Genomic DNA, 72,089 nt, shown 5'->3' with positions numbered 1-72,089 from the left:
ACAACCAGGTTTTGTTGATTACTTCAGTAAGTGCCTTCAAGGCTGAGAAACAGACTTGCCACTTCAAGGACAACAAACAAACATACAATTTTTACAACTAGAAATAGAATTCTCTTTTATTTTCTAACTTCATCAATGAAAATTTGATAACTGGAATCATATTATTGCTAAGGAAAACACCAAGCACAATCTCCTTTTATACATATTTTAATGTAATTTGACAATTTCCAAAACAAAATGAACTTCCAAGAAATTTAACAAAGTTTCATAGGAAACGTTTCTCAAATTACCATAAAACGTTTTTTAAAAACTCTGGACCCAAACAGTAGTAATAATAAGGTTTTAAAAATGTATTACAAAATTAGAGAATTTGGATGGAGCAAAGTTTTTTTTTTTTTTTAAGTGATCACTCTGCACTCAAAAAAAAAAAAAAAAAAAAGGCTCCCATCAATTCCAGAAAATGGAGAAGCAGCCACAGGGTAGTTTGTGAATCAGTTTTATTATACGTAACACTGGAATCTATTATCTTTGTGTGTTTGCTTCCAAGCTAGTTAAGCCAGCTTGGAAATATTAGTATCTCAAACAAACTAACCTCTCTGGTTTTAAATAAGGACTTGCTGTGTCTTTCTTCTTTGTTATCACAAGATGGCTGCAAGCCCCACCAGCGACTTTTTCTTTTTTCTCTTTAATCACATTGACTATAACTTCTTCCCCTCACCCCACAGCCACCAAGGACCCCAAGGGCCATCACTGTTAGGTCCCTAGGAAATGGGGGCTTTGAACAGGGGGTGGTTCAGCTCCCTCAGTATCTGCCACACTGACTCAGTATCACAGTGCTAATGAATGCCAAAGTCAACTCTCAAATGATGCCTGGTGATATTTCTTCTTTTATTAACATCAGTGAGTTAACTTGATGTACTTAATTTCCTGAGAACCCCAAGCTTGAGGGTCTGGGGACACTTTTCTTCTCATAGGGTTTACCTTCTCTTTCGTGAGATAGAACATGAGTGCTCCGATCTCACGGCTTCCACACACAGAGGACTGGATGACTCCACTTGTTTTCTCCCGAACGCCTCCCCGGCCTCCTTCTTCCAACCGCTGAGCCAGGCCTCCCCCAGCAATGCCAGTCAATGTGAAGGTGGCTGTGGAACAGGATTTGCACTGACTGCCCGTAATATGGGAGAGAACACAGGTTTCGCCTTACACAGTAGGGCTAGAGGGAGGATGTGGGAACCAATGACACCTTCAGCTGAACTGGTTAATTTCCATAGAGGATGCGTGTTGCTTTCTCTAGTCTGCATCTATTGCAACTTTTACTAACAACACCCACTTTTCTTTTGCACAGTCACACTTTTCTCAGACCGTGGAGGTTATGGTGACTAACGTCATTGTCAAGATCCAAAGGTGTCCAGTAGCCTGGACCTGGCCCGTCACTCAGTGCATCCCCTCTTTAGAGGTCAAGTGACTAAGATGAATAGAAGAGAACTTTCCCGGGAGCTTTGCTGGGACTATGGAGGAGCGCTCCTCTCTGTCCTGGGGATACCCTGGTGTGTTACAATGTAACCTGCAACTGCTAGCACAGTGGGAGAGCCTGGCTGATGACAACATCTGAAAGCAGAGAGGGAAAAACGAGGAAGGAGACAGAGAGAGCAGAAAAAGGGAAGGAGAGAATTCTGATGATGCTGTTTCAGCACCTCAATCCGACCTTTTTTGCTTAGTGCTATCAGTTATATTTGCTAAGCAATTTCTCTTTTTTTTCCCCAGATTAAGCCAAATTTGAGCAAATGTCTGGGCACCTACAGTTTAAATGACCCTAAATGGCTATGTAAAAACCATCCCTTACTCATGTCCGGTCCTTTATGGTTTCCAAAGCCCGTACATATATTTTCTCTCATTCCATCTTCACCACGAATCTGTGAGGAAGGCAATGTCACCCCGCGTTGACAAGAGAGGACCCGGACTAGCTGGGGCTGTGACACATTTATTCTTTTCTCTCTTGAGGTGGTTACTGAGTGCTCATCACGTGCAAGGCTCCGTGCTAAGTGCTAGAGAGGTAGTGACCAAGTCAGACGCCTCCCCTGTCCTCGTGGGACCGCCGGTGGAGTTGGAGAGCAGGCAGTACACACCAATTAGACAATTCACTGTCAGAATCCACCTGTGCAAGAAAGGAGCGGTTCAAAGAGGTGTAGATAATCAAAGGCTGTTCTCTGAGGACTTTAGAATTCAACTGGAATCAGAAGGATGAGTTAGGGAAGGAAAAGGGGAAAGAGAATTCTGAGTAGAGGGAAGAGCAGATGCCAAGACCCTGAGGCAGGCAGCATGGAGTGGCTGGAGCGCAGACAGCAAGGACGGGGACAGAGCAGAGCAAGAACTGTGGTCTTTGCCTTCTCGCAAAGACATCGGGGATTTTAAGGGCGAGTGGGACATGGGCTTATTTGTACCATAAAGATAACATTCTTTCTGTACTATAGAGAATGGACTGGAGAAATGAGCAGGCTCAGGAGGAAGTTAAATGTGCCCCACATAGCATGTGGGGCACAACCAACGTTTCTATAAACTTGTCCTAGACCATAGAGTCAATAAGAATTAGAGCCAGATGGGGATCTGCAGAGGGATCCCAAAGCCGTGCTCGCAGCCTCCATGCCACACAGAATATAAACTAAAAGCACATTTTCGACAGTAGAATTATTAATTATTCTTCCATTTTCAACAACTTGGCAGTTGGCATTTTCTAACCTTTCCACTTGGTTTCCTCCGCCCCTCCCACCGTTTTTATAATAGTTACACAATTCCTTAATGGACTCAGGCAAAAATCTACTCACTATTTGTGTTGCAAAGTTCAAAAAATTCTGTTTTGTGTCATCACTTTTAAAAAATGTATGACCTAGAACACTTAAAAAATTCCAGAAACCTTTGAACTCCGGTTTGTTGAATATTGTAGTTTATGTTTTCTCTAATTTGTTCCGAACTATTTGTACCTTGGATCATTAATCTATAACCAAACACTAGCCGGGCAATCCCCCACAACGGATGATGCCAGGAACATGACTAAATCTATTATCTTTTCTTTGAATTCTGTCAATAATATATTTGTTTCAAATCTTTATTTTGGCCTCTTTTTCCCTGTATATTTTCTGGAAAAACTCTCCAGATAAAATCAGAACTGCTCTGTCATTCATCATCCGTAAACAAGCCTGACTCAAGAGCAGAGTTCAAAAACATAATTTTTTCCACACTTAGATGTGAAAAAGCCAAAAGCGAAAAAAGTTGGCCACAGCTGTCTGCCTTTATATTTGCATATGTAAATGTGTTATGGTGTCTTACTGTCCGCTTAGTGGATTCCTATTGTAAATTAATAGACACTGGTGGAGACTGTGATATGGGCACGCTACTGACAGATAACTTGAGGGACTGTGGAGGATTAGTTCCTCGGAGGAAAGAGTCAGGTGTCTACAGAGCAGGGCAGGACACGGGAGAGTGATCTCACTCCAGGCTCTGAGAGCCTGTGTCACCCCCAGGAGCTCCGTGAAGCTGCTCTCCATGTCCTCATCTGTCCAACATGGACAATAATGGTATATACCCCATATGGGTTCCATCTGTAGTTATTCAATGAATATTTATTGAGCACCTACTACATGCCTGGCAGTCTCACAGATGCTGGAATACCAGGTCCCTACCATGATGGAGCTGACATTCTCATAGGAGAAAGAGACAAGAAGCAAATGTACCAACCAGGTGATTTCAGATGGTGATAACTCTATTGCAAAAATTTTTAAATGATGGGAAGAGAGGTGAAAGGGCACGTCTGATAGATTTTAGAAAGGTCTTCAGATAGGTTTGCTCTCTTGGGAGAGTTGACGTTTAAACTCAGCCATTGATGTGAAGAAAGAACTAGCCACGGGAAGATCCAGGGGAAGAGAAGAGCATGTTGCAGGAACTGCCAAGTCCCATTTGTGAAAGGGAGAAGCCACAGCCTTGGAGCAGAGAGGGTGGGTTAGAGAGAGGTGGTAGGAGATGATGGTGAGAAGGTAGGCAGGGGAGAAATGACCTTCAAGGCCATGGAAGCACTTTGGACATTAGTCTAAGTGCAGTGGGAAATCACTAGCGAGCTTCAACCAGGCAGAAAAATGAACATATTAATGACAATGGAGAGGCTACCTCTCAATTCCTTCCGTCAGTAAAGATGTTTCACATATAGCTCATATGGCATAGGTATCTACAAGATAGTGGGTCATGATCCAATGATTCCAAATTACTGGAAATATGTGAATGGGTTATGAGTGTGTACAGAGTATGTACCCTGAGAAAGACCTGCAATCTAAGAGGATGCACTGGATGCTTCTCAGCTGTAAGTAACGGGTACATAGCTTCTGCCAATGAAAGCTTCCCGAACGCAATGGCTTAAACAAGATAGTAGTTTATTCCTCTGGGTGGTCAGGACTAATATGGCACCTAAATGGTGTCAGAGACACAGACTCTTTCTCTACTGTTCTACCAACCCTACATGCATCTTCCTTCTCAGTGGTTAAGATAGCTGCCATCCTAGTTCCTCCTGCCACGTGCACATTTCAGCCAGAGAAAGGGGGAAAGGGATTGCCAACTACTGGTTGCATGCATCACTTCCACTCATTCCTCATGGACTGGAACCTGGTAGCATGGGCACAACTAGCTGCCAGGAGAACTGGGAAATGTAACTTTTAGCTAGGCAACCCTGTGACAAGATAAAGCTTTTCTTATTATAAAGGGATATTGGTAAGATAATTTTGGTTTCTCTCGTAGCTTCCAACCTGGTCCAAAAGTGGCTGGAAGTGCCTTCAGCCCTTGAAGAGCCAGCTTTGTTAAAAGAAGTTCCATTCCCAGAGGACTAGTTAATTAATGAAATAAATAATTAATAAAAATGGTTAATTAATTAAGATATCACTATATGCTGATAATTTTTTCCCACACAATCTTAAGCTCTGTGCAACATGCAACAGCAGCTTATTTCTTTAAATTAAAAAAAAAAAAACTGAACAAACAAGTCATCATTCACATGCCTCTCTTAGGGCCTGCTGTTTGAGCTGTTTTCCTAGAAGTGGAGATAGATTTGAATAGTTTTATTTATATTTCCTTATCTGGTCCTCCTTTCTTTGTGATTAGTGCCATGTAATTTCAAGTCAGCTGTTTGGGATTCAGAGTGTCCTTTTGCATATTAAACAAAATAATTATAAACCATTAATTCTTAAATGTTTACCTTTAAATCATTATCACTGTTATAACCATATTCATGGAAAATTAACTCAAGACCCACTTATTGTGGGATACTGGTATGTGTACAAAGATCATTTTTCTAATCCCTTCAAAAAGTTTTGAGTCCTTACTATGTGTGCTTAGTATATTGACAGTTGGAAGTTATTCCCTACCTGTATTTGAATGAGTAAAATAAGGTTGTATCTACAAGGTATTAAGAAAAATCAGGGTTTTAGTAATTAACCAGTAGGTTGAATGATTGTAGATGGCCAAACAGGATGCTAGAGGCCTACAGTTGTTTTTTTTTTTTTTTTTTTTATTTTAATGGTTTTAGGGGGTACAAGTTGAATTCTGTTACATGTATATATTGTATAGTGGTTGAGTCTGGGCTTTTGGTGTATCCCATCACCCAAGTAGTGTCCATTGTATCCCTCAGGTAATTTTGCATCCCTCACCCCCTCTAACCTTTCCCTCTTTTGAGTCTCCAATGTCCATTATACCACTCTGTGTTTCCTTGTGTAGCCATAGTTTAGCTCCCACTTATAAGAGAGAACATGCAGCACTTATTTTTCCGTCCCTGGGTTACTTCACTTAGAATAATGACCTCCAGTTCCATTCAAGTTGGCGCAAAGGCCATTATTTCATTCTTTCTTATCACTGAGTTGTACTCCATGGTGTATATATGCCACATTTTCTCAATCCACTCATCAGGATGGGCACTTAGGTTGATTCCATATCTTTGTGATTGTGAATTGTGCTGCAATAAACATACAAGTACAGTATCTTTTTGATATACTGATTTCTTTCCGTCTGGGTAGATACCTCACAGTAGGATTGCAAGATCAAATGGTAGATCTACTTTTAGTTCTTTGAGAAATCTCCATACTGATCTCCACAGAGGTTGTATTAATTTACATTCCCACCAAGAGGGTTTAAGGGTTCCCTTTTCACCACATCTGTGCCAACATCTACTGTTTTTAACTTTTTAGTGATGGTCATTCTAATTAGAGTAAAATGGTATTTTATTGTGGTTTTAATTTGAATTTCCCTGATAATTAGTGATGTTGAGCATTTTTTTCTTTTTTTCTTTTTTTCGGACATTTGTGTATCTTCTTTTGAAAAATGCCAATTCATGTCATATGCCCACTTTTCAATGGGGTTATTTGGTGTTTCTTATTGAGTTGTTTGAGTTCATTGTAGATTCTTCATATTAGTCCTTCATCAGACACACACTTTGTGCATCATTTCTCCCATTCAGTAGTTGTCTATTTATTTGATTTACCATGTACTTTTGATTATTTATTTTGCTGTGCAGAAGCTTTTTAGTTTAATTAAGTCCCATTTGTCTATTTTTGTTTTTATTGCATTTGCTTTTGGGGTCTTAGTCAAAAATTCTTTGCCCAGGCCAATGTCCAGAAGAGTTTTTCCTAGGTTTTCTTCTAGCATTTTATATGTTTCATTTTTATTGTTTCATTTTGTTACATTTAAGTCTTTAATCCACCTTAAGTTAATTTTTCTATATGGTGAAAGATAAGGACCCAGTTTCATTTTTCTGTAGATAGCTATCCAACTTCCCCAGTACTGTTTATTGAAAATGGTGTCCTTTTTCCAGTGTATGTTCTTGTTGGCTTTGTCAAAGATCAGTTGGCTATAAGTATGTGGTTTTATTTCTAGGTTCTAAATTCTGTTCCATTGATCTATGTGTCTATTTCTATACCAGTACCACACTGTTTTGGTTACTGTATACTTATAGTACAATTTGAAGTCAGGCAGTGTTAATGCCTCCAGCTTTGTTCTTTTTGCTTGGGGTTGCTTTTAGAGGCCTATAGTTGCATAATGGAAAGAGAACTGGAGTTAAACTCAGGAGAACAACATCCTGGTTGTACCAATGACTTTCTGTATGATCTTAAATCACTCCATTCTCTAGTACTCCGGTTCCTCATTTGCAGAATAAGGGTTGTGCCCAGCTCTACACTGGACAATGCCTGGCATAGTGCTGCCACATCCACACTGTTTGCCTGTACAGACATCACTAATCAAACACAGCATTTATTGGTCTTCTGCTAAGCTGGAACATAGTCTCAAAGTCCTCCCAACACAATCTTCATTCTACCAGGGTTGAAGTAAAAGATGAAACCATTTAGTCGTCCTCTGAATTAGATGGTTTCTAAGATCTCTTCTAGCTTGTAACATGTTAAGATCCGATAAAATAAAAAAGAAAAGCAAAACAAAAAAAAAAAGGAAAACTTAGGTTGAATTCATACATCAATCTGATATGTGACAATTTGCAATTTGGAGTGTTTGGCCCCAAATATTAAACAATAAAGTGTGCTGGCCTTTGCTAATTAAAAAAGATGAAGCATACATTTTGGAAAGAGTGATGTGCTATTTCCTCCATCTTAAAGCTAGAGGAAGTAGAGAATATAAATGCAAATTACATGCAAATATACTTTGGGGACCTTCCTATTTCCCATAACTGAATTCAGCTTCTGGGGAAATATAAAAGATGACTCCAACTTTATATTTCCCAGGAGTTAACTTTGAAAGTTTTCAAGAGCCTTACAGAAATTACAACTTCCATAACAAAAATAAAATGGGTTTTTCAATGTTAGTAAATGAAAGGAAAGTCTCTATATGGGGATAGAGGGTGAAACTTGGCAACTGTGGCTCTCAGACCTGAGAATCACTTTTTTCTGGTGGCTGTCCTTGAGTGCGACTATAACCTGCACACTGGCCTGGGGTGAGGGGAGAGGGGATGCTACTACCCACTATTGCTGTTCCCCAACTATGGGCACTAACCACTTCCTTTAATTCCTCATAGCATTAAGATGAGTTCGAAGGAATCAACATGGAGGGAACCATGGAATAAGAGTATCTGGCTCATTCAGATTGGCAGTTTTCCCATAGGCAGCTCCTCCTGTCTCCTTATCCCCTAGATGCACCATCAACCATCTTGTCATAACCCCCTAAAATAGTTCACACCTACAAGATCAAGATCAAGGCCAAAGATAGACTGGAGTTCTTGCTCCTCCCCACCCAAGGTCTATCTCTAGCATCTCTATTGCTATAGTTTGAATATATATTTCCCTCCAAACTTCATATGTTGTAACCTTAAGCCCCAAGGTATTGAGACATGGGACCTTTTAAGAAATGATTAGGTTAAGAAGGCTCCACTTTCATCTGTGGGAGTAACGTCCTTATGAAAGAGGCTTCATAAGCTGCCTGGCCCTTCTGTCCCTTCCACCATGTAAGGATACAGTGTTGTTCCCTCCAGAGGGTGCAGCACCCAGGTCCCATCCTGGAAGCAGACAGAGAGCTTTCACTAGACATCAAATCTGCTGGCACCTTGATCTTGGACTTCCCAGCCTCCAGAACAGTGAGCAATAAATTTCTATTATTTATATGAATAAATTACCCAGTCTAAGGTACATTGTTATAGCAACAGGAAGGGACTAAGACTCCTGTTTTCTGTTTCCTCTGTCTGGATGAGGGACCGTGAGAATGCCCACCTCTCCAAGAGCCCTACGCATACACACAGGGCCTGTACACCACATGAAAACCTGTATGTTCAAGACAGATAGAGACTCTTTAAATAGCAGTTATTATGGGTTAGAAGGTGTGCTTACAGAAGTTCTAGTTACGACAGAGCTTGTCAAGGTTAATGGAAATGAGAATTACCTAAGGATGTCACAGAAATGCAGATTCTGATTCTGTGGATCTGGTGTGGGGGCTGTGATTCTGCATTTCTGATGAAGGGGGTCAAGATATGCTATCCCAAAATATGCTACTTTGGCATAAGAATCATTTTGAGCTGAAGGCATTTAAGTTCCTGAAATCCCTTACGTGCCTAAAAGCAGAGCCTCCCCCCAAAAAACTCAATTGTCATAAATTCCTTCCTCAGCAACTCTAATCTCTTGGCACCACAACCAAACAGACACTGTCACAAGACTATCCTATCTCCCATCTATTTTCCTAGGAGCCTATTTATCTTTCCAAAGAGTCGCTTGCTTTTCCATAAGTGCCCTTTCTCCCTCCTCACTTTCCCCTGCTAAGTTAGGTATATGGACCTCAAATTCTAACCACCCTTTTGAGTTACTGATCACTGAGTTCTCCCAGGTGTACATGCTGCACGTTAATAAAATGTATACACGTTTCTGTTGTTAATATGTCTATTGTCAGTTTAATCCACAGGCCCCCAGGAACTAAACCTAAGAGGATAGAAGAAAAAATTGTCCTTCCCTAAACTAACAACCTCCCAGGTGATGCCATTGCTTCTTATCCAAGAATCATACTTTGAGTAGCTAGGATATGTACACTGTTGTGAATCAGGGGAAAACTATAGTGCAGTTTCATCCAAAGAATAAGGAGTCATATGCTTAACCTATATCTGAAATTATCCAAACAATCCTTCACTCTCCCATATTTGGGGCTTAGAAAGACCCAGAACCAAAGAAAAAAAGAGTACAAAGGAGTATATTTGTACAGAAAAGTCCAAGTCCAAGACCAATCTCTAAGTACAAAGAGCTAGGGTAGGAGGACCAGTCATTGAATCCACTCTCAAAAAGGAAATATGAAACCCCAGTTCATTACTACAGAGGGTGACAGACTGGTGGAGGGTTCTGGAAACGTGTCGTATGCCAAGGTAGGGATGTTTAGCCTGGAGAAGAAAAGATTTGTGCATTGAGTTGTCAACTTTAGCAAACGGAAATATGGGGCACCTAGTCAAATTTGAATTTCTGGTAAACAACAAATATTTTTAGTATGTCATGCAATATTTGAGATATACTAAAAAGTTATTTTTGTTCTTTTATCTGAAATTCAGATTTAACTGGGTGCTCTGTATTGTATCTGGCAGTCCTACTTATGTAGGATGTGGGATATTTTGAGTTCCTTGAAGGATTCGCAGGAAGCAGTCCTCAACTGTATGTGAGAATCAGCTGGGAAGCTTCACAAACAGCACTGAGGCCTGGGGTTCAGTCTGTCACTGGCATGTTTAGAAACTCTGCAGGTGCAGCCAAGGTTGACAACCACTATATCAGACTGACTTAATCTAGAACCACGTAGTATTTGAGCCATCTAGGAGCTGTTGGAGATAGAAACGTTTTGGGTCTTCATGTGAACTTTCAAACAAGAGAAGTAAGTTATCTCAATACGTAATGAGCCTTTTGCCATCTGAAATGCGTAAGTAGTGGTTTGATGATCTCCTAAAGGCAATCTGTTTTCAGAGGGAACTCAAGTTTGAGGGGGTACAGTAGTGATTGTTGGCTAGGATTGAGAAAGGTAGTGGATTAAATGATTACCACGACCTTTCCAGCTCTGAAATCCCAGGACTGGTTTATTCATTAGATTAAAAATGAGTCATAGAATGATACACAAAAATGGGCACATGCAAAAAAAAAAAAAGATTGAAATCTGAGTAAGGTCTGCAGTCTAGTTAATTGCATTGTGCCAACAAATTTCCCGGTTTTGGTAATGCACTCTAGTCACCTAGGAGCTCACTTTTAGGGGACTAGGCTGAGTAATGGGTATGCAGGAACTCGCTGTACTTCTTGTGAGTTTGTAACTATTTCAAAATAAAAAGCTTAGAATAAATTAATTCGTCACATCGCAGTGAAAGATTGTTTCTCCACGAGGCCTGAGCAGTGGAAGGTGGCGGGACTGGTCTAACAGGGGCAAGGCTTCACCCCAGGGAGGTGCGGAAGGCGCCGTGTCCGCTGCCCGCCCGCTGGGACGTCCTCCTCCGGGGAGCCGCCTGGCATCTGGGCGCAGGGGGTGCCCAGCCCTTGCTCCAGAGCGTGTTTACAAACGGAAACAGGCCAGTCGGCCGCATTGACAATAAAGCCACCGAGCTTTCCGAAGCAGTCCGAGTTCCTAGAAGGGGGAGGACGTCATCTCACTCCGGATTTAATTAGCAATACAATGATCTAATACTAAAAATGAAAGCCAGTCCCGAGTCAAGACGAGGTAACGGCGGCGGCCCGCAGTGACTGTTTGTGGGTGTGGAGCGTGTGCGTAGTTTTAGATCACGACTTATTCTGCACGTGGTGATTAGGGCCCCGAGGGGGATGCGAACCGCCCCGGCCCCCGGGGTTGGCAGCGGAGGGAGGGGGCCGCTGAAATTCACACACATCTGGGGCAAAGACCCTGGCTCCCATTTCCTGTCGGTGCCACCGGTTTCGGGCGGAGTGAGTCGCTAAGTAAATGATTGTTACACGACGACGAAGATTCGGTCAATCAAATTAACCCCTTTTGTCCGCAGCCCCCCTCCCCCACGCCAGCCGTTCCCCGCAGTTGCCGGACTCGGCGGCTTTGAACCCGCGTCCCGCCCCGGGCCCAGCCTGCCCGGCCGGTGTAACCCGAGCGCCCGGGGGCCCCCGATTGTTTTGCTAATCAAGATTATTGCCCCATTGAGATGTGGAGGCACAGCCTGGCTGACAAAATTTGTCAGTTTCCCATGAAATAGTTCTGTCAGCTTCGCCCGGGTGCTGGCAACTATTAACATATAAATGAAGTTTCTTCCAGCGTCGCTCCCCTCGCCCTGCCGGTCACCCACCCCGACGGGCGCGAGCAAATATGAACAGCCCCACCCGCCCCCGGACCCCGTGCCTCCCCCCTCTTGGCTGCCCGGAGACCCCCGGAGCTCCAGGGCCCGGAGGAGGCTTTGCACAGAGCTGCTTTGGAGGCTGGGACCGCCAGGCCCCAGGCCCCGCCAATGGCAGCAGGCGACAGGCTGGGCCGGCGACCGCGCAGGGGCCGCGAGGGTGCCCCAGACCCCCAACGCAGCCCTGGGGACACAGTGGCAAAGCGCAACACGGGGTTCGAGAGCTATCTTGGCTCAGGGGGTCCAAAGCCCCGGATCTCTGGCTAGCTTGGCCGCCCGACCGCAGGACAGGGCTGGGAGGGGACAGCCCGGAGTGGCCGCTCGCTGGCATTTCTCACACTGGAGCCTGGGACAAATGTGGGGCTGGGCTGCGTGGCCCGGACTGGGCTGGCCTTTTCTTCACCTTAGCAGGACTTCTTTCCCACAGCGTGGCCCGCGTTCTCAGGGGAGCTCAAAGAAGGAAGGAAATAATGTCCTTATCTTTGTGTTTCTCCTGGGATAATTAGGGCCACAGGAAAGACTAAATAATAATACGTTATTTTGTTATAGTATATTGTATTTATATTATGCATATAATAATATATCCGTATATGTATATGGCATGTCAAGCACTCTGGTAAAAATAAATTCCCAATGCCACAATGATGTGCATTACAGAGATAATACCAGAGTGCTTGATACATATAGACACATATATACACACGTGGGTGTGTGTATATATACACATTGTGTGTGTGTATTCTTTTTATATATAAAATCCCAAGCACACTGGTAAAGATAAATTACATATGTAAAATTGAATATATATATATATATATATATATATATATATATATATATATGAATCCACAAGTCAACGATGTTAGCCATCCAGTGCTAAATTCATTCTCTGGAAGGAAAATTCTTTCAGGGTCCCGGTGTGGTCAGAGGAGTGCACTCTAGATGATTCTGCTAATGGATTCAACGGGGGCTTTGCAGGATGGAGATCTTCCAGGAGGGCTCCTTCGATCACGATTTGTTTCTGCTGTCTGGGAAACAAGTAGATTACACTTTAGTGGTTCCCGGGGACAGTGCTGTGGGTGAGCCTCCCTGTCCCCCTTCTAAACTGCATCTGTTTTCCAGTCTCCTGCCTCCTGCAGCCTGATGGGAAAAGACACCTGAGAGTGAAGGATCCCAAGGAGTCCTCGCTGCCCCGCCCCCCACCCCACCCCCAGGAAGAACCCCCAAGCCCTGGCACATCTACCTGGGCCTGGGTCTTCCTTCAGGACCAGGGAATGCAAACCTGCTGGGAGGCAGTATGTGGAGCTTCCTAGACAGAAAGGCCTGGGCTGAAATGTTCTCCTGCAGCCACGGCACTAAGTTTTGCCAAACTCTAAGACTTGTTTTGGGAACCAAAAATTCATTTTTAGTTTATTGGATGTGATTTTGAAATTTTCATCCGGAGAAAGTAGCAGAATAACGTACGGGGGTTTTCACCACTGAATCTGTAGACAGTAGCCTAAGTGCGCTGGAATTAGACTGCCTAGATTTCTAGCTGTGTGACTCTGGGCACTTAGTTGACCTCTCCCGTGCCTTAGTTTCTTCCTCTGTAAAATGAGAAAAATAAGGTTACCCGATCACTCATAAATCATGAAGAACACACAAGATTATGTTTATAAAGTGTTAGTGTCTGGCATTTAGTAAGTGCTTTGTGTTTGTCAAATAACACAGCATCTAGGAAGAATTCAGTAATCCATTCATTGGTCTAGTTTATGATCACTCTATTTATAAACAACAAGGCAGATTTCATTTCTTGGCAGTGATCCAAGTTTCCTTTTAAAATACATTTATTTAAGTAAAATATGGAGTCAATTTCTAGTAAGATACCAAATAAATTATAGTATAGGGGATATGGGTATGGTAAAAACACAAAGATGGCAGAAAAAAGACTATATAAGTGATTTGGGGAGAATTTTCCAATGTCTATTCCAAAGACAACCAAAAATTGCAATGGGATTCTTTAATTCAGTGTTATTGTTGTCTCCATAACTTTGAATTTTTATGTGAGACTTGGTATTGGGCTTTGTTATGGACTGACTTGGGTCCCCCACAAAATGCGTTGTGTTGAAGCCCTAACCCTCAATGTGATTGCATTGGGAGGCACGGCCTATAAGGGGGTAATTAAGGTTAAATGAGGTCATAAGGGTGGAGCCCTAATCCAATAGGACTGCAGTCCTCATAAGAAGAGGGCAGAGAGTTGCCTGGAAAATGAGCACACAGGAAATAGGCAATCCTAGCCAACCTTCTGCAAGCCAAGGAGAGAAGCCTCAGGAGAAACCAAGCCTGCAGACACCTTGATTTTGGACTTCCAGCCTCCAGAGCTGTGAGAAAATGAGCTTCTGTTGTTCAAGCCACCGGTCTGTGGTGTTTTGTTATGGCAGCCCTAGCAGACTAACACAGGCTTATATGGGTGAAGGGAAGAGATTTTTGTCAGAGAGTTCTTTGTTTCTAGAGTTAGGGGTAATTTGAGCTAAAAGAAAGAAAAAAAGAAAAAACAGAGAAGTGAGTACGTGTCAGAGATAACCACACAACTGCTCTTGCAATGGACCAAACGTTTGTGTCCCCCACCAAAATTCACATGTTGAAACCTGAATCCCGGCATGAGGGTATTTGGAGGTGGGGCCTTTGGGAGGTGATTAGGTCATGAGGGTAGGGCTCTCATGAATGGCATTAGTGCCTTTCTAAGAAGGGACCAAAGAACTAGTTAACCGTCTTTCCTCCAGGCAAAGAAACTATGAGAAGTTGGCTGTTTGCAACCTGGAAGCAAGCTCTCACCAGAACCGACCATCCCGGCACCCTGATCCCAGACTTCCAGCCTTCTGAACGGCCAGAAACAAATTTCTGTTGTTTCTAAGCAGAGAGACCAAAGCTCTTTAGCCCCCTAAAGGTTTCCTGAAAAATCACTGACATGAGGCAGATTGGTTAAGAAAAGGCACACAAATGTATTTCATGTGTGTACACAGGAGCGTTCCGAATGAAGACCCAAAGAAATTGTACATTTTTATGCTTACGTTCAAGAAAGTATAGACAGCCATGTAGAAATATGATTGGACAAAAGGGTGTGATCTAATGCTCACAGACTGAGTAGGGAACCCAGCCAGGCTGTCTGTCTAGATCCTTCTTGGCCTCTCCAAACAGCATTCCTGCCTTCTGAGTGTGGGGCAGGGCCCCCTCTGGAATGGGGAGTCTTATAACCTACAGTCAAGGTAAGTCAGGTAATTTCTTTAAGGCCAGTTTTTATGAAAGAATAATTTAAGGTTCTTATGGCTGGCTTTTGGGAAAAGGGGTTCTGGCTTTTACTACCTGCCTTGGGGAAGAGGGATTCTAGTTTCTATGGCCAGTGTCAGGGGAGAATGGGACCGAGTGGCAGGAGGACACGAAAAGATCGGAGAACAGCTTTTGCTTCTGTGGCCTTCATGTTGGGGTACTGTTTTCTGAGCCCAAATGTTAGCTACCCAGTCCGTGGTATTTTGTTACAGCAGCTCAAGATGACTAAGATGCCTCTTTATTGATAACAGCACAACCAAGAGTGGCTTCCAAGTACTGAGTCCTAACTGATTGGTCACGGTCAGTCCCACACATGCCACATGACTGAGGTCACCTGACCTTCACAACAGACCTAGGGGGCCAATTCTAGAGGAGTGAAAACTGCAGGTTGGTTCCCAGGAAGGGAGTGCAGAAGTCATGTTCTGAACTTGGGTTTTTCTGCCCATAAAACCAGTGCTCTCAACCCCGTGGCATCTACTGGCAAACTTTTCTCTACTAAAGTGCTTTAGGAGGGTGCTTACACGAGGCAGGAGAGCCGCCTCCTCCACCTGCTAGAAGGCCTGTGGGTTCAGGGAAGGCTGCCTCAGTCTTCCTTCGGGCCACACTCACACAACTGGATCATTTCCTAAAATGATTTCATTTTGCAAATGAGCGTGAGGCTCCCCTGGAAGCAGCCCACGTTGGCAGAGATGCTACAATTAGCATTTCAAAGTGTTCATTTTTATTTTCCTCTTTGCCACGGTGAGAACCACTACGGGACAGAAATGAGCTCCTTCTTTTCCAATCTCAGCCCAGGAGAGGTCTTTACAGAGAAGGCGATACCAGCCCATCACTGTCACCTGTCACCACAGCTGGCTCCTCAAGGCCGATTCTGAAGGCTGGTCCCATCCCAGTTCTGCCCCGGGGACCACGTCGTGAGGAATGGCTTGTGACACCGTGACTCAGCCCTTCCCAACATGCCCCGTGCGTCAACTCTGGGACATTCCTTACAGGAATTAATGAGAGCATGTTGCTGGTAATTTCGACATCTGCAGATTACATTTAAATGAAAAAATCCCCTTTTGGGGGCTTAAGATTAGGGCCAAGACACCCATGCAGTAAAAGAAGGTGGAGACTTCGCCTGGGTAGATAGAGAAGTCCAGAGCTGTGCCATTGGGTGCAGTGGCCACCAGCCACATGTGGCTATTGAGCCCTTGCAATGTGGCAAGGACACATTGAGAGGTGCTCTACGTGTCAAACACACAAGGGATTTCAAAGGTTGGATACAAATAAAGAAGAAGATAAAATGTCTCATTAATATTTACTATACTGGTTACATGTTGAAATGACAATATTTTGGATATATAGTTGACCCTCAAACAGGGGTTTGAACTGCATGGGGCCACTTACACACGGATCTTCTTCCACCCCAGCCACCCCTGAGACAGCAAGACCAACCTTTCCTCCTCTTCCTCCTCCGCAGCCTACTCAATGTGAAGACAAGGACAAAAACCTTTATGGTGACCCACTTCCACTTAATGAATAGTAAATATGCTTTCTCTTCCTTCTGATTTTCCTAATAACATGTTCCTTTTCTTCTATAATAGCTTACTTTATTGTATGAATACACTCTAGAATGCATATAATATACAAAATACGTGTTAATTGACTTTATGTTATTGCTAAGGCTTCTGGTCAACAGTGGGCTAAAGTTTTTGGAGCGTAGCTAAGTGTGGGGGGAGTCGAAAGTGATAGGTAGATTTTCAGCTGCATGGGGGGTTGGCACCCCTAACCCTCACATTATTCAAGGGTCAACTGTATTAGCTTAAATATAACATTATTAAAACTAATCCTACCTGTTTCTTTCTGCTTTTGTCACTGTGGCTACTCTAAAGACCTTTCCTATCTCTCTACATCTTTCTCCCTTATTTATCACCTTATCTTGCTCTGCCCTTGGTTCCTGCCTCCATCTGAAATTCTGTTCTTTAAGTATTCACTTGTTCGTAGCTTTCTGTCTCTCCTTCTGGAATATATGGTCCCTGAAGGCAGGGCCTCTGTCTGCCTGTTTAATTGGCTGCTTTACTTCCAGCTTACAGTGCCAGGCACAAGATAGGCACTCAATAAACATTTGTAGGTTGCATGAAGTAGGGAAGGCAGGTCAGGTTCTACCTCTGTTCTGAAGCATCTCTGACCACCAGGTGGGACTGACCACTGTCTTGCCTGTCTCTGAGGCCACCATGTGCAGAAACCCTTCTAGGGCACTTCTGTGTTTACCCGTCAGTCTCCCCCTAGACACTGAACTCCTTGATTGCAACAACTTTATCATATTTACCTTTTTATTCCAGGACACAAAGGAAGTACTTGATAAATGCTTAATGAATGAATCAACCATTGAACCCTTTATTTTCTGTAGCATAGAAATCTAAAATGTGCTAAATTTATCAAATAAAAGACCACTCTGGTTTTGGCTAAATAATGTTCTTCTTCCACTCTGATCATCTTAATGGCCCTCCTTTTCATGATAAGAAAACCTCTGGATTTTGTTTGGGATAATGCAATGATACAAACTATTGTTTATATAGTGCTTTATATTTTGAGAGCTCCTTTCATGCACTTTATCATTTTATTCAACACTTGCAACTACTGTGTTAAGGGGGAGGAGCAGACATTGGCATTGCATCTTACAGAAGAAGACACAGGATCAGAGAGCTTGCCCACGTTGGCTTGCCCAGCGTGAGCAACTGGCAGGGCTAGATGCAAACCCAGGACTTTGAATTCCTCTTTCAGTGCTTGTTCTAGGTTCTTCTGACTAGAAGACCAGCAGACCACCCACTCTCTAACAAATACAAGGAAGCAAGGTTACTTCCATTTAGCACAACTCTGCCCAAAATGCCTCATTGACTCCCGGTCAGTGATAAGATAAAATCCAAATCACTTCTCCCAGCATGGAAAGATTTCTGCCATCTTATCTTTCCAGTCTTATCTCCTGATAGTTGTCCCCCCTCCCATGCATACCCAGGCACCAGCCTCCCACCCCCATATTTGGGTGGGCCTTGCACTTCCCGGTGGCTGCATTTCCACCCCATTTTCCCTGCTTGAGCTGCCTTCCTCAAAACCCATCCACATTCTTTCCCTCCAGCTTACTTCCTGCCTGTCCATTAGCCTTTCCAGGCCACATCCTTGCTTTGCCTCTGCCATTTTTCTTTTTTGCCAATGTCTTAGAGATTTTCCCTGTGGTAACTCCAGGTAAGCCCAGTGCTCCTCATTGACACTTTTGTTGCCATCTCTAAACCCCCAGCCCAGTGCTTCATTCGCTTTACTTAATCTCTACTGGGAATGTGTAGTGTTATATGTTAGCAGCACTACACCCATCCACATCCCTAAGGAGGAGCTCCCAGTTTCCTAGGAGATCCCAGTCACCGCCACAGTTTGAGTAATTCAGGAGTGGGTGTTTCACCCAAGTGCACCTGTGTGAAATGTTTGGTCTCTCCCATGGCTGCCTCGGGAAACACAACAGTGAGGAGCTAAAGATGGTGAGCGAGAAGAAAGACACACAAAGGTATGAGGGGAGGAAATCCCTGGCTGGTTTCAAATCCATGGCTTTAGCAGTTTTTACAGCTGAGCTGCTGATCTGTGTTTCCACAGTGTATTAAGTAAAATGCAGGCTCAGCTATCACAACACACAAATCACAGAGCACTGATCAAACAGTGGATTGGTCCCCTCAAAATAAGTGTTCTCCCTGGTCCAATGAGCTATAATATGGAGCATGTGGCAGTGGGCGGTATTTATGTTCAAGAAGAGTAGGATGGTGCCTCAATACCTGTCTACTTTCTAGGGCTGGTGTAAGCAGTGGGTCTTAGCTTTGAAGGCCGAAACCTCCAATGGGTGGAGGGAAGAATGCACTTTGATATTTATATCTGATAACCTACAGAATGCAAGATGAGATGATTGTCTCTGCCACTAGCATGGCTGAGAAAAGCCCACAGGCTCACAGAATGGGGCCTGTGTACCCTCTCCCAACAAATGATGAGTCAGATCTGCAAGTTGGAATGACGTACAAAGAACTTTAAGCATCAAATGGAGAGTCAGATTGGATAATGGTCCATGCATCTGAAAAAAATTTTAAATACTCAGATTCTCTAAGATTCCCCAACAGCAGATTTTCATTCCAACGTTATCAAAACCGCAAGGGGGTTTTGGCCTAAGTCTGGTTGCTCACTGCACAAAGAGCCAATTATTGAGACAAGGAGGCTTGCCAAGGAAGAAAGGAATTTTTAATACAAAAGACATCTGTTGGGAGAGCTGGAGAACCAGCCTCAAATCTGTCTCCCAAGCTAACAGAGATTACAGGCTTTTTAAAGAGGGAATTGGGGCATACGGGCACTGGGGCAGACCGGCACTGGGGCAGGTGTGGTGTAATTAACAAGGGGCTATGGGTATTGGGGCAGGTTGTGGGCGGTGGTGAGTCTTGATCTCAGAAAGTCTGCCCAGGAGCCTTCTGAATCTCAACTTCTTTGTCTTGTAGAAATTCCATCATTTCTGGGAAACAACTCAAAAAGTTCAAGTAGTTAATGAGGGGGGAAGATTATAAAAAAACAAAAACAAAAACATATAGGAGTCATTGAAATTTGTTCATAGAGCCGTTACACCACCATGTCTCCCGCATGGCAGCTCTGCTGGAAAATGCATCCCAGGTGGTATTCCTCCAACCTGTTTGCGTTCCTTTGTCAAATGTGGCCAATATGCTTGCTTCTAGTACAGGGAAGGGACTGTATTCCTGACAGGCCTGTCCTCAGAGTTAGGCATATTTGTGAGCACTCAAGGGTAGCTTTGAAAGGAGTCAGACCAAAAAAAGGGACATCTGTGTCTGTATCTATATCCAGAATAGAGCTCATGAATTAAAACAGATAAGAAAGCATCAGAACTACATCTCATAGCTTCTTACCCATCTATCGGGAAGTTTCAAAGAGCTCATTACAGGCATATTATTTCAATGGGCATATCGTACAGGCATAACATAGAGTATGTGGTCCTTGACCTCAAGTAACTTTTTTAGTTTGTTATCAAATTGCTTATTTGTTCCATAAGCTCCTCAATTCAACCCACCCAAAAATAAGCTCCTTACCTCCCCACTCCCTCAACCTGTTTCTCTCCCATCTCTCTCTAAATGGCACCCCACCTGCCCAGGCACATGGACCAAAACTCCTGGAGCCATCCTTGATGTCTTCTGTTGACCCTGCCTTCTAAACCTCTCTCAGATCCAGCCACTTGTCTCCATTCTCGTCTAAGCTGTCATTCTCTTGCATCCTGCATTGTTCTACTAAGGTGTCTCTGTGTAGCCACTTCTAAGCCTTGCCTGTCCATGTTCTAAGCCACTGCCAGAATAATCTTCCATCAGCTGTGTTTAGATATAAATAGCATAGAGTAGATTGCAAGTACTTCAAGTACACAGCCTGGTAAGTTGTGATGTACATACACATCCATGAAACCATGAATCGAGACAACCACCACCAAAATGCTTTCTGACTCCTTTGAGATTACTTCTTCCCATTCTTCCGTTTCCCCTGGATCCCAGACAGCCACATTTCTGCATCTGTCACTAGGATTTCCTAGAATTTCATATAAATGAGTCATACCTATGTACTCCATTTTTCCGGTCTGGCTTCATTCACTCAGCATAAGTATTTTGAGATTCATCCATATTCCCATATATATCAATAGTTTTATTATTACTGTTGGTTTTTAATTGCTGAGAACTATTCCCTTGTATGGATATACAATAATGGATTTATCCATTCACCTGTTGAGAAACATTTGGGTTGTTTGTAGGGTTTTTATTTAACCTGTTAGAAATAGAGCTGCTATGAAAATGTATGAACATAGGGATCCAATTCTCTTAGATAGTTACCTAGAAAGGGGATGGCTGAGTCTTACGATGGGTGTGGGTTTAACTTTTTAAGAAACTACCAAGCTGTTTTCCAAAGTGGTTGTACCATTTCACATAACCAGTAAGGGTATGTAAAAGCTTCAAGTTCTAGCTTTCTGGGCTCCTGCCTGCTGCCCCAAGCCCACCTTCCTGTTGTTCGGCAGCCTCTTTCCTCTGCAGCTGAGCAGACAATCCCGTGGTCCCACACCACAGCCCATTGTCAATCTCTTAAATAGTGATGGGAACCTGACATCTCCTTGGCATTGTGCTCAGAGCTGTCCAGAAAGCAATGGAGAGCCTCCACCCTCTGGGACATTCGAGACATATACCCAGAGATAACTAACCCTGCCCTCATGTGTGAGAGTAGTGAAGGCACCATAAGTGAAAAGAGGGCAAGAAAGGCAGGTTCTTGGAGGCTGATGTCAGGAACATTTCCTGGAGAAGATGACAATCTCTGGCCCTTAAAGATCCCTGGATTTCAGAAGAAATGCTCTCTATCTTTTCTTCCATTTCTTCCATTCCATATCCTATTTTCAAGACCTGACTCAGAGCTGACCTCTTCTAGAATAGTGTGATGATTAAAAGCACAAACTCTGGCCTCAGGCTACTTGGGTTCAAGTCTCAGTTCTACTGCCCACTGGCTGTGTGACATTGAACAAGTTACTTAACCCCTCTGTGTCTCGGTTTTCTCCTCTGTGCAACAGAGTAAGTGCCACATGGGGCTATTGAAAGGATAAGTAAGATAGCGCGTGGCACATATTTAGAACAGCACCTGATGCAAAATGAGCTCTGAACAAACATCAGTCGGTGACTTCTATTAGCACTCCCTCTTCATGGCTTCCCTGGGCTGAGGCTGCTCAGCACACGTAGTCTGAGCCTATTTACTCTTGTTCTGTGGCAAAACAGTCTCCTCAGTGAGAATCTTCTTGGGATCTCCCTGCTCTTTTCTAAAAACCCTCTTTGCACTCTGCAGGGCTCTATGCATGTGAGTCCTCTCTATATAGTCCTAACCAATCACTCCCATTGCCAGGAGTCTTTTGATGGCAAGTATCATAAAACATAACTTAAATGTGTTCAATCAATAAAGGGCATTTCTTGGCCTTGTAGCTGAAGAGTTAGTATCTGAGACTGCGTTCACATGAGATTTGATCCACCAGACCAACCTTAGCTCCAAGAACATAGTCTCTTTCTGTCTTCTCCATTTTCTAAAAGCTTCTTTGGTGTCAGTTTAATTCTAAGGGTATTAAAGAAAAAAGTTATTCTGAAACTAGTTAGAGTGGTAAGGAAGTCTTTATTCAAGACTATGACAATAGGGGTATTGCAACAGGGGAGAGAGATCAGACTCAACCGTAAATACAAGGACAAGTGGGGATTTGTAGCCAAGAAACCGGCGAGGGGGTTGGTGGGTGGAAAGTTACTAAGAGGAGACATCAGTGGTTAGGGGTCTTCTGGCTAAACTGACCTAGCAAGATTCTTGCTAAAGGCAGGCCAAGAATTTATACATCGGAAGTGAGGGATGAGGAACTTGATCGGGTATCAAGGGTAATGACATATCAAGAGTGGGGAAGTGACTTAGCAGGTTTCCTACCAAAACTGGGCTGGGCAGGCCAAATTCAGGACTGGGACCAAGGTCAAGGCCTAGTGGAAAAGAGGGTTCAGAGGAGGCTGACCAAAGTGTGAGCAAGGACAGGTCTTTGTAAGTGGCTTCTCTTGTGGTTGAAAATGGCTGCTGGTAGCTCCTTGGTCTATGTGCTCATTCTTCAAACCTACTAGAAAAACTAAGGGTGACTTTGTTCTTAATTCCCAGAAAAACGTCCAAAGAATCACTCAGATTGGACAAGCTCAATCGCGTGCCAACCTCTGGACCAGGACACTGGCTTGTGCTGGTTGGTTTGGGGAGAGCCACTCGCTCCACCCCAGGAGTCAGGAAAGGAAACGGTATCACCCAAATCCTGGGAATCTCGAACAAAACTGGGGCTCAGGCTCACCCCTAAATTTGCAGATCTTCCTGGCAAAAGTATAAATAGAACCCACCATCCATATATAGAAGTATTTTACAGTTATCCATCAGGCTAATGAAATGGTTAAATAAAATATGTTCTATCCTCCCTGGGGTTGCCAGATTAATAATGACATGCTGGATTTTTTATTCACTCAATCTGGCAACCGCACTTCTCCAATGTCAGATGTACCTTCATGGTGGCAAAATTGAAGAATAAATGTGACGTTCCCTCTGTGTCCCTCTGATCTCCCCCAGAAGAGCACAACGAGAAGCAGAAAAGGGGTGCTCCTCCCTCCTGGAAGTCGCACTTTGTTGTGCCAAAACCTAATGCATCCTGCCTATCTGAGAAGTTGTGCATAATTTGTCTTTTCTCTTACCTAAAACCTTCCCACTCTCCACAGCACTGTCCATTGATTGCTAACTTCAGCAGTGGGATAACCCACAAACCTTCCTGGCATTCAGGCCCGGCTGCCTTTTGTTTGGAGGAAGCAAGGCTGGAGAGGTAGAAAGGCATTTCCCTGGGGCCTGAACCATGTTAGTCACAGAAGCAGATGTTTGAGTTCCAAGTCATGCTATGCCAGGGCTAAGCACCAGATTCACGTGACAGAGGCGACCATGTGTTCTGTAATAAGTGTATTCTTATGCGTATGTTTGTGATATGCAGAACTCTCTAAAGCTTGGGGCTCAGGGCAGGGGCCCTCTGTGCCAGGTCTAAGGGCAGCACTGATCTTTTTCCTTCTGGACATACGTACGTACAGCCAGACCACACTTCCCACCCTCTGTGGGCCATGTTATCGTGTTATGGCCAATGGATGTCGGCTACCCCTAGGCCTGACACTTGAATGCCTCCCACACAATTCTTTGCACTCTCTTTTTCCCCCATTCACTGGATAAACGGAGAGAATTCTAAGACTCTAGAGGAGAATAGGGTCACAGATGGAATAAGCTTCCATCCCTGAATGACTGCTTGGAGCAGAGCCTCCCTGCAACTTCCACCTCTAATTAAATTTTACCTGAGCGAGAAATCTATTTCTATTATGTTAAGCCTCCGAGCTGTTGGTTTTTCTCTGTTAAAGCAAACAGTACCACCTTAAGTCCTGCAGGGGCTGATGGGAAAAGGGATAGAGAGAGTGTTTGCTGGGGTTGCAACTAACAAGCTAGCATCCAGCACATTACCTCCAAATGGCAATTAGGCATACAGCAATAATGGTCAGGTGGCACTGCTACCTGGCTTCCCAGCTGTGTCACCAGAGTCTTTGTGCATTGCAAAGTACAACTCAACCCGGAGGCTACGTGGTTCACACAATGTACCTAACATAGCACTCAGGTGACTTACAGCATTGGCATGCAAAGAATTTGGGACATGGAATTGCTTTTCCAATGCCTGGATGTCATACTCTTATCAATATGATTTTAAGCTAAGAATTGAAAAACCAATAGTGTAATAAGTGGCTATAGAAATGCCAGTACTGGCCCACAGTTAAGAGCCGGGAGGCAACACAGCCTGTTCCTCGAGCATCCACCGGGTCAGCAGCCTCTCTTTTGTAGAGCAAACACAGAGCAGTATTTGAAATGACCTCTGAGGCGCTATTGTTTGGGGGTAGGGCGAGGGTGGAGCTGAGGGTTTACTCCAAAGTTCCCAAGGACAGAGTTTAAAAATACATAGACTGACTCCATGGTGCTGGGGAGCGTGGGGGTGGGGTGGGGGTTGCTTTGACTAGAGTACAGTATCAACAGACAACAGGATGTGGAATGGTAAAGTATCTTGGGAGATCTGTAATAATTGGGAGAGAAATATGTAGGGTCTGGTATTTCAAAGAGAAGTATCAAAGTGTTGAATGAGAATAAATTTATAAAGCCAGTATACATTGATTGGTCCCATTTGTGGAGATTTTAATCTTCTTTAAATGCACTGTCTTCTTTAAGTACAGTAAAGCCTTGTCATGTGTTTGAGATCAGGGTGACTACTCACAGTCCCCTACCGTCCACTGACACAGAACGGGGGCTTGATGTCATCCCACAACCTGGAGGCAGGTCCTGCCAGGTGAGCCCGAAGTAGAAAGAGAAGTGCAGTTGGCAGTTCTGTTTTAAATCAAGTTCGAGAGTCTTGATGTGTTTCTAAAACATTCAGCAAAGAGTTAAATAAGAAACTATAAAAAATGATAGAAACAATATGAGATCTAACATCTCAACAGTTGCCAAAACTAGCAAATAATCAAAATCTGACCACAAAACTTCTCCAGATATACAATGGCACCAATACCAGCTTAAGAACAAAGCTGCCCAATATATTTTTTAAATCCCTCTCGTCTCCGCTCATCTCCTAACCAAATGTTGGCAACAAACTGGCTCACAGAATTTCGAGTTGTAAAAGGGTTCAGAGATTAACTGGAGCAGTAACTCTCAAATCACAGTTTGATATGCCCCCAAGGGAGATGGGGGCATATCAGAATCTGGGGAAGTGGATGTCTGAACGAGTATTCATTGTTGTAATTGTGTACTGGGGGCAGGAGAGAATATTGCTTTCCTAGAAGACACGCGAAGAAGTCTCCTCGATTAGGGGAGAAATGTAGACACCCTCTCTCCCAACCAGGAAGATCTCAGTGGAAACCACACCAGAATTTCAAGAGGTGAAAGAAATGATGTATAAGCTGTTGATATTAACAAAAGGGAATACTGTTTAAAAGCTAATAAAGGCTGATAAAGAGTAACCTCTTTTTCACATATTTAATAATTCATTCACCCTTTCACTCAATTCAGCAAATTATGATTGAACACTGGCTCTGTGCCAAGGAGAGTAGAGGTATTGAGAAAACAAGGTTAAATAAGGCGTAGCAGCAGCCTTCTGTGATCCAGGGTGGACACTCACACATAAAAAAATGGGCAATGCAAGCTTAGGTTTATAGAGACGTGCAAGTTTTCCCAGAAGAGAGAAATTCTAACTGTAGGGTGTACTACTGATTAGCAAAGACTCCGCATCACCATCGTCACCGTCACCAAGGTCATTACTGCACTTCCTATGAGCCAGGCAACAGAGTTCATATCTTACGAGAGAGGAAAAGTCAAAAGCGTGGTATGCAGCCTCTAAAATGACTCCCACTTATCCTGGCCTTCTGCTATGTATAGTGCCCTCCTCTTGAGTGAGGGCTGAATCTAGTGATTCCCTTCTCAAGAGTAGAAGACAGCTACAGCAAAAGTGATGAGATGTCGTACTCAAGATCAGGTTACGAAAAGACTCTGGGTACCATTTCTCTCACTCTCTTTATCTCTCTAGCTCTGCCTCTGCCTGTCCCCCGCCCCCTTCTCTCTCAGCCCCTGGCTCTGGAGGAAGCAAGTTTCCATGCTGTCAGTGTCTCCATGGAGAGGCCCAAGTCCCAAGGCCACCCAACAGCCAGCGAGGACCCAGGGCCTGCCAACATGGATCTTCCCCCAGTCCAACTCTGAGACCCTGCATCAGAGACACCAAGCTAAGCTGCATCCAAATTCTTCACACTCCCTCCCCTGCCCCCCTACCAATGGTGAGATTATAAACGTTTGTTGTCTGAAGACACTACACTTTGGGGTAGTTTGTTATGTAGCAGTAGGTCGCAGACTCCTAACCACCATTGACTGTAAAGAGAAAAACTGACAGGAAGCACCTGCATGAATCTCACTCAAGCTGATATCCTTTGGGATAAATTCAACAATTTGGGATTCTAATAACATTCTCCAGATGCCTGTCTTTAAAGGGGAAGGGTGATTACCAGGGGCTGCAGGGGTGAGGGAGGTAGGAAGATGCGGGCCAAAGGGTGTAAACTTTCAGTTGTGAGATGAATACGTTCTGGAGACCTCACGAGGAACATGGCAACCATAGTCAATAACACTGTGCTGCATATGTGACATTTGGTGGGAGAGTGGATCTTCAGTCTTCCCTCCGCACGCACACAAAAGGTAACTGTGTGAGGAAATGCATATATATGTTAATTAGCTTGATTGAGGTAATCACTGCACAATGTATACATATATCAAAACATCATGTTGTACATCTTAAATACAAACAATTTTTCTTTGTCAATTATGCATCAATGAAGCTGGGGGCGGGGGAGAGGAGAGTGAGGTCCTTGTGTCCCCCTCCCCGCGGCTCCCTGTGTAGGCACCTGAGCAGCCCCTCTGCGGTGGGGAGGCCCGTGTTCTGCTCACAGTGGAAGGTCTGTACGTGGCAGAGCACGGCACAGAGAGAGGCTCCTTCTGGACTTTTCCATTATAGTTCTCATTTTATTGCTGGAAATATTTTCTTCTCTGCGTTAAAAGATTTCAAAAATTTCATCTCAATCATCTATCCATCTGTTTAAAGAAAGCCTCCGCCCATCCTAACTTTTCTTCCAAGAGGTTACTATCCATTGTTTATCCATCATCATTTAGCGAATGGTTTCCTCTCCTGGGTCGTCCACTGCAGGGACAGCGAGGGAAGAGGCCAGGGGTCCGTGCCAGTCTGGAGGGCTCTCCCCACCCGCCCTTCTCTGCAGGTGTCTGTGAGTGTCTGGAGCAAAGACCAAATGGTAGAAAGCTGCATTAAGAGGAAATGGCAATGACTGGGCATGGGCTAGCCTGAACACTTACTTTAAGTGTGGTCTGAAAGAAGAAATTGATAAGCAAATTAACGGTGTAAACAAGTAAATTCTCTATTATCTCCAGCCTAAATAAAATTATAGGATTCTGGAATTTTATCGCAGCTAATGTAGGACTGGCTCTCACACGGGTACCTGCCATGCACCTGGCACAGAGAAAGTACTGAGTTAGCGTTTGATGAATGACTGAATGAATGGACTCTATAGGATTGATCCATTTTCAAGGAATCAGAATGCGATCAAAGACGTCTAACACCAAAATGAGACTGAAAAGTATGAAAATCTCCTGAGTTCAGAAGTGACATGAAAAGCAATAGATACATTAAAAAAAAGTTCAGAAGTGGCATTAAGTAAAAATTCCCGCTCTATAAAATATTCTATCACCATGTATTATAGTTGATGGTGATTAATACTTATTTATAAGGAAAAATATCTCTATGAAGTAACTTAAGCTCATTGATCTTTTAAATGCTAACTAAACATGTTAAAAGGGATACAAATAATTTATTGAGTCTTGCTATATATCATTAGCCTATTTATTTCCTTTCTAGCACTGATCACTATAAGAATGTGTATTTTTGTTTGTTCTTTGTCCCTCCAGCACACACACACACACACACTGCCACAAAGGCAGCAATGTGGTAAATTCTGTTTGCTACTTTTCTCCAGCCCTGAGGACAGGCATGCTACATTGTGGGCATCCAAACAAATATATATATGCATATATATTTTTTAACTTATAGATATTTATTGAATGACTGAATTAATGTCTCATTTATTGCTAATTGATTAAAGCATGTTTTCACATAACGCAGAGATTTTAAAGACCTGGTCCTTAAAGGAAAACATTTTAAAACATCTCCCACCCCAGCTCACCTCTCACTCAACCCATTTATTTTTTAAGAAGAAAATATTTAGTCCTGTGTTGGGTGCTACTTTTGTGCTACCTTCCCCCTCCTCCTAGCACAGGAGGATTCCTGGAAAGTGCTGCTCCAAATTCGGCCTAAGGCCAGAAAGAGGGTTGCATGGGAGGGAGGCAGGGGAGGCAGGGTCTGTCAGTGCCCCTGAGCTTGGCCCACCGCAAGTGCTCTCCGGAGAGACCTCACAGCTCCAGGACGTTCCACCCGGTGCCAGTTAATAAATGAGATCTGACAAGACTTTAATCTGAAGTGGCATTTCCCTCTGAAGTTCCTCTCAATCTTAAGTGGAGCCACAGATAACAGGAGGAAAAGAGAAGGAAATATTGTGAAAGCCGGGGAGACTGCCCTTTTTAACAGCTCGGAGGGAAAAAATAATAATTTTTTGGCATTGGCTTAATTTCCTAAGACTTCAGATTCAAGCTCAATTTGCTGTGAGAATTGTATCCAAATCTGGGATAACTCCATTCCTTTTATATTTGAGTTCAATTTTTCTCCTTCTGGTTTTTATTTTTAGCAGTGCTTCAATTATTTTAAGATGATAATAATCATCAGGCTTGTTTGATTCTGAGTTTATGTAGAACGAGGCCAGCAGTTCTCTTTTTCAAAGTCTCAAGAACCCAAACTTTCACAGTCCCACGTTCTGCTCCCAAAACATTAACTCTAATTAAGCTAATCAAACCCATGCGCAGTTGTAAGAATAAAAAGTACTAAGGAACAAGACAACTCTATGAGAAACAGATATTATACAATGAAAATAAAATGAATTCTCCAGACTTCTTTAACTACTGTTCCGTTAAATCCATTTATTTTTGAATGAGCTTTGATCTTTTTTTCATTTCATAGACCAAGATGTTGTCATTAGAGGAATGAATTACTTCCTTTAGGTTGACCTAATTCATATTCCGTACCAAGAGCCAACCTTATTACAACTGCAATTGAGCATAATCCAATTACAATTTTTATTTCAAAATATAACATGATCCCCTGAACTTGAGAACCAAATGCTCTCCAAGGTTCACAAAAAATGCAAGATTTCTATTTGCATGAATTAGGAAGACTATTTACAGGCCTGTTTGGAGGAACTGGATTCTGAGGGCTAGAAAAGTGGAAATACCAGCCCACGGTTTCTCTCACCAACAACCTCAGCCTAAGGGCTGAATGTCCTCTGAGACAAGACAGAAAATTCCTGGCCTTGGCCACGCCCCGAATGTCGTTCATTGATCTGTTTGTGTCTACTCTCATCTGTTACAAACCCTACCCCTCCCACCTGCAGTGTCTTGTCTGCACTTTATGGAAGTTTTATGGCTCTTTCACCAACTTCCTCTTGTTCTCATCACCTCTGATCACGTCTTTTCAGCGTTTCTCAGGGTCAGTTCTAGACCGCGCACTGCCCCAAACGCATGTCCTTTCCCCCACTGGGATGTAGTCTGAGAGACAGCACTCAGGTTGCCGGTGGTGGTTCTTACACTTGGTTCTCCCTGAGTTTCTCTCATTGGTTCATGAGAAAACAGCTCATTTTATTTGCTCGGTCTACCACCCAGGATTGCCGCAGAGATCAAATAAAATGTTTATAAAATGAAATCTAAAAAGGGCTTTACGCAACACTGACAGTACCGCCCTGTGTTATTCCGGAGCAATGCCAAAAACAGGCAGTCACAGGGAAACCAAGCACACAGCATCCCTGGGAGTTGTGCAGTGCACAACTGTACACAGTGGCTCTGGTGTATTAGATAAATGCACTGTCCTTATGGATTGATTCAGGAGGCTTAAGGCATAAGGATTAAAGGGAGAATAAGAGCAGAAGAAAGTAAAAGTCAGAAAGCAAGGAAAGTGACTGAAAATGAGGTAGGTGATATGGAGGAATGGCCGGAAACGTGTGTATGTATGTCCATTGAAAAAAAATCTAGGACATGCACAAACCCTTAATGTGAGCTACATCTGGAGTGTAGGATGGTGTATATTTTAATCACAACTTTCATAGTTTTCAAGAAGCAATAATAAAAGAAGAAGCCGAGGAGAGGAGAGAAGAGAACACTAAGCCCAGTTTAGGGAGGGAGGGTGATGCACACAATTGCACACTTGCTTTGACACCTTCCTCATCCTCCGCCATCCACACTTAGCTTCCAGGGTCACTGATGAGGGGGGACAACTGAGGGGAATTACTGGGACCAAGCCAGGGGGCTGCTTCCCACTAACACTGTTGTGTTAGACACCTCTTACCTCCCTGGGCTTTCAGTTTCATGTTCAGGCGACTGCTGAAGCCAGGACAGCGAGTAGCGTCACTAGGGAGTAAATACAGGTGGAAGAGGAGACCGCACAGGTTAGAAGATGTAAAATGTTCCCTTCAGGAGAATCTGGGAAAGACAAGAGTCAGCATGAGAGACAGGGTGCCCCGGGAAAGAGAAGGATTGTTGTTGGCGTTGTGCAGGGGACACCAGGAGACCTGAGAGAGAGCTGGTCATCTTGCAAAGGGCTAGCAGGTTGCAAATGAGAGACATACAACTCAAACTGGCTTAAAACAACAACAACAAAAGAAGTGTGTTTGCTCCGGCAACTGAAATGTGTAGGGTTGTCCTAACTCCACTGTACCCGGCACATCCTGCCGCACAGCATCTAGGCACCATGCAAGCCTCTGCTTCCACCCACAAGCCCAAAACTTGATATACAAACATATACATATGTATACATATAATAATGTAATGGACTCTTGTACTGCATATTACAGTTTTATGTTTATTACTGAGATACTAAGATTGATTGCTTTACCAAATATTGCAGCTGCTTATTTTTTTTATTCTTATTTCAGCATATTGTGGGAGTACAAAAGTTTAGGTTACGCATATTGCCCCTGCCCCCGCATCCCCCCGAGTCAGAGCTTCAAACGTGTCCAACCCCTAGACAGTGCGCATCGCACTCATTATGTATGTATACACCCATCCCCTCCCCCCCACATCTGCCCGACCCCCAATCAATGTTATTTCTAAATGTGCTCTTAGGTGATGATCAGTGAAACCAATTTGATGGTGAGTACATGTGGTGCTTATTTTTCCATTCTTGGGATACTTCACTTAGTAGAATGGGTTCCAACTCTTTCCAGGAAAATACAAGAGGTGCTATATCACCATTGTTTCTTATAGCTGAGTAGTACTCCATGGTATACATATACTACATTTTATTAATCCACTCATGTATTGATGGGCATTCGGGTTGTTTCCACATCTTTGCAATTGTGAATTGTGTATAGCTGATTATTCTTGAGAAGCAGTGGGTTTATGGTGGTAACTGTAGGAAACATCTCACTGAGTGTAGCTCATTCTTGAACAGATACTCATAACACAGCCTTGCAAATATGAAGAACTTGGTACTTTTTCAAAGGGCTTTTTCACCTCTCATGTTGCTTTGCACTTAGAGCCACCCTGAAAGACAAGATGGGCATTACCATACCCATTTGAGAGACACTGTAACCGAGGTCCTCCCTAAGGCAGTAATTAGATAGAGGCAGAACTGAAATAAGAATCCAAAATTCTGAAATTTTTAACTAGTATAGTTTAATGGTGAGGAACACAGGCTCTGAAGCCAAACTGCTTGGGTGTGATTCCAACTTCCCCACATGTTAGTTATGTGCACAAAAGCAAATTATTTAGCTGCTTTGGGCTTCCGTTTCTTTATCTTAAAAATAGGATGTTGTGGGTTGACTTATGTCCCTCCAGAAGATATGCTCAAATCTTAACCCAGGTGCCTGTGAATGGGCGTTATTTGGAAGTAAGATCTTTGTAGGTGCAATCAAGCTAAGATGAGGTCGCACTGCATTAGGATAGACCCTCATCCCATGACTGATGTCCTTATAAGAATAGGACATTTTGGACACAGACATACAGAAAGGAGAATGCCATATGAAGACACACAGGCAGAGGGGTGACAGCCGTATGATAATGAAGGCAGGGACTGGAGTGATGCAGCCACAAGCCAAGGAATGCTGGATTGCCAGCAACTAGTAAAAGCTAGAAAAAGGCAAAGGAAAAATGGTTTTCAGAAGCACTATGCCCCCAACACCTTGATATCTGACGTCTAGCCTGTGAGAGAGAAAATTTCTGTTGTCGTGAGCCATCCAGTGTGTGGTCATTTGTTATGGCAGCCCTAGGCAACTGATACGTGGGACCATCACACTTCCCGCCTTTGGTTGATCATGTCATAGTTCAATACTTTTGTTTTGCACCTTGAGAGGATGATACGCCCTTGCCTATTTGCTTTCAGATGGGCCCTATTGCTTGCTTTGGCCAGGGAAATGTTGGTGGAGTGAGATATGCCACTACCAAAGAGAAGCTTTGAGAGCGGCAAGTGATTCTGCCCTCTCATGTTTCCCTCTCCCAGGAGCACGCCATCCTTCGACAGGGACTCCTCCTTTAGCATGGGTGCCCCAATGAAGACCACAGGGAGCAGAGCTGAGGCTGGACTGTAATGAGCAGTAACATGAGCAAATAATAAATCTCCATCGTCATAAGCCACTGACATTTAGGAATGTTTGTTACAGAAGCATAATTTAGCCTAAAGTGACCAATATACTATTAGTCACTTGAGAAGACTTAGTATCATGACACTTGTAAAACGCAGTGCTGGCCATATTAATAATATAATTTAAGCATTATTATTGTCTTCTCCACTCAAACAGCGTATTACAGTTACTGAGTGCCTATTATGTGTCTGAATACCATGTTTGGCTCAGGGATAGACATGTGACCAGAGTTGGATGGATATACATTATTCCCTGGACTTCGCTGGAATAATCCCTCTGGAAGAAAGAAAAGTATGCCCTAGATTCCTAGTGACAATAGTGACATATGCTTGACACCAGTAAGGGGTATCTATTCTACTGTAAGGAGAATCTAGATGAAAATGAAGTTGGCACAGAGAAAAGAAAAGGCTAGAGTTAGGGAAAGAGGAGGAAGAAAAAGGAGGCCTTTTGACATCATCTAAGCCTCTCGGATCCAGCCACGCTGCCCTTAGGATTTCCAGTTACATGAGCCAATACTTTGCCATTTTTCCTAAGCTGCTTTGAGTTGTGCTTCTGTTAATAGACAGAGTCATGACCCCTGGCGAACTGTCCTAATTCTCTGCCACCAGATGGTCACTCCTCAAGGGCACAGGCTGTGCCTCATCCATCTATATAATTTCTGCAGCTCTCAGCACAGCGATGGCGCCTTTGGCTGTCCACTGAACAGCGTGTTTGGAAATTTAGCAGAACCTTTAGGCACTAAGGAGAATGTTGGTCCCCCTACACACACAACCCACAGAGGAAGTTAGTTGTAACTTATGCTATAGAACTGTCCTCAGAAGGTTACAGATAGTGAATATTTTAAAAATTATTATTTGTAGAAGTTGGAATACTTGAGAAGAAGAAAAGCTTAAAATTAAAAACAGTAATTAATCATGTACAAAGCCTTTCAAAGAATCTGCCCAACTTCTCTGAATCTCTGTTTCTTCATCGGTGAAATGGAAAAAGTATTAATACGTTTTTCTTCTGCCTTGAGACCCAATAAGATGATGTTGCAAAACTAGTGTGCACAGATTTTTACAGCAACTTATACGATGTCAAACAAAAAGTAGCCATTGTTACCACACATTCATAGTGAAAAACACCTTATTTAGACTAAATAAATCCTGATGGACTTTCTGGGGACATTGGGGTAATGGGGTGATTGCATTGGGACTTCGGGTATATAAGCAAAGGGACTCGATTTATTACAGCAAATAAGCACATTCATGTTGCATTAACCCCAAGAGGAGATTGGCCAAAATCAAGATAAAATACGGACAGGGAGCCAGATTCCCAGAAATCCCCAAAGCCACCATATCGACCAACAACAAAGTATCAAGGTCAGCAGAGGCGAAAGCGGAAAACCCAGGACGGAACACCCTGGCTGATGCGGCTCCGCACCCGGAGGACAGGTGGGAACACACGGGCGGGTGCACAGGACCGTGACCCGCTCCCAGGTGTGGCTGTGAGTTAGCGCAGTCGGAAAGGCTGGAATCTGTTTCCTGTGGCAAACGTTCTTCTGTTCCCCTAACTGGACACCCCGCTCCATCCTTGCTCGCTTGTGATCAGCGTTCCGTACGGCGGCCACAGAGATCTGGAAAAGACAAAGACACAAACAGAATCCCGTGTCTGCCTGGCTTGAAACGTCCAAGTGTTTCCCAGCACAATTGAAGAACATCCCAGCTCTTCACTCTGGTCTGTGAGGCTCTGAATAACTGGCCCTTCCGCATCACACGTGTTTCTCTGCCTCGCTGGCAGCCACGCTGGCTTCTTCCCAGTTGTGCAGATGCAGCAGGGTCATCTCCGGCTCAAGACCCTGAGCATGCTGTCCCCTCTGCCCAGACTGTGCGTCCTCATGACTCCACACCGCTCATTTCCCCCTGTCACTTAGACCTGCGCTCAGTGCCACCTTGCAGAGGCCCTCTCTGCCCACCTGATTCAACACTGTCCATCCCTCACGTTATTCCATTCCATTTCTACTCGTACATACATCAGTTGTCACTGCCTAAAACATGCCTTTACTTTGTCATGTGTGTATATACATACACACATATATATGTACACACACATAATATACATATGTATGTGTGTCTGTTTTTTCTTCAAACTAAAAACCAGTTTTCATGAATGTAATGTTGGGTTCTTCCTCTTGTCTTGTAGGCCACTGCAATCCCAGTGCCTGGAAAGTGCCTGGCGCATAAGTTCTCAATAAACATTTATAAAGTGAGAGGGCAAATCTTCCCCAGCAGTCCCTGTCCTTACCTGACTCTGCATTTGCCAGGCTGGCTCCCCCAGCCCTCTGACTGAGTATCCGGCAGCCCCAGGACTGCCAAGGGCCTTCCAAAGTTATTGAGTCCATTCTCCTGTCTTTAGGCAGGACTGTGCCGGAGCCATTTCTGACGGAAAAGGGTCTCCCATCTAAATGCCTGTTGACGGACATGCTGAGTGGTACGAGACCCACCAGAGAGAAAACTGCATTCTGGTTTTTAATATATTTGCGCTTTGCAAAGTAGAAACTAGAAGAAAGTCTTAGTATATGGCAAATATGACAAGTAGGTTTCAATTCCAGCGCCGACTCTGACGGATTACTGGTATCCATCTGAAATAGTATGCTGATGAATTTTAGGCTGTTCTGAGCTAATCAAAAACACCCTGGGATTTATTACTAACTAGGGCCTGCATCGGCACGGCACAGAGAAGATAGAAAAGTGGTATCATTATATATTTACAGCTCCTAAAAACACAAAGTTTCCTCTTGACCAACATCTACACCATCTTGCCTGCTTTGGTGATGTCCCCAAAATAATGAGAGTGAGAGGGCGGGGTCACTGCTCTCTCTACAGCTCGTGATCCTTAACTATCTCTTATTTCCCCTGATACTTCCCCAGAGTACTACACGGTGTCTCATAACTTCCCAGACTGGGAAGTTTCAAGCAAAGTCTGTAATTGCATAATATCTCATGGGCAAGGGAAGAAAAATAACCTAGGACAAGAGACAAATAAATCCCCATCCATAAACCTTGCATTCCTAGTTCAAAGGATAGGTTCTAGGTCTCTGAAGGTGTTTCCAAAGATTCCAGACTTCATATACAGGTTGATATCTCTTTTCCTGGACTCACGTTTTCAACCTCCTCCTATACGTATCAACCTGGGAGTTGCTTGGGCGATTCAAACTCAGCATGTCCAAAACAAAACTCAGTCTTATTTTTTGCCCCCACAGTACTCAAAAGCTACATTGTCTTCTGTCTTCCCTACTCATTCAATAAATATTCCCTTAGAGCCTTTCCAGGCACTGGGCCTTGGAGGCGAGTGATGCCGAGAAGGCCCTGCTCTTGCAGACAAGATCACCAGATCACACAACTGCGAGGGCAGAAATGATGTTGTGTTCTTTGTGAACGGTGTCTGTGGAGGTGTGCGCCATGCGGCCTTTCTCATGCGTCTTACCTTCTAGAAGGGAATATGAAAAATAAGTATGTGCACAATAAGTAGAAAAGAAATCTTTCAGAGGGTGATAAGTGTCATGCAGAAAATAAACTGATATAGCAGGGAGTGGAGAGCATGCGCCATGTTGGGGCTTCCTGGGGAAGCCAGGAAAAGGAAAATGGCTTTGAGGAAATGACGTGAAAACACCTAAGAGGCATGAGAAGGAGTTAGGGGCATGGAGACCGGGGCAGAGCATTTCACCCAGAGAGATCCATGAGGGCAGTATCTGGAAGGGGGAAAGAAGCCTGGGTGGCAGAGAAACAGAGCAGCAGGCCCTTGGCCGGAGACAATGAGAGAGGAGATCTGGACGGGGATGAGGCCTGAAGGCTGGGACCGCAGTAGTGTGGATCTGGCAGGGCACAGTCCAGGACTGGGCTTCTATCCTAGGCCCATGGGAAGCCTTGGGTGGGGAGGGGGATCTTGGGCAGGGAGTAGAAGGATCTCTGTCTTAGGTGGCATCTCCATTCACCCAGTTGCCCAACTTAGAAATCTAGGTTCCTCTCCTCTCACCTGGGTGGTCACCAGGCCTTGTTTAGTCTCTCCCTTAAATATCTCTCAAACCATTCCTCTTCCATTTCATCTTCAACGTCCTGGCCCTTTCTCCCCCAAACTTGCCCATCATGTCACCCCAGCCCAGGCTTTCCTAGAACTATTCCTGGTGTTGCCACACAAACTGAAGTCCCCTGCCTAGAAATACTGGCTGGGTCTCTCCTGCCCACTGGTCAACATTCAAATCTGAGCCTTGCTCCTACTGTCTTGCCCCCTCCCATCCCTAACACATCTCATCCTTTTAGGCTCACAGAAGTTCTTGCTCTGTATGAAGCAGTCTTTATGTGTCCATATTTATGTATGCTCTTCTACCTCCCTGGAATGCCAGTCTCCATGTGGCAAATGTCAACCCATCCTTTAAGAACTATTCCAGATGCCCCCTCTTCTGAGAAGCCTTCCCTGATTTCATCAGGCAGAGCTCTGGTTGGTTCAGCACTCTGGGTACGTCTTCTGCAGCACTTGTCAAATTGGGATTAGAGCTCTCTGGGGACAAGGCCAATACCCTCACTCTTGGAAGCTCCTGAGAGCAAAGATTATAGCTTGTATCTGTAAGAATTCCAAAGACAAGCAAAGGCCCAAGAATTACTGAAGCTAAGAAAGCCATTTCATGACCCACAGAGACCCCTACACATACCATTCTCTATGGCATCTTGGAGTGACCGTCCTTGGGTGCAGCATCCAGCAGCCATGATGGTTCAAATGCTGGTATCCAAGCTGCTCAGCTGCCTATTTGGAGCCCAAACAAGGAGGACATGTTGTCTCTCTTCCCTGGTATCTCCGGAACCCATCAAGTTAAATCAGCCTGTAACAACGACATAAAAAGAACTAGATAATTTGTAACCAGTCATCAGCCCACTTGTCAAGGCAAGCTAATGACAAGGTTAGTTTAACACCACACATCTGGGTAGACAGATACAAGCATCCCACAGACTCACGTAGCTGACTGCTCCCATGGTCAAAACCAAAAAAAAAGTTAAGCAAGTCTGTGGCCACTCACATGAACAGATCCCAGAAGGACCCCAAATAGACTCATGGGAAGAATCTAAACGAAGCAGGCAGTGGGACTGAGAATGCTAATCTACATTCTCAAATTTCTGCCCTTTTTTCTTTCTTACAGCCCACATAAAGCACCATCTAGAACTGAGAGAGAATGCTCATTGGTAAATGATGATTACTTGGATTATAAAAATAGTCAGTATTTATTCAGTAAGAGCTGGGCGGAATGATAAAAATGGACTCAGTGTGCTTAAATCTAACGGAGCAGGAGAGGTGATACGGAGTCTTGTTGTCTGAAAAGGATCTTAGAGAGGATCTAGCCAACCCCCGCCTGTTTACAGGTGGGGAAACTGAGGCCAAGATTGAGAAAGGAACTGGCTTGGGGCCACTCAGCTATCTGGCAGCAAGACAGAGACTAGAACTTAAGCACACTAGTGACCCTAAGACAAGGTGGACTGGGCAAGGGGCGGGTTTGGAGAGGCAACACGAGGACAAGGCCCAGCAGATGGAGAGATTTATTCCCCCTGAGGAAGGGAAAGGCTGATGGGAGCCTCGGGGGGTGGATGGGAGTCCAGTAAATTTGGAAGAAGAATCCTCCAGGGCAGAGGGACGGATGACTGGAGCACAGGAGGAGCAGAGGGGAGGCCGGTTCTGGGGACCCCAGGGACGTGCTCTGGCCAGATGAGTTGAGGGGGGAGGCACACCTCAGCTTCCCACCCTGCCCAAGCAGACCTCCATCCTAACTAACCGTCACCATCCCTCGCCTGGACTGGGTAATTGTCTCCACTTCGGGCCTTTATGGTACATTCTTCACCCTCAAGCCCGTGCAATCTTTTAAAATTATAAATTAAGTCACAGCATCCTCTTGATTAAAATTTCCAAATATTTTCCACTGTGCTTAGCATAAAATCCCAGTCTCTTTTTATTGCCTGTGATACCCTGTGTAAACTGACATCTCTGAGCCTGGACTTGCCTGACGCCAGGGTCCCCTCACTCACTACGTTCCAGCCCCTCCACACCTTCCTTTGGGACTTCAGCTGGGCAGGGCTCATTCCCATCTCAGGGCTTTGCACCCACTGGTCCCTCCGCACAGACACCTGTACCTGCAGACCTGTCCACGCCTGGCTCCTTCTGAGTTCAGCCCCAGGATCACCTGCTTGGAGAAGCCACTCCTCACCAGGTGGCACTGACTGCCGCTTCCTGACATTCCGGGCACCCTGTGGACATTACTCTGTTGTTCTGTTTTCTTCCTGGAATTCCCCAGGCTGTAGCTCAGCTCCATCAACTACTTCAGGAGAGCGGAATATTTGACAAGTGACGCTGGTGCTGGGGATGCTGATGGCCCACATGGAAAATAAAATAAAATTAGATCCCTACATTGTGCCACATACCAAGATCCCCAGATAGACGCACCAACTAAATGTAGCAGGCAACACATTAAAGCTTTTTTGAAGAAAATGTAGGAGAATGTGTTCCTGATGATTGAGTGCATTGAGGCGGACAATTTTCTTATGCAACACCAATAATAATAATAATAATAACCACAGAGCAAGAGATGAACAAACATGACTACATTAAAACTGAGAACTTCTATTCATCAAAAAACAATATAGAAAGTGAAAAAAAAAAGCCACAAACTGGGAGAATATAATTTCCAATCAGTCAATAACCAGTGGATAAAAGTTTAGCTTTTAGAATAATTAAATAACTCTTGAAAATTAACAAGAACTAAAAAAAAAAAATAGGCAAAAGACACAGCAGACCATCACAAAGGAGGACATGTGAATGACCAATAGGAAAGGGCCACATTCAACTTGACTGGTAAAGAGGAAGAGAGAAGTTAACATCATCAGAAAAAACATTTTCATTCCACTAGATTGGTAAAAGTTAATAAAATCTGACAATACCAACTTTTGGCGAGGATGTGAGGCCGTGGGAACTCAAATATCAGCGTGGGAATATCAGTTAAAATAACTACTTCAAAAAAACAATTTCGTATCATCTTATCAAGTGGGAAAGGCACCCATGGTAAAACCTAAAAACCTGACCAGTGGTCTCCACCTAGAGAAACCCTTGCGTGCACGTTCCCAAGCGCACATCTGTGAATATGCACGACAGCCTTGACTGAAACTGCTCAAACAGGAAATGCCTAAGTGCCCCTGCACAGACGAACATGTACATGAATGACGGATGCTCATAAAATGGAATATTACACAGCGGCAAAAGTGAATACGCTACAGCTGCGCACATCGATGAGGATGAACTCTAGAAGGTAAAGTTGAATAAAAAAATCGCAGAAGAAAACATACAAAACAATCCTGCTTTTAGGAAATACATAGAGAAGCGAAACTAAAAACATACATTGCTTAGAAAGAGAGACCTACGTGGTAAAACTATAAAGAACAGCAAGGAAGTTTTTTTTTTTTTTTTTTTTTTTTTTTTTCCCAAAATCAGAAGAAATAAAATGACGCAGAGGACCAGCCTCACCATCATCCTAAGGAAGCGAGGAAGGACGCAGCAGGGGCTGCGGGAGCTGGTGAGGAACACACGGGGCCTCATTGCGCATCCTCTCTGCTTTTGTGCGTGCTCGAAATGTCCCACCATTTAAAGTGATCTCTTTACCTTTATGTGAGGATACGAGTGTATGTATGCACATATTTTGACTGCTTTTGTGGGAGTGGGAAGGCAGGAGATGGAAGAGAAGCATAAAGGGGAATCTAACCATCTTGGCAACGTTCTATTTCCTAATTTGAGCAGTGAATACATGTTTTTCTTTCCTTTTATTATGTTTCAACAACCCACGTAGGTGTGACATATATACAACACACCATACCTACTTTATATGCTAGTTTAAAAATGAGGGGGTGGAGGTAAGAAGGGAGACAGAAAGCAGGTGTGTGGGACAGTTGGGCACAGTCCTCTACTCCTACACTTTAGACTGCTATAGGTTCCTTCCTGTTCTGCAAATAAGGAAACTGAGGCTCAAAATGGCGACATGCCTAAGGCAGGTGTCTACTCAAGGCCAGACGGGGTGGGAGGTGAGGACAGGCCGGGAGGGGCGGTTGCCAGGGAACCAGAGCTCTGGCTCCAGAGCGTGAGTCGGTCTCAGAAGAGGGACATTGGGGACACGGACTGCAGGCACTCTGACCAGAGCTACCAGGACACAGGAGACTGAGGCCTCAGATGTGGGCACCATCCCCAGATGGGTCGGCTCCATTTCTGCTTGTTCTTGGAATGTAAACCAGAATCCGCAGCCCGCTGGTCGGCCCATGATCACGCTGTCACCAGCAGGAGGGAGCAGGCGGTGGCAAGGGTCAAGCCAGCTTGCAGGCTGCTGAGACAAAGTCCTGCCCGCAGCGATTAGCAGCCTTGCTCACTGAGGACCCTGCAAATGAGGGGGGGCTGTGTTATGAACACCCGGTTCCTGTTCCTCTTGCCCCGGAAACCCCGTCCCATAACTGTCACATGTGCGCGCCGACAGCCTCTGCTTCCTCACCCCACCAACGCCGGCTGGTAATTGCGCTCACAGAGGCCACCCCAACGACTTGCAGCATCCCATTGGCAGTCACAAAGGCAAAGGAACTCCAGGTTACGGCCACAATGCAGCTGTGGCTCACCCCCATTGTGCCCAGCCCTGGCAGTGGTCTCAGAGCCGTCGGGGGTCTTACATATCTCATACGTGCAGCAAAGTGGGGGAACAATGCGACAAATTATGAACAAGCTCAGAGCCCAGCCTGCGGAATTCTTCCCTTTGTGAGCTGCCATCACGTGTCAGCCGGGCTGCTGGGCGGAGCGGGGGACGCAGGGGTGGGGGACATCCCCCAGCAGGAGGCCAGCCCCGTGCTAGGACACTTCTATACTTTTCACACTGAGGAATGCTTCTCTCTCTCTCTCTCTCTCTCTCTCTCTCTCTCTCTCTCTCTCTCTCCCTTTCCCCACCATTTACAAGGGAAAAGAAAATTATTCTGACTCAGTTTTTTCTTTTAGATCCAAATATTCTATCTAAATATCAATACTATTCCTTGCCAGAGAAAAACAAAAGATCCAAGCAAACTTTTGCTGTCCATTCTCCTGAAAGCCAAAGGTAAAAAAACTCCAGTGATGTGGATGGTCAGACTTGGTCCTACACTTTCACGTCCTGGGGAGCCTGCCTTTCTCTTTACTTCCCGGTGCCTCGATTTCCTCATCTGTCAAGAAAGAAAAGATGGCAATAAAAGTATGTACTTCATGCAATTGCATTCATAGGACTAAGTGTCTGTTAAGGGCTTAGAACAGTATCTGGGACATAGAGAGCCCTCAAAATGTGCCCTGCTGCTGCTGTTATTATTATTATTATCATTATTATTTATAGTAGTACTAGCAGAAATATATACCTATGACCATTTTTAATCATTCTCTTTCTTTCTCTCCCTTGGTCTTCTCACTTCTTAGCAAGTTCGTTATAAGAAGGGTTTGTTATAAGAAGAAGACCCTGATGGTGCTTTTATATCTTAAAGTGCCTAGTATCTAGGGAGGGGCAAGACACAGGGTTCTTAGTGAGTTTTTGTTTCCTAACTGCCAAAAGGTGACCTGCAAAACTAGACTTTCTGTCACGGATGCTGAAATAAATTTACCCAACAAGGATGCTGTGTAAAGCCACGGAAAGGTTTGTCTCGAGTAAGCTTTCCAAGTTTTGTCAGGAGACTAATATCATGTTTTCTCAGGATAACAAAAAGAAAGTATCCTTTATGCAAATAATTTGTGAACACACCATTAATATTTTAGTGTTCCGGGTGCAAAGTGCAAATTCTTAAGGGTGACTCTGCCTTTTCCTTTTTTTTTTCTTTACCCCTTTCTTTCTTTTTTTGCGAGAGGGGGGTGTCAATAGCTGTTTTTGCAAGGTCCTTATCGAAGTCTTAATTGTAATGATTTCTTTTCTTCTCTCTTTTGCCTAAGAGACACTAAGTGAAGTCACACCTCTTGCTGATTTAGCCTTAAGTAGTTCTTCTTTGATAATGGCCATTGAGAGACCACAACAATGATCAAGGCCAAGCTCATCACCAATTTGCCCAATCTTCACAAACCTTAGGGGAGTGAAGGGGGGGGAAGAGTCAAAGTTTAACAATGCCTCTTGTCATGGAGAATTAGAAACCTGGAAAGGACTCTGTTTCTAATACTAGAAAAGAACAAATAGAAGAAAGTGACACGTGGTTCTTTAAATTAGCAATAGACACAGTAACATGGCAGCATGCTGTCTTCCTCCTAAGTGGTCCAGATAAATACTTGTGGGTTTAGGGCAACTAGTACAATGTCCTTCTTGGTGTGACCTTGAACATTTACCTGGGACACATGTCTTGGGCTTTTAAAAAGTAGCCAGTGTGGGTGTCACGGGAAACTACGCACCTCGAAAGACAGAACAGAGCACAGAGGGTAGGATTGTTAGAGGAAACAGACAGAGGTCATTTTACAGCAAACGGGGACACTCCTTTAGCTCTACAACCTGACTGCACATGTGGCCGCTGAGCACCGTCAGGATGTCCTGGGACGGGCTGTTCGATAAAGTAAAATGTAAGTCCTGCCCTCGGCGTGTCTCATCTCACTGGGAAACCAAGACATGCACATAGGAAAAAGGTCTGTAGTCATTCAAGGCAGACAGTGAGTCAATGCTCAGTAGACGCTGCGACCATGAAGATGTTCACCAGCAGAAGAGGGGTGGTCACTGGTAGGGAAGGCCGCGTGGAAGCGGAGGGACTGCACTTGGGCTTGGGGGCACGGGAGCATTTGGAGGGAGGAAGAGGAGGGTGGACAGCCCAGTAGGCCCAGATATTGTGACTGCTCAGCCCTCTTACTACCTACTCTCCCCCATGACTGTGGCAGCCATCACTAGTCAATCATCACTAATCAGCCATCACTAGTCAATCATCACTCATCACTCACTCATCAGCCATTTCTAATCAATCAAGCCACTCTTCTCCGTCATCCCCCAGTCCAGTCTAGCCTTCAGAATCCTTCTCAACACAGCATTCCTGGCATTACTAATCGATTAGAATTAATTCATAAATAAAACTATTTGTCCTTCTCCGTAAGGGGAAGTAGCATGAGTAAACATGCAGGTGTGAGAGGAGCCACGGGGTCTGAGAGTCCTCGATGAGGCCATGCTTCCTGCTGGCCCTGAGTACCTGTGACAGGTTGCTAGGATGGTGGAGATTAAGGAGGGCCTCGACTCACATTATCTCTAAGTAGTGGGACCTGGGGAAGGAGGCAGGATTAGAAGTTATCACCTGTATTTCTGACAAATTCCTGCTGATTTTAAGCCAAATGGGGTAAACCATAAGTCACTCGGTGAGATATTTACATATAATGATATACATTTCAGAATGCTATTGATCGAGATGAAGGCAAATATTTGTAATACGTCACAACGGAATTGAACCTGTAGTAGCCTTGAACAAAAGCAGCAAGAGGCACAGGCAGGCTGGCAGACAGACTTTCCTCTGGAGGGTAACCTGGCAACTTTGTGGCACTGCCTCACTTTGCCATCTACCCCACATCCGGCTCTACAAAGACAGGAGGGGGATGTCTTAGTGGGACAGTCCTCTGTCTCCTGTCTGGTGGCTGTCTGCTTTCCCACACACCATCCCGGACAGGCTGAGGGGTGGAATCAGATGCGGAATCTCACTTTGACCCCTGAGGGAAAGAACGTGCTTTTGCTTCCCTTTCTTCGTCTCTTTTCCCTATGAAGCACCTCCCACCCCCCCCACCCCCCACCCCGTGCTCCATGACACAGGTTGTTTTCATGGTCACTGAGCCGCCCCCAGCCCACAGGGGCTAAGCAAAGCCAGGGCCCTGTCAATAAGGCTGGAGAATGTTGAGTGTGAAATACATCCTCCATGACTACAGACTGCTCCTTCCCAGCCCCCATGAAGCTGCCTTCACTGAAATATGATGGCTTTGATGTCTTGTAGTCCACGTACTCCTTATAGCTCCACATACAAAACAAAACCCTCAAGTAAAAGAAGCAACGCCCCCGGGCACATACATATCATGGAGACATCAATATTGTCAGGCAACTTCCCTCCCACTCCCCCCATTCCAAGGGAGATTATTAATGTCCCCAGAGAAGGAGGCCAACTAAAAAGGAAGATGCCCAGATTCTATGCCAATCCCACAACAGAAGCAATCGCTTCTCCTCCCTTTGCTAAATCAACGTGAGCAAAAAGTCTGAGCACAACTTAGAAGTCGTCACTTATAGTAAACACAGCCCCCGCCACCACCAAACTCGGCATAAGCATTTGATTTTATTTTAGGAAGGCAAAGATGGGTTTTTTTGTTTAGCTTGAAATTACAAGGTGCGTAACCTTTCCTTTCTCCTTTGCTCTGAAATGGAAGCTTTCACACCAGATTTTGTTTTCCGACAAGAAAAGGAGAAATCGCTGGCCTCTCTCGTGGCACAGAGCGCCCCCCGACCCCCAGGCTTTTGTGTTCGCCGGAGATCTTGGACAGTCCCCTGGCAAAAAGCGCTCAACAAGATTATCCAGCTAGTCACAGCCTTCAAGGAATAAATATCTAACACCTTGTTCCCTTTTGCGGTTCAAAAGCCACTGTCACTGGGGTGCACTGGTGGTTTAAAAAAAGGCTATAATTGATATGCAAACTAGAGGAGGATTTTCATGATTTCATAATAAAATGTTGAAACGCTTTGATCTGGAGTTGTAAGGAGGTGTGAAACAGAGCCTCGGAAACAGACAGATATTTGTGTAAGCACCCTTTCTGTATTGCCAGTGCGGAATAATAACATATCAAAGCCCCAACTTACCTCATCTGCCTGGTACAGCCGAGGCATAAATAAAGGGGAACAATGGAATTACTATTACTCACTCTCCGAGAGCCAGCGACATCACTGTATCCTTTATAATTGCTGGCAAGAAGATTAATGTTTTGTTAAATATCAGAGCAAGGTCACAAGGGGGCTTGCAGGCCTGTCTAAACATCTAGTCTTTAAGCTCCTCTCTCTCACTTGCTCTTTTTTGCGGAAATGAACTTGTAGCATTTCCTCTAATTATGGTGATTTTTGCTTTTGAAAGCGGGCCTACATCATCACTTCACTCTGAACACGCATGTGCGCACGTGCACACACACACACACACACACACACACACACACACACAGCCTCCCCAAATGATATTTGGGGATAGGCTTGATTTAGCTGCAGCATATGGGCAATGTTGTTACGAGGCGACCTTGCCCTTTTAACCAACGTGGATAATTCATTGCCTGTCACCGTGGCCTGAAGCAAGCGGCTTGTGCTTAAGAGATTGACTTTATTGGGGTCCTCAGGGGGCTCCCTACCAAAGACTGCTATCATCGTTTGCTGCGCTTCTGTTATGTTTAGCCCGTACGCCTGTCCGTACAGATGTTTCTAACAGCAAACAGTTCATGACCCAGAAAGAACAAAATATTTTGGCTTTCCCCGGCTTTCAGCACCTGTTCAAACCAAAGGGACTTCGAAGCTCTGTGCACAGATCAGAAGGCCTGGCCGGCAACCGGAGGGAGGGAGGCTACTTCACGGCCAGAGCCAACCTTGCAACCTGGTGGCAAACCCAAGACCCTGCCCGCAGTGGCCCGGGCTGCCTTCGCTCCCAGAAGTGTTAGCAGGTGACAAACATCGAATCTCACAGAAGGATCTATTGTACTTATGCAAAGATTCTTACATATATCTGTCAATTTGTCTCTAACACATTAGAAATTAAACCAAATAGTCTACGTCCGTCTCTCCATCGTTTATTCTACATTTTCAGGGCAATTCTATGTCTTTATTGGAGCTTTGGGCTCTAGTCATTCGCCACTTGTGTAATTTCTGCAGGCCCAGGGTGGACTTTAGAAGTTCTTCAGGATTGAATGATTTGAGGATGTCTCTGGGGGTAGGGGAGGCTCTTTACAATTTCCCAGTGGGAACAGAGACGACATTTAAAGGGCTTTGGATCAACAAAAAGGTCTTACAACATGGCTGCGAACACAATAGAAAGCACTAATGGGAACCTCTTACCGCTGGCAGAGTCTGACAGGAGGAGAAGTTCTGGAGGTTGCAGCAGTACAGGGCGCCTAAGAGCCTATTTACTTACCACTCCATACCCTTTGCCTGGGCAAAGGGTTTTTAAGTTGCAGCTCTAGTTTTAAGGAGATTTGCTTATTTGTTTGTTTTTCTTTCTTGCAGCTCAAGGAGGAATTAAGAAGTAAAAGAGACAGCTTGGAATGAAGGTAGGTGTAAGAGACAATTGAATGTGAAAGAGAGGATGTCCTAATTTGGGGGACTTGCCTCAGCTTCACTAAGCTCAGTGACAGTTGGAGCATAGAGCTGCAGTTACCACGCGCCCTCTTGGCTCAGCAGAAAAGGAAAGCAACAATGTTCCACCTAATATGGATGCCTGCACTTCATGGATACCTCAGGCCCTCAGCACACATGTGTTGCATTAATAAGTGGGTGGATAGGTGGATGGAAGGAATGGATAGGTGGATGGATGAATTGATGGATAGATGGATGGTTGGATGGATGGATGGATGAATAGGTGGATGGATGGATGGATGGATGGATGGATAGGTGGATGGTTGGATGGATGGATGGATGGATGGATGAATAGGTGGATAGATGGGTGGATGGATGGATGGATGGATGGTTGTAGAAATTCAACACAAGGTAGACTAGACAAGTAATCACTCAGCTGTGCCAGGCTTTGGCAAATCATGACTCACAGTTCAAGTCTGGCCCACCACCTGTTTTTGTAAATTAAATTTTATTAGAACACAGCTATGGCAATTCATCTATGTTCATCTTCTTTCATGATCCAAGGCAGAGTTGAAGTATTGCTACAGAGGAAGTATGGCCTGCAAAGCGTAAATTATTTACTGTTTTTTGACAGAATAAGTTAACCGACCCATGAGCTACACTTTTAATAGATTTTTCTGAGTCTGCTCTCTTTCTTTTCTTTGTTTTTCTGATGAAACAAACAAACAAAAAAATAAACAGTAAAACCACATATATTCTTTTAACTTGTATGAGCTCTAGTAAACATTCTGAGCAATAAATAACTAAATGAGAATATTTGGTAGAACAAGGGCAGTAAACCAAGCCAACTGCTTCATCTGGGGCTCAATTGAAGAAATGATGATTTTTTTCAGTGCAGGACAAAGAAAAGTCCATGTGATGGATTTTTTGAGAGCCTACAAGATATACACCAAACTGTACTTTATATGGCAGTTAAGGGGATTTTTCAGGGGCTAATTTTGACTATATGATTAATTTTTCATCTTGTCACATTTGTAAGAAGCCATCCCCATGATACCTTGGAATCTTATAACCTTACCTTATAACTATGATGGATGGAGTTATTTATACTCACCCCAGTGAACATTCTGAACTTCTCTTTCTGGAAGGATTATCTTGCTCTGCTTCCAATGATCTGGGAGGGGTGATAGAACAGCTGCTAAGATAAGATGAATTTAATTTTATGCTCCTGAGACACGTCAATAATTAACACAGTGTAGGGGCAGAAGGATCCCAAGAACACAGGAGGTTGTCCAAGAAAGCAGAGCTACTAGAAGCCATGTGTGGAAAGTCTAGCTTGAGATGTCCTCACCTAAGAGAACAATGCTGCGTGAAATTTTTAAAAATGATCCACAAACAGAAATGGGGCTGAAGGCAGATATGTCAGGAAGGCAGATATTATGACTTGTTGTATTTCATTTGTAATGGCCACATCCTGTTTAATATAATGTTGTCACTGCCTTCTGCCATGTCAATGCAAGAAGCTTGCTGGCCATCTGGTAGACTACAGCCTGGCCCATGTTAGCCACTTGGAAAGTCACTGTGGTAGGCAGGTTCAATAAGCCCCACCTCCTGCTATTCATGCCTTTGTGTAATCCCCTCCCTTGAGTGTGAGCTGGACCTAGTGACTTGCTTGTAATGAAGACAACACTACAAAAGTGATGAGATGTCATTTCTGAAGCTAGGTTTCTAAAGAGTGTGATCTCTGTCTTGTTCACCTTGTCTCGGCCTCTCAGTTGCTGGTTGAAGCCAGTTGTCATGCTGTGAGCTGCCCTGTAGAGAGGCTCACATGGCTGGGAACCAAGGCGCCTCCAGCCAACAGCTATGGGGGAACTGAGGTCTAAATCCAACCACCCACAAGGAACTGAATCCTGCCAACAGCCACATGAGTGAGCTTAGAAGTGGATGTTTCCCCAGTTGAAGCTTGAGATGACTGTGGCCTCAGCAGACACCTTGACTGCAGCTTTAGCTGGAAGACCAGCTAAGCTCACCCAGATTCTTCACCTACAGAAACTGTAAGATTATTCATTTCCCTTAAGCCAATAAGTTTTGGGGTCATTTAATATGCAACATTGGATAACTAGTGCAGCCAGGATTTGGCTTCCAGATCGCTTTGCTCTTGAACGCCTTCGTCCAGCCCTCTCTTCATAACAATCAATGTCCGACATCTTTTGTTTTGTTTTATTCTTCTTTTGAAAAATCAAAAGAAACACTAAGCTAGGGATAAGTGATTGATTTGTTAACTCTATTAATTTCTTGGTGGAGAGAAATCCTGTTCTGGTTACTATTGCTACGTAAGAAACTACTCAAAACTTAATGACTTAAAGCAACACCATTTTATTATATCTCCTAGGTTCTTTAAGTCAGAAATTTGGGCGGCATGGTGGCTGGGCAATTTTTCTGGGCATCAACAGATGTCACACAGAGGTATTTAATAAGTAGATGGTCTGTCTGAAGGGACCAAGGCAGCTTCTCTTGTGTCTGGTGCTTTGGCAGAAGTGACTGCCAGTAGTGTGAGAGTTCATCAGAGCACCCACCTGGGCCTTCTCCAGCGTACAGGTCTCTAGGTAATCTGACTTCTTACCTGGCCACTGGCTTTCCCAAGAACAAGAGTCCCAACAAGTTTGGTTTCATATTCATCCTCTAAAGAAACATTTTCTGATTGGTTAGAATACTCTAGATGGAACATCAGACCCAAGATATCTGGGAAAAAATAATATGATATAGCCCAAATAAATTGGAAAACATGGCCTTCTCTAGCTCCCTCTTGGAAAGTCAAAATGCACATTAGCATATTAAAGGCCTTAAAAATCAAGAGCACAATTTAACTTGTTTAATCCAATATTTCCCTAATCCCCCAAATTATCTGACCCTTGGAAATAAGGCAAAAAGGTTGGAAATGTGTCCTTTCAATATTAATAATAGTAGCAAAGTTCATTCAAGGACTGTCCAGGGCAGTGCTGTCCAATAGAACATTCTGCAATGATGGAAATGTCCTGTGCTGTCCCATGTGCCAGCTGCCAGCCCCCAGTGGCTGTTGAGCACATGAAATGTGGCTAGTATGACTGGAAAGCTGAATTTTAATTTTATTTAATTCTAGTTGATTTAAACTTAAATATCTATATAGGTCTAGTGGGTACCATATTGGGTAGCACAAGTCTAAGGCAAATGTTCTTAGCTCATGTCATTTTTTAATATTGATTCAAGGTCCCAGACTTGGTGATGTCACTATGTCCCTAGTGCCCTCTTGTCTTTTCAGCCACTGACCCGTCCCCCTTGGCCCCAGGGTCAACGCACAATCAAGTGGTAAGTGAGTAACACCTGACCCATAAGGACATCTGCAGGACTGAGACTGTCCTCAAGGCTGAGGTTGATCTCACCAGTTGTGATGGTTAATTTTATGTGTCATCTTGACTGGGCCGCAAGATGCCAAGAGAGCTGGTTAAGCATGATTTCTGGTTGTGAGTATGATGATGATTCCAGAAGAAGATATTAGCGTTTGAATTGGTGGACCGAGTAAAGCAGATGGCCCTCCCCAAAGTGGGTGGACGTCCTCCAATCCATTAAGATCTCAAATAGAACACAAAGGTAAGGAAGGAAGGAACTCAGCCTGACTGCTTGCGCTGGAACGTTGATCTCCTGTCCTCAGGACTCCTGGTTCTTAGGCCTTCAGACCTGGACTGGAATCTATACCATCTATACCATCGGCCTTCTGGCTCTCAGGCCTTCCAGCTACACCACAGGCTTTTCTGGGTCTCTAGAATGTAGATGATGGATCGTGGGACTCCTCAGCCTTCATAATCACATGAGCCAATACCTTATAATAAATCACATATATCCCATCGGCTCTATTTCTCTGAGGACCCTGGCTAACATGCTGGGTCCGAACACCCAGCTCAAAGCCTGGCTCCTGGAAGCTCTCAGAGTTGCTGCTGCTGCCTCTAGGGTAGCTGTCACGGTCTCCCTGTCACACTGTGATCTTGCATCACCAGGTGGTGGTCATCTCAGGAGGCGATCATAGCTTGTCAGGGCAGTGGATACAGCATGGGGCTCTGCAGCCAGACTGCCTTAGTTAAAATCTGGGCCCCACCGCCCAGCTGATGTTTGCATTTGGAGATGTTACTTGGCTTTTCTGGGTCTCAGTTTCTTTTTTTATAAAATGGAGAGAATAATAAGTAAATCTTGCAGGGTTGTGGTGAGTGGGTGAATTCCTAGCATTTCCAGGGCTGAAGAAAGAGCACAAGGAGGGCCCTCAGGTGTGCCATCTACCTAACCTTGCTCCAGATATCCCCTCCCCAAGACCCACCCCACCCCAGTCAACAGCCACCTCTTGGATCTGGGGGCACTCGCTGATAGCATCACCCTCCTTTGTGAGGACAGACCCAGGAAAAAGCTGTATACAGCCAAAGACAGAAAATGCCAAAGTCCTGGGCACCCCAGTGTGGTTAGAAGAGGAGATGTGAGTTCCAGGTGAACATGCTACCTTAGCCCAAGAGTCTCCACACCGTGAGGACAAGCACAGTCAGCAACGAGCCAGGGCAGAGCTCACGGAGCATACATGCTTATATGCATGATAGCAGGACCCAAGGCAGGGCCCCCTCACCTGGCTCCAAGGTTGGTACGGGAATAGGCGTAGAGTGATGGCTTGGAGCCAGCTGATACCCAGTAAGGATTCAGTAAGTTGCTATCATGTTTCATGTCAGTTTCACTATGGTGTCTAGCTGTGCAAGGTCCAACTGTCCTCTGAGCCTAAGACCTACAACAGATGACAAGGAATAAACTTTATTTGAGTTGGAGAGAAAATAAAGCCAGTTTTTGTCTTCAAAGAGTGTTCAGGGGGGTGAAGGCATGACAAGACAGACCCAGGGTACGGAGGCCTCCAGTCCCCAGCGGCCGTCGTATTCCAGATTCATAAGGTCAAACTTTACAGCCCTGTTACTGCCACACTTGATAATCCCTATCAAAAATATGCTATCTATTTCATCTCTGCATTAAATGGGGGGGGGGAAGGCTTCCGTGTTTTTCTTATAATGAAGGCTACAAAAGAGCAAGGTGTGACACAAGAATTAAAGAGGTAGAAGCACATTTTTAAACAGATGTGGCATGGACAGAGCTGTTTACTTAAATGCAAGTTACTCAGATCGCCAGGAGAAAAGTTCCAGGAAAGGAAGTGTAAAAATGAGTTTAAAGTCACACACATAGAGGCGTCTTTGGGCTGAAACTAAAGCGAGGCAAAAGAAGTGCCTGGGGTGCAAAGTTTGAGAAGCCACCCAGTCTCGGGGTCACACCAATACCGGGTGGCCCCCGAGAATGGGCACCTCCTCACACGTAGGCAAAAGTCCCCTGTTTGTCTCGCTCTAATTCAGGTCCTAAGACATCCTTTGTGTTGACCAAGCTTTTTTTTTTTTTATTTAATTTTATTTTGGTAAAAACATTTAATGGGAGATCTATCTTCTTAACACATTTTTAAGTGTGTGATACAATATTGTTGACCACAGGCGCAATGTTGCACAACGTATCTCTCGCGCCTGTTCGTCGAACACAATTGAAACTTTAGGCTCCTCCCATTTCCTACTGTCCCCCAGAGCCTGGTACTCAGCGTTCTACTCCATGATTCCATGAGTGTGACTGTTTTAGACACTTATATAGGTGGAATCATGCAGTATTTGTCCTTCCGTCACTCAGCATAATGTACTCAAAATTTATCCACGTTGTCACATATGGCAGGATTTTTTCTTTTTAAGGCTGAATAATATTCCATTGTGTGTATGTGTGTGTGTGTATACACCCCACATTTTCTTTAGCCATTCATCCCTTGATGGAAATTTACGTGTAAGACCTGAAACTGTAAAACTCCCAGGAGAAAGCATGGAGGGAAAGCTTACGACATTGGTTATGGAGATGCTTTATAGATACGACACCAAAAGCACGGGCAGCAAAAGCAAAAATAGACAAGTGGGACCAGATCAAACTAAAAAGTTTCTGCACAATAAAAGAAACAATCAGCAGAGTGAAAATATTTGTAAAATATATATCTGATAAGGAGTTAGTTTTCAAAATATATAAGGAGCTCCTACAACTCCATAGCAAAAAACTAACAACAGATTAGGAAAAGGGGCTAACGACTTGAATAGACATGTCTCCAAAGAATACATACACATGGCCAACAGGTATATGAAAGGATGTTCAACATCACTAATTACCAGGGAAGTACAGATCAAGATCACAATGAGGTATCACCTTTCACCTGTTATGATGGCTACTGTCCAAAAAACAAAAGACAACAAGTGTCGGTGACGATTTGGAGAATCGGAAGGCTTGCTCACTGTTGGTGAGAGTGCAGGATGGTATAGCCACTATTAAAAACAGTATGGAGTTTCCCCCAAAAATTAAAAAATGGAACTACCATGTGATTCAGTGATTCCAATTCTGGGTGTTTATCCAAAAGAACTGCAGTCAGGATCTCAGAAAGAAATTAGCAACCCAATGCTCACTGCAGCATCATTCACAGTAGCCAAGATGTGGGAATAACCAAGGCTTTTTAAAGTCCCAGGCAGGCTTTCAGATTCTCTGACACACCAGTTGACAAATTACCACACAAATACAACCTTCAGATCATTTGCACACAACAAAGTTTGCTGGCGTCTCTCTAGGTTGGGTCTTTCCCCACCAGAAACACCCAGAAGTGCAGAATGTCTTCCGGGTGTTCATCCTGCCTTCAGTTCAGCTAGGAGGCTCTCTGAGTCCACAAGGCATGGTGATCGGGCATCCAAAGTTTGCGGGCAATGGTAGTTCAGGTCCCTGGTACCCAGCAGATGCCAGGAAAGAAGGAAAACAAGGCAGGCCCCCAAAGCACACATGCTCTCCTTGGGCATTTGTCTTTGTTTCCATGGGCATTTATTTGTGTTTTTCTCTGACTGTTTTGCATGTCATTGAGAGTTAAAGAAGACATATTGTACGTCCTAAAGAGAAGCAGTAAAAATAATTTAACTTATTTCTTTCATGTCTGAGTGTATTAATTCTTGCTTACATAAGGAAATACAAAAAAAAAACTGTGAACAAGGAATCATTTGGAATCAGATTATGCATGAATAATGACACACATTCTCATCTAAGATGTGGGGGGAAAAAATCGAGTTTTACTGCCAGTGGCTCTAAAAAATGTTTTGGTTTTTCAAAGGAAATTACTCAGAATGTAATAAAAACATGTTTTCTGCTCTAAAAGGATTAATTTACCTTTTATGTCATGAGGAAATAAATGCAATCAGTACCTCAATTCTCCTCCTCTATGGAGAAAGACAATTTCCAAGTTGGAATCCTAGGGAATGATCATTTAGCCTTGACTTCCTAATACTCACATTCTGTTTTTCTTACGAGTTAGTTCTCTGTTGCTCAGACTCTCCCCTGGAGCCCCAGATACCTTCTGAGGGTCTCTGCTTCCTTTGCCAGCTTTGGATGCTCTTCCTTTCTTTGTGTGTCCCTTCTTTCCAGCAATTTCCTCTTTCCCCAGTGGCACCCAGAGACTGAGAAGCACAGCGGACCTAAGAGGTACAAAGAGGCGTATGAATCAAAGCAGCCTCCAGAGACGAGGCTGCCCTGTCCCCAACCCCAGCGAGTGGTGCAACAATGAACTAGCTGCCTACCCGCCCATCCCTCACTCAGGACGAACAGTACCTACCTGCTAGGCTGATTCCAAGGAACGAATGCTCGGAGGGTGCTCAGTACAGTGTCACGTGGGCCTTGTTTCACTGAAGCCAGTGACTGGCCTCTTCTGCTGTCTGGGGCTAGGCCTCCTGCTCAGAATCAACCCTTTGTTCGCATTTCTGTCCTTCCCACAAGCAGAATTCACCCTCCAGTTGCCCCAGGATATTTGAAAAGATTAGGCTCATTATTATTCCTTTCTCTGGTTTTACCTTCATTGAATTCCAGACCAAAGAGTTGGAAGGATCCTTTAAAATTCATCCATCCATCTCTCCAACCACTCATTCAACAAATATTTACTAGGCATCCACCACATGCCAAGCACTGTGCTGGGCCCGGGAACACAGAGGTGAACAAAGCACACCCACCCTCGCCCTTGTGGTGCTTAACTTTGTGAGCAGGCGGTGAGCAATACAGCAGAAGCAGGGACTAACTTGTCTCAGTTCGACCGGGACTTACCCAGGTTTAGCACTGAAGTCCTGCACCCTGCGAAGCCCTCAGTCCTGGCAAACCAGGAGGGTTTGCTGATCACCCTGATTGCAAGTGTCATGAAAGGAGAATAAACCACGGATGCTTCCAACCAGGGACCTGACCCAGTCCCAGGTGTCAGAGGTGACTCACCGAGAGAAGTACCGTTGATGGAAACCAGACAGATGAGCAGATAGAGGACACGGTGGAGGGGGAGGCAGGCCGAGTGCACAAGCGGAGACCCCCATTTCTACAAAGGCCTGGGGCGGGAGGAACTGAAAGAAGCAGAGGAATCTAAGTGAGATGCGACTGCAGACGAGAGTGAGGGAGACCTTGCAAACCCCACGGAGCAATTTGTGTTCTTATCAGAGCAGCACAGAGGGCCACTGGGAAGCCTTGGAAGAGTTGAAGCAAGGGCATCACCCCAAAGATCTACTTAGGAAACACAACATCCTGGCTGTGCTCCAAGGAAACTAGGTTGGCACGGGGTGCAGAGCCCATGAGGGTGCGAAGCCTGTACACGTGGCCCGGCGGGTGGAGAGTCACCGGCCGACTCTGTTTTATCCCCAGCCGTTTGCTGAGCACCAGGAAACCACGGCACCCTCGGGGGCCGCCACACAGCGGCACGCTGCACACCTGGCCAAGCGCTGCTCATCCACCCAGCAGCGCGTGGGGCCAGCTCCGCTACCTTCTAACTGACCTGATGCTGGCTCAGTCTCACAACCTACCAAGCACTGGTTTCCACATCAGCAAAGTGAGGGCATCGATTTTTGCCCGATTTGCAAAGTGTATTTTTTAGACTAGAATGAGTAATTATGATAATAATATTAATGGTCAGTAACACGCCTATGTAGTACTTGCCATGTTCTGGGCACTATGGGAAGGATTTTATATGTATCAACACATTCAATCCTCACATCAACCTGTGAGCAGTTCTTTTAATATACCCTTTCTATAGATGAGAAAACTGAGGCATCCCTAAGCCACATAGTTAACTGGTGCTACTAAGACATGATCCCACACACCCCACTTCCAGAGTTGGGACACACTTTACAAGACCGTAATAGTCCTACCAATATATCAGGCACCCGCAATAGAGGAATGACAGGTACTATTACCCCATGGCCCAGGTGAGGTAATAAGGATCAGTGAGGTAATAAGGATAAGTGACTTATCCAAACCCAAACTTACAATGTCATCCTCTTGCAGTTAGTCTCAAGTTCATCCTTTCTTGCTTTTTACTTTCCAAAACCTCTGCTTTAAGCGTAGTTATAGCCTTTTGAAAAAGCTAAAAATGCAAGAAGTTTAACAGAAACAGCAGATTTTACAAAACCTTTCAGAGTAAGAGCACAATGTCAAAAATGGCACGTGGTTCATCGCCAGGTGAGCACGCGGTTACAGGTTATCATTACTCTAGAATCTCCGAAGACACAGAATTTACAAGGAAGGCACCAGAAGCTCTTGGAAAACTGCAAAGCACTTTGTAAATATAAGATATTGCTAACTGGGGCGTCGTTATTGACTTAGATGTTGAAAGACGGTAGAATTGGGATAACACTAACCTCAGGTGGGGATAACGAGCTCACAGGGCTGTCGTAGGATCCACAGGGACGCGGCACACGGAGCAGTTAGAACCACGCTTAGCCACAGAACAGGCACCACGTAAGTGTCCATGTAATTTTTAATCAACTTTATCAAGGTATAATTTACGTGCAAAAAACTGCCCCCATTTAAGTTATACAGTTCAATGAGTTCTGACATCTGTAGTCACATGAGAAAGTGTCACCACATCAAGAGCCAGCAATCGCTTTGTCTTCAGTGTAATTATATTCATTAATACTCCATGGCACTGCCGTGGGGATTCGTGGCCTTCAGGAAAGTGCTGGGCCTGTAATATACACTCAGTAAATGTGGGCTAGTTTTACCATCATCACTGGCTACTAAAAGTCACTCACTGGGGAGCATTACCTAGACCAGCTGTCCCCAACCTTTTGGGCACCAGGGACTGGTTTCATGGAAGACAGTTTTTCCATGGACCGGGGAGGCACCGGGAGGCGGAGCTCAGTCAGGGGTGAGGGACAACCCGGTTCCTAATAGGCCACTGCCTGGGGGTTGGAGACTGCAGACCTAGATGCTCAGAAAAAAAAAAAAAAGTTCCAATCTGGGGAGAAAAATAGCTGAAGACTCTTCTGAGAAAGGACTAGTGCGGTCCAGCCAGGCAGCAGGCTGGGAGTGGCACCCACGGTCGGATCCGCCCCCTATGCCAGCCCCACCGGTCTCTGAACTTGATCCCTTCCTAAATTCAGACATACACACATAGAGGGTGACCACCAGAATTCCCAGCAGCATCCTGCTCCTTGGCCGGTCGAGGGTCTCAGAGAGAGAAAGCAGCCCCGTGGGACAGAACTGGAAAGGTCACTACCACGAGAGCCTCCCCTTTCCTTCTGCGGCTTTGATGGGGCTGCCAGATCGCTGCCTTCCATCTGCAACCCCAAGTTTCATGTTTCCAAAGCGTCTTGCCAAAACAGCCACGAGTGTAGACTCCCAGGAAAACAAACACTAGGAGAAGTATTTTGTCAAGGCAGGAGCCCGGCAGTGGCTGGCTGCGCTTACAGATAAGATATCTGTTCACCTTTCATAAATGTCAGACTTGAAATAAAAAAGACAGGATAATGAGGTCTTATTTCCACAGAAGCAAGCGTGCACCTACCAATTAACCCACAGACCACTAACAAACGTGCTGTTTAGATGCTTTTGCTGCAATTGTCAGATGCACAAATAGCTTGGGCTCAAACGATCTGATTTTCTTACCCTCCTCTGCTATTTTAAAAATGTTTTAAATGGCCCTGATGATTCAACATCTGTTCGTTCATCGACACACGTTTGCATAATACCCACTCTGTGCTAGGCGTTCGATCAGGGCCGTGGGGATCCTAGCAGGCTGTGGTTCGTGAACAGTAGCAGCTCCGGCACCCAGCAAGTTGGCATTCGAATTTTGGTCACGCCACCCAGTGAAAATGCTGCAAGGCTCCGTGGACTCGGGTTTGTGTGGAAAATGGTGATGAGGCCTCTGGCTCTCATAAGTTGTTGTTGGGATTAAATGAGATAATATAACTGTGGATAGCAGGTGGGAAGTGGTACTTATTATTAAAAAGGAGCAAATCAAGGAGATGAAGGAGGAAGGGAATGAGAAGGAAGAGGGAGAAAGGAAAGGGAAGAAGGCGGGAGAAGAGGAGATGGCAGAGGTGACCAAGGAGAGAGCAAATGAGAATGGGGACAGAGAAGAAGGAAAAGCAGAGACCTTTGTCTCATTGCCCTCCCAGTATGCTGGGGAGACTGACATAGGTGCGAACAGCCAGGGTATCATTATGGACTGAGCTGTGTCCCCCTGAATTCATACGTGGGAGTCCCAGCCCCCAGTACCACAATGTACTTGGGGATAGGGCTTTCAAAGAGATAATTAAGGTAAAAAGAGGTCATACGGGTGGGTCCTAATCCAATGTAACTGCTGTCTTTGCAGTAAGAGGAGAGGAGGATGCAGACGCATGCAGAGGGAAGATCACGGAAGGACACAGAGAAGACAGCCATCTTCGAGTCCAGGAGAGAGCCTCGGAATGACACGGGCCCTGCCAACACTTTGATCTTGGCCTTCCAGCCTCCAGAGCTTTGAGGAAACTCCTGGTGTGTAAGAACCCGGCCTGTGTCATTGCGTTACGGCAAACCTGGCAGACCAATGCAGGTATAGCTGGAGACACACAGAGGCAGGAAAGTATAACGGACGCTTTAGAGAAGGAACTAAATGTCACAGTGGGATTAGGAAGCAGAGATTGGAGGATGAGGAGAACATCAGCGGATGGTTATGTTTGGAGTCCTGGGAGAGGAGGTGGGCAGGCAAAGGCATGGGCAAAGCCGGGAGATCAGAGACACAGGTGAGCGTACGGCAGGGGAGCAGTCACAGCTGGCTGGGCAGGTGAGGCTTGGTGCAGGAGGAGGTTGCACAGACATGGCCTACCTGGTCTAAGGAGGCCTTGGGTACTTGCTGTGAAGGGCGTTGAGAGCTCTGAATGAGAAGTGAATTCTAGAGGTGGCAATCCAAAGTGAGAGAAACAAGTCCAAATCCTTTATTTGTAAGGAAGTATATTCTAGAAAAGGGGTCCAGTGCCTTTACCCGGGGAACAATGATGCTCCCTTACCTCTGTAATACACTTTCTTTCTTTCTAAAGCAATTGTTTCATGAGTTACTACATCTAATTCTAACACTCCTATAGTGAGGTCAGTGGTGGCCCCCCCAAAAGATATGTTTATATCCTGATGCCCAGAACCTGTAAATGTGACCTTATTTGGAATAAAAGGGTCTTTGCAGATGCAATTAAGTTAAGGATCTCAAGGACTATCCAGATGGGCGCTAAATCCAATGACAGGTGTCCTTGTAAGGGACACACAGAGGAGAGACTCGAGAAGAGAAGGCCATGTAAAGATCAAAGTGACGACTGGAGTGAGGCAGCCACCAGCCAGAGGATGCCTGGGGCCACCGGAAGCTGAAAGGGACAGAGTAGGATTCTCCCCCTGAACCTCCGGAAAGAGGGTGGCCCTGCCAGCACCTTGACCTTGGCCCTCTGGCCTCTAAAACAGTGAGATAATCCATTTCTGCTCTTTTAAGCCACCAAGTTTGTATAATAGTTATTTATTAAAAGGCAGCTTCAGCAGACTTTAAATTATAACACAAACTCTTTGAGAAGAGCAGAGGGGGGATTCTAATGCCTATGTGATCAAGGAGAAGGAAGGCCCTGCTGGCACGTAAGTTACTCATAAAGCATGGGTCACATGGACCCAGGGATCTTTTCAGGAGATTGGCATGTCCTAAATATAGTCCACAAAATTATGAGAGATCATGAAGACTGATCAGTGAGCCAGTGAGTCATCCCTGTGAGCAGCTGACAGAAAACAATATCTTGGAGAAGTGGGACTTAAACCACGAAGTGGAGTATAGGCAGCCGTAGGCATCAGGAAGGTAGACCCGTGCAAGCCAAGGCAGAAAAGTATCTGAAGTAGCCAGGACCCAGCAAATGGCAAGAAATATGACCAGAAAAGACCTTGAATTCCAGGCTGAGATATTTGTTCTTGGCCTGTAAAAACCCTGCTTACCAAAGTTGGTTCTTTAGATTAGCAGTTAACAGGGTTCATTCATACTACGTTAATTGAATTGTCAATCACCGGCCTTGCATGGGACCATCAGAAAACCTGTTGGCTGAGCACACTAAGTTTATCAGACCGACTGCAGTAACAGCAACACCACCTTGATAGAATCTCAATTTAGGTGCAATCAGAGAAGGTATTTATGGAGCTTTAGGGCTAGGGCTGAGTGATTTCAAGGTTGCTCTTATAAAGTTGGAAAGCAATTGAAACAGGACAGAGTTTATAACAAATAGTTTTGAATCGGTGAACAGAGTGAGATAAGGGTCTCAAACCAAATTTTGACGGCAAGCTGTGAATCATGCAATGTGAGTTGATTCACAGGAGCAGGTATTTCCTGGAGCGAGCAGGTAAGTCATTTTGGCTTGGTCCTGGGGTTGTTTAACACTGGCAGAAGAAAGGATGCTGGTCTTAAGTTCTCACAAAAACATGCAGGAGTGAGGACCCACCATGTTCCAGGCACCGCTCCCGGTCTGTGTGTGTGCACGTGTGTGTGTGTGTGTGTGTGTGTGTGTGTGTGTGTGTGTGTGCACGCCCTCGACTTCATAAAGCTTGATCTCTAATGGGACTTGGGGGAGGACAGAAAAATAGAATATTCAATAAATACGTACAGACAGAAAATTGAATTTCAGAAAGTGCCAAGTTCTGTCGAGAAAAATAAAGCAGGAAAAGAAGTGGGGATTGTGATGGGGGAAAAGGAGGAAGCAACGATGTCAACAAGTATTGAGGACAAGTTGCCCGTGACCGTCTAAGCTTGGGGACTACACGAAGCTAAATGGCTACACGAAGTTAAATGGATCTCAGCACCCCAGAACATCTAGGAGTCTCGTACTTGCCAGTGTTTAAGACTCCAAGATGAGAATAAAACATGCAGCGTTTCCTAAATGGGTTTGGCTTCGTAGGCTCCTTTTCATAGACACTCTCTACACACCTTTTCATCTTTAGGAATATGTTTAAGGAAGATGCCTGTGGGCAAAGGGTAACCACCAGGTGTGCAGGCAATTGGCTTGAAGAAACTGAAGCCACTCAGGTAGGGGTTGGTGTGATGGTCCAAGCACTGGGCTGGTGTGGGATGCAGGTGTGGGGTGCAGGTGTGGGATGCAGGTGTGAGATGACGTTGCGGGGTGCAGGTGTGGAGGGCAGGTGTGGGGGGCAGGTGTGGGATACACATGTGAGATGCAGGTGTGGAGAAGGGGAAGAACCATCAGAGACAGGGGTGAGGGTGGAGAGTGTGATCGCCCCTGGGTATCTTTTCAATGGTTCTGCCAGAACATGGGGACCATTCTGCTGAAGGGATGAGGAAGCTCACCTCAGTTTTTCTCTGTTTTTTTTTTTTTTTCTGTTCCTATCACAGAATTGGGTTCAATGTTTGTTGAATGAAAGAAGAGATGGAATGGGTTGGAGAAGGATACTGGGTACATGGCATCCAAACTTAACCAGTTGGTGGAAAACAATGGGGTCACCTCTTTTGTAAGTCCCCAGCGGCAGAGTTTCTGGTCTCTCCTTGTCTCTCCTCTGCTCCCCACCCTATTAGCAGGAATTCCAGTTTATTCTACTGCTACGTGTTTCCATATCCCTTAGGGACATTCCCACGTGCCTGTGAATCCTACCCCACGCTGCCTGGTGAGGTGGGTGACAGCTCCCTTGAGGCCATCCACACTGAACCCCACAACCGCTGCACCCCACCCCCTGCCGATAGCAGCCTGCTTGACTTGGTCACTTCAACCACTGTGTTGAGTCAGATGGAGCCAGAAACTGAGTGGCTCTCCCTACATACCACTCCCCTGAGCTTGCTGTGGGTGTAATGGATTTGCTTTGGCAACCAAGAGGCCTCAGGGCTTCGGGAAAGACCCCCCTCCCCGTGGCCAGACCTGCCAGCCCCCTGAGGTTACAGGACCTCACAGAGGTGTCCGGCTCACTCTGTTTTTAATATCCGCCCCTTCTCTACAGTCCTCAGGCTGGGATGAAGCCCACCTTCCTTGTCTCCTTCCTGCTCTCTCGGGGGCCCCATCCTGGTTTGCAAGCCGGCCTCCCTGGGGACCACCCCAGACCAGCTTTAAATGTCCCTGGACTGCAATGAGGGGAGGGAGAAGCTCGGGGTAACTTTTCTCCCAAGAAGCTTCTCTGAACTTATGGAAATTTCAGGGTGCACAGAGGAGGAAGATTGTCTAATTCTCCTCTGCTACATCCAAACCCCAGATGGAAATATGCGTGTTGAGAAGTTCAAGGCAAAACTCCATCCATCAACCGTGTCCCGGCCTCGAGGCCTGTCACAGAGTCTGAGCCCAGCCTCCCAACACGCCCCACACGTTCTCGCTCCTCACAGCAGATAATTAAGCTGCTCCGCCTGGGACCTCTGGGACTGCACTCGGCTCCAGGCCACACCGGCTCGGTGGCCACCTCCCAGCTCCGACAGATCCCAAGTCCCCCCCGGTTCTGACTCTCCTGTCTCCCCGCCAGGCACTTGTCAGTTCCACCGGCTCCTGAATCACCCTCCTCAGAAACATTTTGTTCCAATAATTTTTTTTTAAGCTTGCCATAAAAACATGGAATTATTTTTTTTTAATTTGAAATTCATTTTCAGTCTTCTTTTATAGATCTGTCATTTATACAATGGCTGGGAAACTTTCTAAAATCAGATATAATTTATGAACCCCTTCTTTTCGGCATAATGTCATTTTGTACATTAAAATGATAATGCCTGGAGCCATCAGATGCAGCCCTCCGTCGGGGGCGGGGGGGAGATGGTGGGTGGGGGGCCGTTCTGGTTCTTCTGAAGTAAGTCGCTGTGTGCCTGTGCCCAGCCCCCACCAGGGGCTTTCAAGAAAGGCAGAAAATAGAAAAAAATGTATTTTTCACATCCCGGTAGTGAGAATAACAGAGAAAAGCAACTTATACCCCTCATAAAAGAATAAGGCCTTGCTAAGTGGTTAACATCTCCATTTATGCATGAAGTTTTCCAATCATACTTGATTTGCAAAATATATATATATATATCTCCTTTGAGATAATTGAGGGCAGTATGTAAAGCAGTGGTCCTCAGCCCCTAGCTGCACATTAGAATTCCTCAGGGCAGCTTTGTAAAAATATTGATTCCAATGTGAATGTAATCTGCAGACTGAGCTAAGAACATTGGAATAGTGGCCCTCAGAAGACAGGACTGTCATTTCCATTGATACAGTTGGGACATTGCATGATCTTGGGTGGGTAATAAAAGCTAAGTCTTGCTGACCGCTTGCCATGGACCAAGGGCTGTTCCAAGCTCTTTTCACATATTGACTCCTTCAAAAACCTGCGAGGTAGCTACTATTATTGTCCTGTTTCTCAGATGAAGAAACTGAGGCCCAGAGAGTGGAAGTAACTTCCCTAAAGTCACACAGCCAGTACTTGGCTGAGGCAGGGTTGGAACCCAGGCAGTCTGGGGCCCGTGCTCTACTTGCTATGCCTGCTGCCTTCCTAAAGGATCTAAATATCTGTTTCTAAGTAGTCTACATATGAATTGATTTGCTCATCTATAAAATAAGGTAACTGAACTCGATGATTTTAAAGTCTTGTGGTTATGAAGTCTACATTTAAGAGACAATGACAATGAGCCCCAGAGCAATGTGCCATCTTGCTGCTGTCACTAAACGAATGAGTCAAACAGAGCCAGTCTCCACCCCACCCCACGAGCAGAACGTGTTCCTGATGTCACAGTGAAACAAGCTGGAGGAGGGATTCGCCCCTAAAACATCCCAAGGGAAATTAAACTACTTCGTGAAAAGAACTCAAGTCCCAGGTTTAAAATTGGGGCACCAATCTTAAACCCGTGTGCTTCCCCGTATCTTCTAGGAGCCAGACTGAATGGGGCTTGACCCAGCCAAATTTCAGTGGACCACCTCTTGCTGGCAGAACCCTGCCCCCCGTGCTGTGAGGACAGAAGACGAGGATGGGGAATCTCTAATCTCGTCTGCACTGGGGAGACGCCACACGGCGTGTCAAACACCGGGGAGAGGACAGCTCTCCACACACCCTCTGTCTGAAGGAAGCTTCGGCCGGGTCTCCCTTCCCAGCTTCTCCCAGTGAAAGGAGGAGGAGTTGTTTGAGGCAACTGAAGAGTGACACGTGAGTCACGTGAGGACTAACGTCACACTGTGATAAGTGGCGTTGTCCTAAGTGCACCCCGTGATGGCCTCCACAGAGCAGGCGTTGAAATAGAAATAACACAATGCTTCCGGGTTTGCCCTGGAAGAGGTGATTTAGCCCTTGTTCAGGTCAATGCGTACTAACTTCTAAGCAAGCTCAGATATCTGGTCTTCGATATTTTGATAAATGCAAAAAGGGAAAGGTGGTGACTTTGCTGAGAAAGAAAGGAGAAGGAGGTGGAGGCCAAGGAGGAAGATGATAATGAACAAAGACGAAAGAAAAGAAGAATAACAAGTGGTCTCAGCCGTCTACCACCTCTTTGGAAACAACATTGTTAGGAGTTAAATGCAAAGGAACAAAAAAAGCATGTGGATTAAATTCCCCTAAAAACACTCAGGGGCTTAAAATTTTAAAGGGAAAACAAGCCCAGGGCCAAATGCACTGTGGTTTGGGCCAAGCACAGGGGAGCAGCCCTGGCCCGTGTGCATCACACACCTGGGCTCCCGTGGCGGGGGACATTGGAGCTATGGGACCCCAAGTGGGCTCCACCACCCTGCTGCCAAGCAGCCGAAATTCATGAGTTCTCATGACATGGCCAAAGTGCAGGAAGGGGCAGATTTGGCTAGAATGGACTCTTGACTCTCCATTGTAGCAAAAAGTCTGAAACCAATTTCTTGGTCTCTTCCTTGAGTTTGTAAAAGACAAATTCTGAGCAAGGGAAGCATCAAACCCAGGGTCAGCAGTAGATTTGCTACCTGGACTGTCTGAGGCTGGGCCTCTGGTCTGCGTATCTTACGGCTGTCCAAGAGCCTACCCCCACGTACCTGTGCACATGGATCACTTTGGACATGCCATGGACATCCTTTATGGAATGCTGCTGTGTGCTGGGCACTCTAGCAAGGGATTGATCCATATCCGCTGCCTTAACAGAGTGGTTATCAAATGAGGATTCTTAGGCTCAGGGCTCGCGTGACTTGTCCAAGTTCCCCCGTCTCATTTCTGATGGGAGGGAGGGGCAGAGGGGAGAAGGAGCCAGTTTGTCACACTATAATGCCATGATATCAGTATCCTTAACCAATTTGCTAGAATATTATTTCAAATGGAAGTTTGAAATATATGCAACAGCCATCGGTAAACACCAAATAGCTCATTTACAGAAAACAATCTCAGGGTGATGGCACCTTGTCATCTCCTAGAGAGCACTTACTAGGTAAACGCGTGTCTGGTGTGTGCGCTTGGGCAATGCAATATCATTTCAATACTAATCTGAGAAAATCATAATTAGACATATAAATGTGTTGGAGAAAAAAATAGAATACTGCATTTTAAGATAAATGTGATTATTTCTCTAGCTTTCCTCCCCAGAGCAGTGTAGATAATCAAAATTTATCTATGCCCCAAGAAAAATTGTTCTTTCCTTTCTTCTGTTAGCTCCGTTCCTCATACATATCAATAGCATTGGCTCTTGTCACTTTGTGGCAATTAGTCTCTTAAGTGCCTGTCTCTTCCACTTGACTCTGAAGGCAGAGACCACATTAGATGCACCTAGTGCCCTTAGTCTGGGTTCAGCGCCTTTAAGGCCCCTTGCACAAGGATGGCTAACATGTGGCATGCATGCCATTGCTGTATATTCCCACACCTGTGGAAGACATTGCTAATCAATTACTGCACGGAGCCTCTTGTTGGTTTTAGAATTCTTCAAGATAGACCTGCGGGCAGCCACCACCAGCTGATCACAGATGGCATGAAAAAGAGGGTGTGTTCCACACACCTGTCTTATGAAGCCTTCCTCGGATAGGAATGTCTCTGGAAGCATGAGACACTGAGGCAACGTGAGAAAACGTCAGAGGCCCTCCAGATCAACACCTTTCCTCTGCTGAGAGCTGGCCCTGAGAATGGCTTATCAAAAGAGAGACATGAGCGAGTGACCCGGGCTGGGCAACCTTACCTTAAGACTTTTCCATCTGGAGCTAAAGGAGGAAATCCAAGTTCTCTTGGTGGAGAAGCTGGAGATGTGAGATTCAGAGTCAGGGACCAAGAGAAGACTACTCCGAGTATCCTGGCTCACGAGCTGAGTGTCCAGTCACCTCAGAGGCTCGGGGACCTCTTTCCTTTACGTTGGTTTGATTGCGTAAGCCCACAAGTCCCCTTTTTGGTGAAACTGGTCTGAGTCCTAACTAATTCATAGCACAATTTTGAAACCATAGAAAATTGAGAGCATAATTTTATTCAATGCTTTTGCCGTTTGTGTTGCTTTAAAACTTTACCCATCTGGCTAACAAGACGGGCCACCAGCAAAGCTCCGGGTCACCTTCAGTGCACCACTGGGGGCTTGGAGGACAACATGATTTGGTGGCTTTTAGAGTTTTGCACCCCTACCCTTTACTGAATAATGACTTAGCCATGAGGGGGTGGTTTTCCCCCCTGGGTTCTTAAATCAGAGATATGTCTTTCTTTCTTGGATCTAAAGCAAAAACTCATTTTTGGTAGCAGGCAGCATGTGGGATTCTAGCTCTGGCTCCACCATGGGTGCGTGCACAACTTCAGAGACATTATTTTCCTTCTCTGTGTTTCTGTCGAAGCAGCGGGTTGAGACAGTGACCGCTGAGGACCTACACAGCAGCGAAGTTTTTTGACTGACTCTCCTCAGGGCTGGACAAAGTCGAGGTTCTCGGGTTGACCCTTTCCCTCTGGCTTGGCACCTGTCCAGACTGAGGGAGCTGGCCTCTCTCTGGTGCCGGGAGGCCTCAGCAAACCACAGAAAGCTTCCCTGCTTGGTCTCCCATGCGCCCCGGCTTCCCCGCGTAGGCCTGCTGCTGTTTGTCTCATAAAGATGAAACACATTCCTCTGTTCTGAGTCCCATGGTCCCCACACTCTTTTTCCTCCCTCCTATTATTAGGCTTAAACTCCCTCCAGAGGAATCTGCTTACAGCATCAGCCCCCATCTCTTAAGGATGCTAAGTGGCTTTTCCTTTTATACAACATCCAGTAAGTTACAAGGTAAATAAAGCCAAGGCTCAGATTGATACTTGGTTAATAAAGTTCTGCTAGGGCCATGAAGCAAAAATCCAGGCTTCCACCAAAACCCAGGAGCTGCGAGATCAAGAACGGTCATGTCTAGACCCGTCATCTCTTGGACTGGACTCTCACCCCAATGGAAAAGGAAAGACCAAAGCTCAGGCCAGTGAAATGGCTACAATCTGTGGAGTGTGTGTGTGTTTCTTTCTAATAAATTCCTCCCAAAGAAAAAGCTTGCCTGTGTGGGTGGACACTCTTAAGAGCCACGAATGGGCCTCCATCTGCCTAGCCTGAGACTTCTCAAGTGATTGGCACCTGGTACCCAGTGGGTAATCAGGTGGAAAATCTTTTTAATTTGGTAGAGTGGGGATGTCAGAGCTGCTCTCACAATGTGATGGGCCAGACTGTCCATCATTACAGAAGGGAACAGGAGAACAGAAAAGACGAGAGAGAGTGGGAAGACTACTTTTCATTCTTTGCATGACATTCTTACGGAAGACCTAGCACCATCTTCATGGTTTACAAAGCCCAGAGTAGTCAATTTTAGAGCTCAGGTCTCCCGACTCTCCATCCAGGGTGACCCCTCACTTCCCCTACTCCAGACCACCTCCCACATCTCAGCCATCTCTTCCACATCCCAATTGTCCGGACACTCCACACTTTCATTGCCATCTTCCAGACCTTTCCAAGACCTCTTTAGAGTGTGCATGTATCTGACTTGGAGCCAGATTATTAACTCCACAAACAGGTTAATGTCTGGTTTGCAAAAGGATATTTTTTACTTTGTTTCACTGAGAGTTTCTTTGAAGAATAAGTTCTTCTGTATTTAAATAAAACTTTATTTCTAGAAAGTGGGGTTGAGGATCAAATGTTGCAAGCTGAGGCTGTGCCATGAAGAGCCGTGAGCAGGACGGAGTTACAAGGAAGCAGAGATGAGGAGCAACAGGAGGAACGAAGCTGAGCAAGGACCTGCATATAGAATCGGAAGAAAGGAAGCCAGGGAGAGACGGGGAGGGGCCAGGAGAAGTGTAGACCTAGTGGGCGGCACAGCCCGGACCCCAAAGAAAGATCCTCAAAACCCTTCTACTGAGATCTGGAGAGCTACCGTGGACCCGGTCCCTGCTCCCTGAGGCCTGACTTGATTACCATGTCCCCAGCGACAACAGCCACCCTTACTGAGTCAGCCCAGGGAACACTGTTCCTGCACCTCCAAAGTGCCTAGGTGGATTCTTTGTTTCAAAAATGAAGCCATTGTGTAAAGTCCAGCCCATCTGAACTTCCAGCAGCTTAGCGGCGAGGGAGAAGTCCCCTGGCTTGGCTAAAGATCAGAGAAAGCCACAGTGCACCAGCAGGGACACTCTTCGGGGCTGACCCAGTGTGACTTTCCCTGCAGCAGAGGGCAGGGTGCAGAATGAGAGGGAGGCTGGAGGCACAGCCCACCAGGGCGTCATAAAAACAGCTAGTGCATCTGTCTTAGGTGTTCATGCAAATGTAAGGGCCAGGTTTCAGGTTCCTATGGAATCTTCTGCTGCACCAGAAAAAACAAATTGCATGCACTTTTGAAAAATTCAGAACTTTTGCAAATAGATCAAACGAGCTGAGCCCATTTTCCATTCCCAAAATGTTGCATCCCCAAGAGTAACAAGCATGCCACCTAGTTTAAAAAATAAAAGGCTCATCTATCTTTTTCTCTTCCACTCAAACAAAACTCTAAGAGGCCCCTGAGATAACAGTGTGATTAATCTCCTTTCAATAACCAATAGGAGTTAGCGGAAGTAGCTCCGATCAGAGGGCGTGAAGGAATCGGAGTAGGGGACGTCCCAGTCTTTCTACCCGCATCAACGCCACTTACTGAGCTTTTGCCTGAGCTTTTGATTACACTGTTTCATTGCTTAAAATATTTTTAAAAATAAAATAAAATAGGAAGCCACTGAACTTGGCTCCCAGAGTAAATTTTCAGAGAAAAAGTAATCACTGTTGGAGAGAGAAAAATAATGTTTCTAAGATTTGTTCACATACATTACACAAACACACACACACACACCCCATACACACCATCAGAACAGAACAGTAGCATCAATTCTGGAATCAGATCATTCAGCCGTTTAACAGACACTGAGGCATGATCTACTTGGTATTATTTATATTCTACCTCATTAATCCTCACCCCCAAATATTTGATACATATTGAACTATTTTGTGCTCTGCATTGTGGGGGTAAAGCAGCTCCACAACCCGAGAGTCAAAGGTGGGATGTTGCGAGCAGTTCATCAGAGGCGATGGAGGGGGGCACGTGGGGGGGGAGGGGCTTGGTGGAGCAAACAGGGAAGTCCTGTCACGAACTGCAGACCGTCACATGAGGCAGGCATAGGAGGCCACAGTTTAGCACAACACTCAGTCTAAGGTGCTCCATTGCTGAAAAATCAGTGCCAACAAACAAGAAAAAACATGAAACCACAAGGAAATATTTATCAAAAGCTTGGATGAGCAAATACAAAGAAATATCCAAGATCAACATTTTAATCCGTACTCATGCCTCAGTAATCTCATGTCATACTGAAGGTCCATCAAATATGACACTAGGATTCCAAAACGAGATTTTTCTATTCTATTGGCATTACATCTTTCTTGACATTCTTTGAGGGATGCTTTGTGGAATACCTTCCCATTTCACTGCCTCTTTGCACTGTGAGGTGTTCGGCTGTTAGCCTTGTCTACGCTACAGCACTTTCGTATTTCTGCATTTCTTATCATCACACATTCCCTTTTGTCTCTGGTATGAAACCATAAATTTTTTGAGGGTGAAGTTCATGTCTAATTATCAACGCCCTCCAGGGCCTACAGGAGAGGTCGTCAGAGCCCCCAGCATGTAACGAAGGCTTGCGGGTCTACTCAACTATCCACAGTCCAGAGCTGTACTTTGATAGTTCCATGTCCACAAAACTTTTCCTAGACTTCCGTTCTATTGGATTCCTTAGGTTAATCAACCAAGGTCTTCTTTAGGTGATTAATCCTAATTCTTTAGGTAATTAATCAACCAAATATTATTGAGCACCTAGTCTGTACTCATCTTGACAAAGACTGGGAAAGTTACAAAGTGGTATTAACTACAGTCCAAGCACCCTAGGTCCTTAAATTTTTGGGAAAGGAAAAGTGTTTAACACACATGAATCAAAAAAGATGATAATCCACACAATCGAGTACAACATTATCAAATGCTAGTTTCGGGAAGGGAAAAGTGTTTAACACACATGAATCAAAAAAGATGATAATCCATACAATCAAGTACAACATTATCAAATGCTAGTAAAATTCAAATGGTAGAGAATTCTTTGAATTCAAAGAGTTCACTGTGAAGTAACACCATAAAAGCAAAAGAAGTTTGAGTAGGTTTCATATTCATGTCAGCTCTGATCAGATGGTACTGATTGCCTAGAGAATCTCAAAAAGTCTTAGTTCAAAGGTGAGCTGAGTCAGCATCTAGATTGACTAGCAATTCTGCCAGGGCAAGACATGGTGGCTGGTAGCAGGAGTGTGGCATATTTCACACGTCTATAGACACCTGCACTCTGTAGTCAAGAATGGTTTGATAGGAAAGAGCTTTTGGATGCCAGCATCCAAGGTCAAATCCAATGCCATTTTCCCCCAAAGAATTACATTTTCCAGGAATAAGCTGGCTCTTCCCAAAATACCAACATTCAAAGCCATACTCACCTTAGTGTCTGTTTCTTCCTCTTTCCCAATGTTTGTCAAGTCAAATTTCCTTCTGGAGGGATCATATTTCTAAATTCACCTTAGGTAAGGAACTTGTGGAGAAAAAAATAGGAAAAAAGAAGAAGTAGAAGCTGATCTGAATTCAATGTCAGTAGAGAAATGCAGGCAGAGAAATTCTACCATTCTGCAGTGATATCTCAATGCTGTTTGGACGTCGCTTGGTGAAGGATGTCGTAGGAAATTAATCATGTCATCCCCAGGCTTGGCTGTCTGTCTCTAGGTTAGGCAGATCCTTGGAAGGTCAGGTAGGGATAGCGACATGTGTAGGAAAAAGAACATTGAAGCTGACATACAGCAGAGCTAGGTTCTAGCATCAGATCTAGCACTTCCTCCGCTGAAAGCTTGAACAACAAAGTCTCAGCTTTTTCATCTGAA

This window comes from Lemur catta, chromosome 20, assembly GCF_020740605.2.
Source record: "Lemur catta isolate mLemCat1 chromosome 20, mLemCat1.pri, whole genome shotgun sequence".
Classification (NCBI taxonomy): Eukaryota; Metazoa; Chordata; class Mammalia; order Primates; family Lemuridae; genus Lemur; species Lemur catta.
Note: the sequence above shows the minus strand (reverse complement) of the source record.